This window comes from Alexandromys fortis, unplaced genomic scaffold (assembly GCF_014885135.2).
Source record: "Alexandromys fortis isolate MF-2015 unplaced genomic scaffold, M_Fortis_MF-2015_v1.1 scaffold_3, whole genome shotgun sequence".
Lineage (NCBI taxonomy): Eukaryota > Metazoa > Chordata > Mammalia > Rodentia > Cricetidae > Alexandromys > Alexandromys fortis.
Genome location: NW_026067909.1, coordinates 10,020,602 through 10,091,321, shown reverse-complemented (window position 1 = coordinate 10,091,321; position 70,720 = coordinate 10,020,602). Strand labels below are relative to the sequence as shown.

General features: G+C 51.7%; 1 protein-coding gene and 1 pseudogene across 1 annotated transcript; both read right to left on the bottom strand.

The window, feature by feature from the left end:
* Positions 1-15,186: 15,186 nt before the first annotated feature.
* Muc5ac (mucin 5AC, oligomeric mucus/gel-forming) lies at positions 15,187-45,672 on the bottom strand. The gene is given in 49 exon segments (XM_050137541.1): positions 15,187-15,760; positions 16,272-16,380; positions 16,488-16,545; positions 16,731-16,850; positions 17,267-17,365; positions 17,445-17,567; positions 18,134-18,171; positions 18,399-18,503; positions 18,855-19,017; positions 19,515-19,546; positions 19,687-19,787; positions 19,913-20,003; positions 20,374-20,552; positions 21,013-21,214; positions 21,385-21,918; positions 22,258-22,432; positions 22,882-23,081; positions 23,304-25,473; positions 25,591-28,466; positions 29,189-29,374; positions 29,470-29,513; positions 30,074-30,242; positions 30,521-30,649; positions 31,515-31,671; positions 31,992-32,231; positions 33,469-33,648; positions 33,755-33,868; positions 33,961-34,099; positions 34,329-34,480; positions 34,775-34,875; positions 35,287-35,339; positions 35,488-35,743; positions 36,009-36,135; positions 36,686-36,780; positions 38,191-38,355; positions 38,436-38,573; positions 38,657-38,726; positions 39,232-39,342; positions 40,488-40,626; positions 40,818-40,935; positions 41,125-41,250; positions 41,348-41,561; positions 41,681-41,790; positions 42,634-42,724; positions 43,077-43,191; positions 43,448-43,709; positions 44,027-44,086; positions 44,824-44,898; positions 45,580-45,672. Coding segments are annotated over 49 exon segments (11,682 nt in total). The 5' UTR covers positions 45,665-45,672; the 3' UTR covers positions 15,187-15,474.
* Positions 45,673-59,169: 13,497 nt separating this feature from the next.
* On the bottom strand, positions 59,170-60,467 carry LOC126498667 (60S ribosomal protein L27a-like; annotated as a pseudogene).
* Positions 60,468-70,720: the final 10,253 nt, after the last annotated feature.

Sequence of the window (70,720 nt, the reverse complement as noted above, 5' to 3'; positions counted from 1 at the left end):
ACCAATCCCAGTTTCCACTCCATCACCTCCTTCTATTCCTTTCACCTTTCTCCTCACCCCAACCCCCACCCACTCCTTAGAGAGGGCAAGGCACATTGCTTTGGGGAAGGTCCAAGGCCCTCCCTACTATATCTAGGCTGAGCAAGATATCCATCCAAAGAGAATGGGTTCTCAAAAAACCAGTACAAGCCATAGGGATAAATCCTGGTGCCACTGCCAGGGGCTCCCACAGTCTTCCCCAGCCATACAACTGTCGCCCACATTCAGAGGGTCTAGTTTTGTCCTATGCTGGTTCCTTCCCTGTCCAACTGGAATTGGTGAGCTCCCATTAGCTCAGGTAAACTGTTTCAGTGGGTGTTCCCATTGTGGTCTTGACCTCTTTGCTCATATTCTCACTCCTCCCACTCTTCAACTGGACTGTTGGAGCTCAGCCCACTGTTCTGCTGCAGGTCTCTGACTCTGTTTTCATCAGTTGCAGGATGAAGGTTCTATGGTGATATTTAAGATACACATCAATCTGACTACAGGGAAAGGCCACTTTGGGTATCCTCTCCTCTACTGCTTAGGGTCTTAACTGGGGTCCTCCTTGTGGATTTCTCGAAATTTTTATAGTGTCAGGTTTCTTGCTAACCCCATAATGTCTCCCTTCAATCAAAATATCTCTTTCCTTGCTCTCATCTCTGTCTTTCCTCCATCTCGACTATCCCGTTCCCTCAAGTTCTCCCCCCACCTCTCCTTCTCCCCTCCTCTTCGCCTTCCATTCTCCCTCCCCCCCCACCCCCATGCTCCCAATTTTGTCAGGCAATCTTATCTATTTCCCCTTTCCAGGTGGCTCTATATATGTTTTTCTTAGGGTTCACCTTGTTACTTAGCTTCTCTAGGGTCATGGTCTATAGACTCGTTATCCTTTCCTTTACAGCTAATATTCACTTATGAGTGAGTACAAAACATGTTCATCTCTCTGGGTCTGGGTTACCTCACTCAGGATGTTTCTAGTTCCATCCATTTGCATGCAAATTACAAGATATCATTGTTTTGTTTTGTTATACTGCCTAGTAGTACTCCAGTGTGTAAATGTACCACATTTTCCTTATCCATTCTTCGGTTGAGGGGCATCTAGGTTGTTTCCAGGTTCTGGCTGTTACAAATAATGCTGCTATGAACATAGTTAAACAAATGTCCTTGTAGTATGATTGAGCATCCTTTGAGTATATGCCCAAGACTGGTATTGCTGAGTCCTGACGTAGGTTGATTCCCAATTTTCTGAGAAACCACCATACTGATTTCCAGAGTGGTTGTACAAGTATGCATTCCTACCAACAATGGAGGAGTGTTCCCCTTATACCGCATCCTCTCCAGCATAAAATATAATTGGTATTTTTGATCTTAACCATTCTGACTGATGTAAGATGGTATCAGAGTTATTTTGATTTGCATTTCATGGATGGATAAGGATATTGAACATTTCCTTCAGAGTCTTTCAGTCATTTGAGATTATTCTGTAGAGAATTCTCTGTTTAGTTTTGTGCCCCATTTTTAATTGAATTATTTGGAATTTTGATGTCTAATTTCTTGAATTCTTTATTTGTTTTGGAGATCAGTCCTCTGTCTGATGTGGGATTGGTGAAGATCTTTTCCCATTCAGTAGGCTGCCTTTTTGTCTTATTGACTGTGTCCTTTGCTTTACAGAAGCTTCCCAGCTTCAGGAGGTCATACTTATTTATTTTTGCTCTCAGTATCTGTGCTACTGGTATTATAGTTAGGAAGTGGTCTCCTGTGCCCAAGCATTGAAGGCAACTTTCCACTTTCTCTTCTATCAGGTTCAGTGTGGTCACATTTATATTGAGGTCTTTAACCCATTTTGACTTGAGTTTTGTGCATGGTGATAGATATGGATCTATTTTCATTCTTCTACAGGTTGACATCCAGTTATGCCAGCACCACTTGTTGAAGATCCTTTTTTTCCATTGTATAGTTTTAGCTTCTTTGTAAAAAAAAATAGGTGTCATAGATGTGTGGATTAATATCCAGTTCTTTGATTCGATTGCATTGGTCAACCTCTCTGTTTTTATGCCAATACCAAGCTGTTTTCATTACTGTAGCTCTATGATAGAGTTTCATGTCAGAGATGGCATTGCCTCTGGAAGTTCCTTTATTGTACAGGATTGTTTTGGCTATCTTTTTTTTGTTTTTCCATATGAAATTGATTATTGTTCTTTCAAAGTCTGTGAAGAATCACGTTGGGATTTTGATGGGGATTGCCTTGAATCTATAGATTGCTTTTGGTAGATTGCCGTTTTTATTATGTTGATCCTGCCTATCCAAAAGCATGGGAGATCTTTCCATTTTCTGGTATTGTCAGTTTCTTTCTTCAAAGACTTAAGGTTCTTGAAGCACAGGCCTTTCATTTCTTTGGTTAATGTTACCTCAAGATATTTTATGTTATTTGTGGCTATTGTGAAGGGTGACATTTCTCTGACTTCTTTCTCAGCATCTTCATCATTTGTATATAGGAGGGATACTGGTTTTTGTTGTTGTTGTTGTTGATCTTGTATCCTGCCACATTGCTGAGGGTATTTATCATCTGTAGGAGCTCCCTGGTAGAGTTTTTGGGATCACTTATGTATAATATCATATCATTTGCAAATAGTGAAAGTTTGACTTTTTCCTTTCCAATTTGAATCCCCTTGGTTTCCTTTTGTTGTCTTATTGCTATTGCCAGAACGTCAAGAACTATGTTGAATAGATATGGAGAGAGTGGACAGCCTTGTCTTATTCCTGATTTTAGTGGAATCTCTTTGAGTTTCTCTCCATTTAATTTGATGTTAGCTGCTGACTTGCTGTATACTGCTTTTATTATATTTAGATATGTTCCTTGTATCCTTGATCTCTCTAAGACCTTTATCATGAAGAGGTGTTGGAATTTGTCGAATGCTTTTTCAGCATCTAATGAGATAATCATATGTTTTTTTTTCTTTCAGTTTGTTTATATGGTGAATTACATTGATAGATTTTCATATGTTGAACCATCCCTGCATCTCTTGGATGAAGCCAACTTTATCATGGTGGATGATTTTTTTTATGTGTTCTTGAATTTGCTTTGCCAGTGTTTTATTGAGGATTTTTGCATCAATGTTCATGAGGGAAGCTGGTCTGTAATTTTCTTTCTTCGTTGAGCTTTTGTGTGGTTTGCATATCAGGGTAAGTGTGGCCTCATAAAATGAATTTGGCAATGTTCCTTCTGTTTCTATTTTGTGGAATTTGAGGAGTGTTGGAATTAGCTCTTCTTTAAAAGTCTGGTAGAATTCTGCACCAAAACCATCTATTTGGCCCTGAGCTGGGGGGGGGGGGCTTTTAATGACCATTTCTATTTCCTTAGGGGTTATAGGTCTGCCTTAGTTAGGGTTCCTATTGCTGTGACAAAACACCATCCAAAAGTCAGGTTGAGAGGAAAGGGTTTTTTGGCTTACACTTCAGCATTGCTGTTCATCACTGAAGGAAATGAGGACAGGAACTCAAACAGGGCAGGATCCCTGAGGCAGGAGCTGATGCAGAGGCCATGGAGGAGAACAGCTTGCTTCCCATGGCTTGCTCAGCCCACCTTCTTATAGAACCCCAAACCAGCAGCCCAGAGATGGCACCACCCCACAATAGAATGGGCCTTCCCCCATTGATCTCTAAGTGAGAAAATGCCTTACAGCTGGATCTCAAAGAGCCATTTCCTCAGCTGAGGCTCCTTCCTCTGATGACTTTAGCTTGTGCCAAGTTGAAACACAAAACCACTCAGTACGAGGTCTAATTAGGCTGTTTATCTGTCTTTAACTTCAGTAAGAGGTATCTATTGAGGAAAACCTTTCATTTCTTTTAGATTTTTCCAATTTTGTGAAATACGTGTTTTATTAAATATGGCCTAATGACTCTTTGGATTTCCTCAGTGTCTGTTGTTATAGTCCCCTCTTCATTTCTGATTTTGTTAATTTTAACATTCTCCCTTTGCCTTTTAGTTAGTACATATAAAGGTTTGTCTATCTTGTTGATTTTCTCAACTCTTTGTGTTGTTCTCTTTGTTTCTATTTTACTGATTTCAACCCTCAGTTTGTTCATCTCCTGACGTCTACTCCTCTTGGATAAGCTTGCTTCTTTTGGTCTGGAGTTTTCAGGTGTGCTGTTAGGTCCCTACTGTAAGATCTCTCGAGTTCTCTATGAAAGCTCTCCCAGTGCTGTGAACTTTCCTTTTAGGACTGCTTTCATTGTGCCCCATAGGTTTGGGTATGTTGTGCATCCATTTTCATTGAAGTCTATTCAATTTCTTTATTTCTTCCTTGACCTATGTTGATTCAGTAGTGAGTTGCTCAGCTTTCATGAGATTGTAGGCTTTCTGTTGTTTCTGTTGTTGAAATCTAGCTTTAATCCATCGTGCTCTGATAAGGAACAAGGGGTTATTTCAAGTTTCTTTCATCTGTTGAGACTTGCTTTGTGACCAAGTATATGGTCAGTTTTGGGGAATATTGTGTGAGATGCTGAGAAGAAGATATATTTTTTTGTGTTTAGGTAAAATGTTCTATAGATATCTCCTAGGTCCATTTGAGTCATAACATCTGTTAGCTCCATTATTTCCCTGTTTAGTTTTTGTCTGGATGACCTGTCCACTGGTGAGAGTGGGGTATTGAAGTCTCCAATTTTTTGTTTGTCTTTTCCCCAATTTCTTTAAGAGATTTTTTTCATCTCCTCTCTAAGGACCTCTTTATAAATTGCTTTTAAGATCATTTTCTTTTTAAAATTAAATTTATTTAAAAAAAAAAACAATCTTTTCTCATTTTACATGCCTATCCCAGTTCCTATTCCCTCTCCTCCCCCTACTGTTCCCCCACCCCAAGCCCCCATTCACTCCTCAGAGAGGGTAAGGCTTCCCTACTAGAGTCAATAAAGTCTGACACTTCACTCTGAGGCAGGACCAAGCCCCCCCCCCCGTATATAATCTGAATAATGTCTCCTTATAAAGAGAATGTGCTCCATTCTCCATCCAAAAAGCCAGTGGTCGCACAGACTGCCCAAGCCACACAACTGTCACCCTCATTCAGGTGGCCTAGTTAAGACCTATGCAGGTTCCACTGCTATGAGTCCTGGGTCAGTGAGCACTCACTAGCCCAAGTAAGCTGTTTCAGTGGATGTCCTTATTATGGTCGTGACCCCTTCGCTTGTATTATCGCTCTTCCCTCTCTTTGACTGGACTCTGGAACCTCGATACAGTGCTTAGCTGTGGATCTCTGCATCTGCTTCCATCAGTTGCTGGATGAAGGCTTATGATGACAATTAAGATAGTCATCAATCTGCTTACAAGGGAAGGCCAGTTCAGACTCCTTCTCCACTATTGCCTAGGGTCTTAGCTGGGATCATTCTTGTGAATTCCTGAGGATTTCCCTAGTACCAGGTTTCTCTCTAGCCCCATAATGGCTCCCTCAATCAAGATGTCTCTTTCCTTGTTCTCCCTCTCTGTCCTTCCCCATCTTAACCATCCCATTCCCTCATGTTCTCCACCTTCTCCCCTCCCCCTCCCCCTCCCCTTGTACTCTCCCCCACACACACACACACACACTCCCAGTTTTCTCAGGAGAAAACTATGGATCCCCTGGGAAGGTCATTCTTTGTGCTTCAGCTGTGTTGAGTTGTTCAGGTCTTGCTGTCCCAGGATAGCTCTGGTGGTGCTCTATTGCCCCTTCTGTTGTTGATTGTGTTCTTACACTGGAGTTTAGGCATCTGGGTTGGGGATGATTTTAAGTCTAGGTGTTAGTTCCTGAGTTTGTCTTTGTTGAATGGGCATTTTGTTCCTTGGTTTTTGTTTTCTCTCTGGTCTTCTGGCCTAAGTTACCAGGGGTTCTGGTCCAGTAGGGTGTCTCCAGGGGGAGTTTTGTGGCTTGCAAGACCTTTGGGGTTTTGAGTGTTTACTTTGCCTCTGGGGTTCCTAGTGCAGTGTGGCTTCCTGCATGGTAGAAGTTTTGTGCTGAGGTTGTGGGCTGGGATATGGGGCTCGGGGGAGGGGATACAGTTGGAGGCTGTTAGCTGGCTTATGGGCAGCATTTTACCATGAGTCCCTAGTATTCACTTGACCTCAGGTAAGGTAGAAGTGTTCTGCTGATGCTGTGGGACCAGAATATTGAGCAGTCTGGGGCTGTGTTAGCAGGGAATGGGTGCTATCTTACATGGACTCCCTGGGATCCACTTGGCCTCCGGGAAAGCTGTCAGCGTTGTGGACTGGAATACTGGGCCAGGGGCGTTGCTGGGGATGCTGGGAGGGCTTTAAGGAGTGTTAGTGAGTTGCGGGTGGTGTCCTACCTTGAGTCCCTAGATCCGGCTTGGCCTCTAGTAAAGCAGAAGTCTTCTGCCAAAAATTTTTGCCAAAATATGGAGCCCAGGGGAGGGGGAAGGAATCTGGGGTTGTTGGGTGGGCTTTAAGAGGTGTTCACGGGCAGTGGGCAATATCTTACCTGAGTTCCCAAGGAGCAGCCTGGCCTTCAGAAAAGGAGTCGAAGGTGTGGGCCTGGATATGGAACCCAAAGAAGGACATCCTCGGTTCTTGGGTTTTGTTTTGTCTGTTTGTATGAGATGCTTCCAAATTAGTTTTGCAAAACTAGTCTTCATCTTGTGTGGTCACTGAAGGCTCTATGCATTCATGATATGTGTGCATGGATGTATACGAGCACACGTATGCATGTTTATTTGGATGAGTGCAGGAGGTCAGAGACAACCTCAGGTATTGGGCCTCACCTTCCATCTTGGTTGACACAGGTCTCTTTTGTGAGTTGCCACTGCGTACCCTAAGTTAGCTGGTCCATGAACCTCCAGAGATTGCTCTATATCCATCCCATCTCATCTCATCACAGGACACTGGGATTGTCGGTGTGTGTTACCATACCCGCCTTTACAGAGGTTCTGGAAATTCAATATCAGTCCCTCACACTTCCTCAGCAAGTGTTATACGTCCTGAGCTATCTGCCCTGAAGTCATTATGTGGTTTCTTATACTTCCACTAGTGTTTTGACAGATATTTCCTTGAATTCCAGGGGCTTCTCCCAGATCTGCACCTTGGTTCTAGGCTGAGGCCTCCTATAACACTGTAGTCAAGCTAAGGTGGGATGGACCCTAAGCGGTGAATTTCTAGTATGTAGATGCTTGTAGATGCTCTCGGTTCTCAAGGACACCTCCTCTGGCCCCTCCCCAAGGTCTCAGATGGTTTACAGGAGGCTTTCCAGCTGTGTTCTTTGCTCCAGGAGTCTGTGATCTCTAGAAGCATTTATAAGCTGTGCAAGCTGCTCTTCCGGCCCCAGTTCCAAGTCAAGCAGAACAGAAGTGACTGTGTCACCTTAGTACATGCTGGCAGGTCAGAACACACACGCACGGTGCCCTTTACCCACCATCTGCTTGCTCTTCCTGGGTGTAGGGAGATGGAGGAGGCAGGACCCTGGTGTTCAGTGCCTGATCTGCCAGTACGCAAGTACAGACCTGTGACACTGTTTTAGAGATGGAGTCTTCTTGATTCTTTGCTTTATTTCTGGAAAATGGACAATTTTCCAGAGCCCCAGCCAAGTCAGTTTAGGCAGTGTCTTGATTTTACTCTGACCATGGCATTTCTTTTTATTTTTTAATTTATTTTATTTAAATTAATTAATTAATTAATTAAAGATTTCTGTCTCTTCCCCACCGCCGCCTCCCCTTTCCCTCCCCCTCCCCAATCAAGTCCCCCTCCCTCGTCAGCCCAAAGAGCAATCAGGGTTCTCTGCCCTGTGGGAAGTCCAAGGACCACCCACCTCTATCCAGGTCTAGTAAGGTGAGCATCCAAACTGCCTAGGCTCCCACACGTGCAGTAGGATCAAAAACCCATTGTGACCATGGCATTTCTATGGAATAAGGAATGCAAAGTTTTCCAGTATGCCATTTTTGTTGACTGGCTAATTCCTTTTAAAGATTATAAAAATAAAAATTTATGAATCTGGGTAAATAAATAAATAAGGCCTAAACTTCTGGTGTCTACCCAGCTCCTGCTGCTGTTAGGCATGGGCACCTCAGAAATTCGGTCAGAGAGAAGCCTGTCTTAGAGTTTTTATTTTGCTGTGGAGAGAGAGACACCATGACCACAGCAACTCTTATGAAGAAGATATTTAATTGGAGTGGCTCGCTTATGGTTTCAGAGATTTGGTCCATTATCATCGTGGTGGGAACATAGCAGCAGACATGGTACTGGAGGAGTAGCTGAGAGTCCTACATCTTGCAGGCAACAGGAAATCGACAGAGACACTGAGAAGCATTCCGAGCATAGGAAACCTCAGAGCCCACCCCTACAGTGACACACTTCCTCCAACAAGGCCACACCTACTCCAACAAGGCCACACCTCCTAACAGTGTCACTCCCTGTGAGATTGTAAGGGTCATTTAGATTCAGACTACCACTTTTGATTTTATAGCAGGCAACAGTCAATGGAGAGATGCATCCCTGGTCTCAGTTCTGAGGACCAGTGATTGAGTGTTCAGCCCTAAACAGGACGTCTATATCACCGCCCACTACTAAGGCCCAGGGAAGGTTGTGGAAGAGGAGAGGGCAAAATGTTAGAGTCAAAGGAATGGAAGGAATGCTGGGAGATGCTATCTGCTAGACACAGCATGGCTTCCACACTCGTGAGCTCGCGATGGCTGTCCATGGTTATCTGCACCAGATCCAGGCAGCCAACATTCCAGCACAGAGGCAGAAAGTAGAGCTATTGGCAGTTATAGCACCTGAGGGAGGGAGAATCATTCTTCTTTGAGAGCATGGCCACTGGTTAGCTTCCCATGATCCAATGGATGCTACACACCCATGCAGGAATTAACTGGACTTAATGGGTAATCAGGAAATAAAAAAAGACATGAAGTTGAGGGGTGTGGTAAGGGGATTAGAGGGGAGAATCAGGAGTAGATATGATTAAATTTCATTGTTTATATATATGAAACTCTTAAAAATAATAAATAAATAAATAAATAAATAAATAAATAAACGGGATGAAAGGGAAAATCTTTCCTATAGAAGAAAGCCAACAAGAAAAGGGGAAGGATCAGAAAATCCTGGTGGGTACTACTCAGGCAGAGCCAGAAAGGACATTGATGGGCCCCACATATCCCCCAGACACTTCCACATTCCGGGGGAGCAACTTCTCAGTGAGGAAACCGTGAGCCAAGTGACATAATCCAAATGTCCCAGTGACCGTCCGGCTGGAGTGGGGGGGGGCACCCCTGGACTTGAGAGGGAGGGGAGATCAGGCTGAACTCATGGCCCCTAACACAGAGAGCCAGATCTTGGGGTCCTAGGCAAAACCCTGCACTCCCTCAAAAGGTCAAGGTTCAGAAACAGAAGCAGAGCCGGAAAAGTGGCTCGGGGGTTAGGATCATGTACTGCTCCTGCCGAGGACCTGAGTCTAGTTTCACCCATGTAGGGCAGCTCACAACCACCTATAACCCCAGTCGTGGGGAATCTGATGCCTCTGGCCTTGAACAAAAAGAAAGAAGAAACAGAGTCGCACTGAGGACAGATCCCAGGTCAGAGGAACTACGCACGCGCACTTCTGTGACTCTCAAACGCAGCAGCCACGGCGGCTAGGGGCGGGGGTCAAAGCCTTGTAAAGGCTCTCAGCAATGGGGTAGCCTGGCCCTAGCATGGATGAATAGGTTGGGTGAGGGGTACAGAGGACAAGACGAGAGGCTCCATATGGGAGTGAACAGCTACGGTGACAAATGAAGCCACGGTGGAAGCCGAGCAGGCCTGAATGGTGGCATTGTGGTCAAGTGAGCTCCTCTGGTGTGACCCCTGTCCTGTTTCCAGGAATACACACCCATATCTACAAGGTGAAGGGGCACACGTCTTAAACTCTAGTGGTTTAGAAAGAAGGACTGTTATGTACAAAGAGAGTGTGTGTAAGCAAAAGGTGACGCATGCGGCAAGGCACACATGGGCGAACCCAGGGAGGGAGCACACGGGAGCTCTTGGTTCTATTTTTGCAACATACCTGGAAATTCAAAATCCCATCAGGATTAAAAAGTCCCTCAGAATGTACAGTGCTGGCTGTGATTTGAAAAACAGGTGGATAGAAGAACAGAAAGGGGCAGCCTCAGACCTCACCTGGACATGAATGCCCAGGTGAGATGTAGTCAAGGGCCAGGGAGAAAGCGGGGTCTCAGAAAAGGAGGGGGATATGTCTCCAGGCTGACATCCAGGAGTGGGTGGTGCAGGAGTCTGAGGCAGTTAAAGGATGGGGCAGGTGTTCCAGGTGTCCCAGCTATGACCTAGTGCCCCTTCCCATTCCCAGCATGCCTACCCAGGGCCAAGGCCGCCTCTGACCCCATTGGGCAGATTGCAACATGTGTGGGGTTGGTGTGGAGGAAAAAGTGAGAAGCAGCCCCCCGCTACCGGGTTTGCTCAGGATTAGGCAGATTGAGGGAAGCAAACAAGAGTAGGACCTCAATGTCCTGTCCCTGAACAGAGATGCCAAGTGGACAAACAGGCCCTTCCCTCCCCTCCAGGAACCCCGTTGTTGACTTGCTACCCGCGAGGTTTACTGAGAGGCTGGTGACCTCCTCCCGCTATGGCCCTGTGCTGAGAGAGATGTCTGGTACAAAAGCCAGCTGGATACCCACACCCAGGCTGCACTGGCCTCTCCCCAACAAGCTCATACCACCTAGCCTCGGGGCCCCTGTGGTGACTGAGCTATGGAAGCCCCAACCCAATCAAAGGACACACCCCATGCAGATCTGGGCACGGGGAAAGGGAAGGCATAGCCGTCTTGCACAACTGGTCTCTTGTCAGAGACATGGGTCGAGAGAACTCCACTATCATGTCCAGACGCTCCCTGTCCCAGGGCCCTCTCATGTCCCCCATAGCAGGGAAGGGGCAAGGAAAAGAAGCACATTGCCTGTGAGTTCGTGCGAGCTGCCCGAGGCCAGTGTGTTCTGAGCTGTCACCAGTGTCATCGTGAGAAATCCAAAAGGATACAATGGATGCCTGAAGGGATGACTTAGTCACAGGGTCTCTTGCCCAGAAAGTTCAGACTCCTATGCCTGGAGAGGGGCTGCCAGTGGAGGCCCAGAGATGATCACCTCAGAGCTACTGCCATGCCTCTCCTTGAGAAGAGGAGAAATTGTGTTACTGTCTGAGGAGTGGAGGGAGTTCCTTCCTGCGGGGCCCAGACTGCCCAGGTGAGCCTGAGCATCCACATCCACACATCAGCCTGAGACCTGCAGGTATGACCAAACACACCCCCGCATGCGAACAAGGGAGCAATCGTACCAAGCTCTCTAGAAGAAGAATTTGCAAACCAGCCCAGTCATCACTGCAGAGATGTTTTGGAGGTGTGGATGCAATCTCAGGACAGCTGTTTAACATCCCAGGTTTCAGGGAGCTGCCAGGGACTTCCTAAGCTAACACAGGATCTGGTCCCACCAGGGCTGCCTTAGCAGAGAACCAAGAACGTGGGGCTTAAAGTGCATTCTGAGTATATGGTTTCTATACTGGGGTCCTTCTTCCCAGGTCCCCCAGGGTTCACAGCAAGAAAGGGAGTCTCAGGGGTGCTCATTAAGGCTCGAGAGCTGCCTGCTGAAGACAGGCAGTCAGACTGTGGGAGCTTTTGGGCAGAGGGTCAGTAGGAAACCGATGTATTCACAGAGGAAGCCCCAGACCCGGCTTCATGTTGAGCAAGGCTGGGTGGGGAGGGCGCTGCCCCCATCCTGGTATTACTGGCTGGGGTGCAGGAAGAAATCTGATTCCAGAAGCTACAGGAACATCTGATTGCCCCATCCCCCGACTATGTTTCAGTACGTGAGGTAAGGCGTCCCTGTTCCCTGGGAAATGTCAGAGGTGTGGTCTCTGGGGGGCTAGCCCACTCTTCAGCACAGCCGAGGTGCTCTCTGGGCCCCTCTGGGTGGGAGGATGAGAACGGAGCCAGGGTGTGGGTACAGTGAGGCTGTCCTGGCAGGTGCCCTTAGATACTTCTGCCACCCTCAGTGTCCCCAGCTCAGACCTCTAAGGCCAGAACCCTTTGTACTCTTAGATGAGGAAATGGGCTGAGACACCATGAAAGGATATCGTCAGGTGGGCCTGAGCTGGGCACAGGCCTGGGGACCTGCTGATTGTCACAGAACCCCTTGCCTTGAAGGAAGATGGGTTTACACTTGGCTGTGTTGGCTGTGATCTGTCCTGGGGACATTTGCATGCTGATACTCTCCCTGACAATCCCATCAGGTCTCAGAAATTCAGAACTCAGTAGTGGGGTCTCAGGGGCAGACCTAAGTATAGCCCTGTATACCCACTTCTGGGCATAGGCACAGCCTCAAGTGCCAACCCTTCATTATCTTAACCTTTGGAAGACCACAGATCCGCTGGTGTTAGGCAATGGGACTGAGGAGGTCTTTCTCCTCTGACCCTCCATGGGCCACCATCCCCTCTCAGCTTTGTGCTGCTCCCTCTTGCCCACAGACAGCTAGACTGGGGTTCCCTTTCCACTCCGCCTTCCAGGACAGTCACAGGGAACTGGCCTCAGACTAAGCAGGTTTCCCACTGCAGGTGAAAGCAAGGTGCTGAGGGTATTGGATGAGGGGTCAGGAGCCTACCCTGCCCTCTGTCTATCCTGTTCTCAACTTGGAAGCTCCCAAAACATGGAGGGTGGAACTAAACTTTGTGCCTCCTACAAAGCTCCCAAAGCTAGTTCTTCTCAAGACCTCGCGGCCTCTGGAGCAGCTGGGCAGCCCAGGTCTATGGGGCCTCATTCAGATATGTTTTCTTGCCCTGTCCCGTGTAAAGTCCAGGGTGTGGGGTCAAGGGGCTACCCCTGCGGTCAGGGTGTAGACTACCGAGGTGTGTGGGGGCCCCCGTCCCGCTCTTCAGCTCTTTCCAGAAACAGTGCATTGCACAATTTGGCCGAGGCTGCGGTGGGCAGGGTGTGCAGGTAAAGAAGGTAACCACTCCCACCCAGAGGCATGCGATCCGGTTGCTTCCTGCCAACACACCTGCCATGGTTCTAGGCAGAAGTGACGCAGACGGAGGACCTCGGCCTACGGGTACTCCGAGAGCTAGGGGATTAGTCACCACCGCACTACCCACTCGGAGAGGAAGAGGCGGCTCTCTAGATACCTGATCCTCTCCAGGGGCAATGACACTGATTAGAGCCTGGCAGCCACTGAGAGGTCAGTGGGGTGAGCCAGGCGGCCAAGCAGACCTGCAGAGCCAGTGAGCCTCAGGGTTCACGCAAAGGGTCACAGGGTCTCGGCCAGGGAGTGGCCGTGTCAGCACTGACCATGGATAGGAATCAGGCTTTGAGGCAGCCCATATCACTGGAAGTAAATAGCCCAAGCAAGCAGAGAGGCTATAGGAACTCCTAATAGCACACAGGCAGGACTTGTCTGCCTGAAACCCAATGCCAGGAAATATTGTAAGACCGGCCATTAGTCCAAAACCCTTTTTGACCTAGGGACCCGATAGGGATTGGGTGTATCTCTGGTGACCCCTGATTTCCTAAGCTTGAAGGCAGAAAGGACCTGAAGGTGCCTTAGGGACCAGCCCAAGTCTTACTGGCAAAGCAGGCAGACAGGTGGAAGGACTGTGGTTCTCCAGCTGAACCCAAAGCTTGCCTGTCCAGTGGGAATGCTTGGGAAGAACTGAAGGGCTGTCCTTACCCTCTCCTCTGGACCCTGGAGCCCCGAGATTCCGGGGAATGCCTGTCTTCTCTAGCGCTTCAGCTCTACTTTGGGCTGTTCTCAGGGGACAGTCCACCCAAGGACAAAAGCCCAGATCCAGAACACTACAAAGGTACAGAGCTGAGCTTGCACCACTTTATGGCGGCTTTGAGGAACACAACTGAACTCCCAAAGCAGGTTTCCCAACCGGCCATGAAGGGTTGCAGGCCCCTGGGCCCCAGACCTGAGCCTGGTTCTTGTATCTGAGACAGCATAAAATAGAAGCAATGGGCATTGGATTCCTGGAGGCTGGGTTTGGATACAGGAGTCCGGACTCCCATGTACACTAGGCTGGCCACCAGCATGCTGCCTTGGTGGGTGAGACAAAGACCTGGATGTGGGAACTGTGTTCTTCCCCTCATGCCACACCAGAGACATTTGGACAGTCTGAACACACCCCACACTGCCCAGTGACTGCAGGTCTGAAGACCCTTGCCTGAGCCCCAGGATCCCTCTGGGCATCCAACAGGTCTGTTTATCTCCTGCCCTGCCAAGAGATAGCTCCAGCCTCTAAGCAAATGTCTGGGTCCAAAAAGGCATATTACTCCCCTCCTCCCCCGCCGCCCCAGTGTCTGCTCTAGGGATGCTCGCCCTGCATTCTCCATGTGCCTGCTCTTGATGAGGTCTGGAGCTCCTGAGCACTGGAGTGTGGAATATGCTTGATTCTGGGCTGCCCATGGGCTACTCAGGCCTCACTTCAGGCCTCTCTCTCTCTCTCTGGACAGTAGGGTATCTAGACTTGCTTGGCTCAGCCTGGTCACCACCAGGTCCCTTTCATTCATTCCTACATTCATGTATGTCTCATTCACCCAATTATCTGTTCACCCACTTGGCCACCCACGCCTTCGTCCACTCATCCACTCACCCACTTGGCCACCCGTGCCTTCATCCACTCACACATTAGTCCACTTGTTAATTCATTTATTCATTGGCTCGCTCATGAGTCTGCTCATCCATTTACTCACGTATCAATCATTTATCCTCCCTAGGTCACTTAGCTCTCCACTCAATCAGTGTGCACTCATCCACTGCCTCCGTCATCCAAGCACTTCCTCACCCATGAATTCTATCAGCCACTCATTCACTGATCTCCTCAGCCACTAGTTCACTCACTCAGTCACTCACTCACTCATTCTCTCCCTCTTTGTCCTCTCCCAGGATGCTTCTGACTCTGACTTTGTCCTGGCTCCAGTTAGCCCCTGTGCAGCTATTGTCACCGTTAGGACATATCCTCCCAGCAAGTAGAGGCCGAGACCCCCTCAGTGGCCCTCACCAGGCTGCCACGCCCCTAGTGAAGAGCCTGAAGAGTAAGACCCCCCTGAAGTCCAGGCCTGTCCTTGTGCAGTTCCTATATCTATGGACATGTTTTAAAAATAATACACACACAGAGAGAATTCACAAATGCTCTGACTGTATTTATAAAACAAGTTGGCCATTTCCTGAAAGGGGGCACAGGTACAGGGCTGAGGTGAGAGAGAGGCCAAGCAGGTGACACTCGCATCCTTCATGGGATCCTGAAGTTTTTCCAAAGGAGCCCGGTGCCCTTACGCTCCTAATCGCTGGATAGGACTGCTCCCACCCCAAGGACAGCTGGGGTCCATGTCCCTCCTGAAGAGGAAGTGGTGGGCAGGCAGCAGGTCTGGAATTCAAGCCACTTGAACAAGCAGCGCATGTCCTGCTGGCCTCGGGAGGACTTTGGGTGGCGTGTTGGGACAGCAGTGCCGCTCAGCTCTGGGAAAGCCCAAGCACCTCCTTGCTGGCCCTGAGTGCTTACTGCTGGCCGTGTCCCTTACTTCCCTGGGACTTGAACTCTGATTCTGAGGACTCTGGGTAGCTCGTGTCACCTGGAGCATGGCAGCGCTGGCCCAGGCAGCCGCACTTCTCAACCTGGGTGTAGCTGAAGGTGCGGCTGGAGCCGTCATCACAGTGCAGAGTCACATTCCTCTGGGAGGTCTGCAGCTCCTGGCAGCACTCACACTTGTGCTCCACGGTGTTGGCCTCCAGGGAGTACCTGTGGGTAGATCTGCTCAGCGCCCAGCCCTGCCGGCCGCTGCGTGCGCCTTCCATAGGCTCTGCAACGCAACCAGTAGGCACAGTGCCGAGCTCCCGAGGTCTTTGTGACCTTGTGTTCAAATCCCTATCACTCTCATTTGCCAGTTCCCTGGGGGCAAAAGTTTCTGCCACAGCTGCCCTTGGCCACCAGGTGTCCTACGTCTGCAGCCAGAAGCACAGCAGGTCATTGCTGTGGGACTGGGGCTTTCGTAGGTCTGAGATATTTCAGCAAACAGAAACCCTGATGCAAAAGTAATATAGCCCAAGGGTCCTAGAACCCTGCCGACGCCACCTTGGGATGCTCAAGTTATAACAGTCTCCTCCAGCGCCCTTTTTCTCTCTCTCTCTCCTGGTTCTGTCCCTCCCTGCCCTGCTTCTGGACCCCAACGTACCAGACACCCCACCCCACTCCACCCCACCACCAATTTCTTCTCTGAACACTGTCCCCTGAGGCTCCCTGGGGTTCGTACATGGAGGTGCTGTCCCCGCAGTTGCCCAGGCAGTAGGAGAGGCTCACTGGCCCCTCGGAGCTACAGTTTTGCTGACGGATGATCTGCTGTCTTTGGTGTACGGCACATTCTGGGAGGACAGGAAGTGAGGCAGAGAGAGGGTCAGTGTCTGCTCAGTCATTTCCTGGGTGCCCCAGGCTGGGATCAACTCCGTCCTTGTCAGATCCCCCCACTTACTCTGCTGGGTTTTGGGACAGTCATAGCAGCAACCGTCTTCTCTCAGCTGAGCCTGGCCCTGTGCCAACAATGGGCCATTGTGAATGCCAGGGGCAATGAGGCACCCAGAAATGGAGGCCAAATGCAAACAAGAGCAGGAGCCCCCTCTACTGGAGGGGATAAGCCTCACGGCCATGCAGCACCAGCGTCCCCTCATCCCAGGTGAGCTGCCACCTTGGCTGCAGTGGGAAACCCCAAACTTACCAGTGGACAGTTGATTTTGGGGCACTCCATCTTCATTGTCACAACCGTGAGTGTATCTTGGAAATTCTCACACTTATGAGTCACACAGTTGTTCCCAGGTTCTGGCCAGGACTCCCCAGGCTGAAAGGAGACCCAGTCTGCATAGTGAGTGCCCAGCCTCTGTCTCCCCACTGCCTACTATCTTCCGGGGAGAGACCAGGCCTATATCCGCCAGAGATGGCTTCTCAAGTGCCCCCCCCCGCAAGGTTCCAGGACCCTGCCTAGTCAGCCTGGAGTCTCCAGGATCCTACCTCATCATCCCTAAACCCCCAGGATTAAGGCCACTCAGGGTCCAGTGCCCCCAGGACCCTGTTTGCTCGGTCCAAATGCTGTCTGTTTCACGCTCTCTATACCTGGGCCTGGGACTGTGCGTAGTTCCTTGGAGAGTATGGTCACTTTGCCCCAGCCTGCGTGGAGCCTGTGCAGAGCCTGTGGTCTGTTGTTCCTGTCCTCTATTCCCCACTCTGAGGTCACCTATCTTAGTCCCAGGTACTCACAAGGTAATAGGTGACAGAGCTGTTGCTGTGTTTAAAGGAGCAGGCCTTCGGCACACACCGCCCACAACACTGTCCTGGCTCGGGCTGGTACGCGGAGCCCTGCAGGAAGAATAGTATGCTGCCTAACTTCGGGCCATTGGCACCGGGTGATGAGAGCAGGGACGGGGCCAGTGCTCACCTTAGGACATTGGGTGTTGCAGAACTCATTCTTACAGTTGACCACAAAGACATCTGAATGGGGATTGCTGGGCGCCTGGCACACACATGTTTCACACAGACTGGAGGAGATCACAGCACCGGGCTGGGAAGAGTCAGGGCTGGGCATTAGTGGGCTCAAGCTAAGAAGATATTTGCTCTGTACTCTGACTGGCCAGTTGCTCTGGCTGCCCACCAAGCTGACCCATTCTCTAGGAAATGATCTTTAATGTTACCTCATCGTGAAGAGACCATAAATCAGGTGCTGTCACAGGGCAGAGCCTATAACTATGCCTCTGTGTCAGGGGACCCAAGATACTACATACTTGGGGAATTGCCGTGGGGAAAGGACAGCTGGGGGAAACTAGGTGCTGGCATCCCCACTATGACACCAGGGAGCAGAGAATTGATAGGAATCTTAATGGATCCAGACACCAGGTATTGGCAGCTGCAAGGATCCTGGGGCCAACCTTAACTGCGCTGTTCTGAACTACATCCACAGAGGTTTGTGTCATTGGTCTGGGCAGAAGCTCTGTGCCAGGGATAAGAGTGGCTCAAGAGCTCCTCAGCGCTTCTCAGACCCCCAGCTATGCTCCAAAGGGCTGGTGGAGAGCCCCAAATGGGAAGCTCAGTCCCTGCAGGCTATAAGGCCTGAGCACCACTGGTTCCTACCTGATAGAGAATCCCGTTGACTTCACAGCCCTTCTGACCTGTCCAAAAGACATACTGGCTGTAGCCTGGGCCTTGTGAGGGCACAGCCTGACTCTTTCATGGATATGTTCTGCTGTTAGATGCTGGAGCGCCTCGGGCTTCCTTCCCACCAAGGGCTCCACCCCAAGCAACAACCCATCTCCCACCATCAGCGCCTTCATCTGGCCGGTCCTCCAGGAAATTCCAGGTATAGGTGTGGCTTGGTGGAAAGGTCAGGGACACTCACTGCTGCAGTTTTGTCGTGGGCAGCAAGCTCCTTCCTCGTAGACGACCAGCAGGCTAGAATTCTCCGGGCAGTGCAGAGGAGGAGGGCAGTAGCTGGAGTTGCAGACTGTGGGTAGAGAAAGCTGTCAAGGGCTGGGCTTGCCCTGCTTCTTTTCTGCTCCGAGGGTCTACCCCACCACAGGATGTCACAACGGTCCCCAGGACCCCAGGAACAGGCTCTGGTCAGGCTGGGCAGAGGAGTCTCCACTACACACACCTAAAGAACACCTGCTGGGGCATTACCAGACAGGACACAGCAGGGTCCCTATACTCCAGCAATGTGTAAACCCTGGGAAGCGAGGTTTCTATTCCCTTCCTCCTGGGACTGTGTACACAGAGCTGGCTGCTGACCGGTACACCTATGGCTCCTCAGGAGATTGTCCTACCTATGGGTATGGGGATAGAAGCAAAGGCTTACCACAGCTGAACTGGGAACAACACTGGCCAGCCTGCAGGGCTTTGGGCACCGGCACAAAGCCAGGCTCTGGACAGGTGGTCTGGGGACAGGACTTCCTTTGGCAGGTCAGCGTGCCGCCCTTGCAGACACAGTCCTGGCAATCGATGCTGATGCTGTGGCCGGGCTGTGGAGGAATGATACGTGACCCTGACCTCTGAGGGAGCCGCTCGGCCCAAGGGCAGCTACAGCCAAGCCTCAGAGTCAGGCCCCACATGTGCCCAGAGGGCTGTGCTGCAAGCCTAGGGGAGGGGGCTTCAGGAGCGCCAGGTCTGAGACGCTGAAGGCCAGGCACAGAGGCCAGGAGCAGGGGGGGGGGGGAAGGGCTTTGTTTAGTGAGCGGCTCTTCCCCTCCATCCTAACACATCTCTTCAGGATAGGAGGAGGCCTGGGGAAGAACAGGGCTGACCAGTCCTCATGGGTCACCCAGCAGCTCCAGAACACAGGCAGGACAGCCCCAGAGAAGATCTTCCCAGATCCTGTTCAGACACCAGCTCTCTCCCTGCTTTTATCTGGCCTTTGGCACACTGAGAAAGCCCCACCCCAGCCCACACTGCCCTTGATCCAGGAACTCCTGCCTCAGGCTCTGCACCCCTGCCACAAGCCACCATCATCCATACCTACCTCCACAGGTTCTCCATGAGGCCCCAGACACCCTGTAGAGAGAGGTCCTGTCATTCTGAGTGGTCACAGGAATGGGGCAAGACCAGGATCCATGCTGGGTACTATAGTGGGGTCTGGGGTCAAGCCACATCCTGCCCCCCCCAGCCCCACCCCCATGCCTGTGGGGACATACATTGGCAGGAAGGCACGCAGACTGAATCATTAGTGCTGAAAAGTGTTGTGTTATCCGGACAGAAGCAGCCCTCTGAGAAGGAGCCAGCTTCTTGAAGGATCCTGTAAGAAACAGAATTGATAGGCCCTTCACCCCCAAATAAGAAAGAACCCAGCCTAGGAAAGCCAAGTGCCAGAGCCAGATACGCAGGGGTTGTCAGCCCTGGGAGCAGATTGCGGACACTTACAAGCTGGTGCTGATGTCGTCATTCCTATAGCAGTAGTGAGGGTTGGTTGGGCCACATGGCTTGTATACTTTGTTATCAGAACAGGTGAAGGCTGTGTGGAGAGAGAGCCACCCCTGAGAAGCCATTTCAAGGCCTCACTTCTGGGACCCTCCAAGCCCCAGCTGCTGCTAAGCGCTGATACCCACTCAGAAGCCTTCAGTATCTATCTACAACCTGCCCCCCACCCCACCCCCAGGTCCGTATGCTTATCCAAGACAGCTGGCACCCCAGGCCCTAAATCCACAGACACCTCGGTTCAGATAATCTCCCTTTCCTGAAAACAAACCCACAGCCTGGAGCTTTTACCTCTAGGGAAGACTAGATTTGAGGCTCCAAGTCCTCATCCTTTCCCAGGCTGTCTGCCTAGCGCCTCTAAGTTCTCACAACAGAGGACAGGAAGGTGGCCCGGGCTGGACACTCACGACAGGTGTTGTTGGTGTGGCTTCTCCAGGGGATGCACTGGCCTTTGGCGGCACAGAGTGTCGCGTAGAGCTCCAGGCTTGAGCACACCACCTCCCAGTCCACGCCGTGGCAGGTGTCGAACAAGCAGCCTTCGTAGAACGGCAGGGGAGGAATGACAGGGTGGCAGGACTGGAAGACGCTGTGGGCAAAGACACACGCGACGGTGTGTGCATCCATTCTGCCAGGGTCACCACTCGCAGTGGGGGCTTCCACATCCGTGATACCCCCTTGGAGGTGAGGTTCTAAGAGACTTCGCACCTATGACCCTGTCATCCCGCCTCTGGGTGTGTGCCAGAAAAGGTGTCAGCCAGAGCACTGGTCGCTGCAAATCTCTCTCCCCTCAGCCTCCCTTATTCTGCAACACTGTGTGCCGCCCAGGTGCAGGCAGTGACTGCGCTCATAGCAACGAGAGGAACTGACGCAGGACTCCAGAGACGAGTCCACCTGGCCACCGCATTCCAGCAAGATCCCTAGAGACAGTGCCCAGACCCTAGAACAAGGCTACAGGGCTGGTCTCATTATTCTTAGGAGCCTTTTGAGGACCCCACACCTTTTGGCAAATGGGGCCAGCAAGGCTACCGCACTTTCTAAAATCTTACTTGCTTAGGATGAGCTGACAGAGTGGTGATGACGGACATGGGGTCGGTGAAGGACTGGGTACCACTGAAGCTGGTGTTGGAGGAGGCCCTTGGCAGGCAGGCTGGTCGGGCACCTTCCAGTGGCCGGCCATCTCAGAACAAGAAGAGGTTACTGCCCCTCCAGGCAGGCGGCACTCATCCTTCTTGTCGTTGGTGCAAGTGCCTGGCGGGCGAGATGAGGGTCAGCCAGCTGAGCAGCAGAGCTGTGCCCGGTGTACAGAGAAGCCACCATGGAACAAGTAGATGTGAACCACATGTGTGCACAGCCAGAAACCCCTAGGCCCATGGGGAGGCTGCTCCTAATACCCAAACAACATCGAGAGTGGAGCTTACCGCACTGGCCCTCTGTGTTGTTGGCGAACAGGTTGAAGGGCACCTCAACAGAGAAGATGAGGCCTGAAAACATGACCTGGACACCAATCTCCTGAATGGTAACGTACATCTTAACACCCACACGGGAGACGACAATGCCATTCTGCTGGAAGCCTGGATTCACTACCTTGTTGTTGAAGATGATCTGGATACAGACAGCAGGTCGTTTAGATAGGTCTCCAACCCAGACCAAGCCTGCCACAACCCCATACACACACACACACACACACAGAGGCATGCCCACCTGGTTGGTCATGATCCCGTCAACTGGCCTGCGGGTCAGCACCACCCGGTCCTGGTGGTACTCCACGATGATGGACTGCGGGCAGGAAACACTGTCTCCCAGGTCACAGAAGTAGTTGTCAATGAGCACACGGAAGGGTCCAAACACAGGCACGATCTGCTGCACCAACACGTATGTGCAGTTATCCAGAAAACTGTAGTAGGTGCCATCAAATGTGATGTAGTGGGGATCACCCCAGCCGCTGCAAACACCTGTGGGCGCCAGGGAGCTTGCCTTATAGACTGGCTCTCATCCAACTGCTCCAGCCCCTCCCCCACAGCCTCCTAATCAGGAACTCTTGAGACCTTTGTACCCTCGTGACATATATGGATGGTCCCTTCAGATACTGCCTGGCCGGTCCTTCATAAGCTGCTAGGATTCTGAGACACAGAGAACCCTCCTCTTCTCCCACTGGGCTCTACGGCTCTGGGACTCAGTTCTCTCCACTTGGCATCCCCATCCCCGACTTGATAATGGAAAGTCTTTCCTGGAGTCTTGATTCTCCCCTCCTCTGTCATATGTCCCCCCTTTTGAACCCTATCCCCACTCACACTGGCACTGGTAGTGCTGGCAGCAACCGTCCTGGTCATCCACCTTCAGGGGTGGGTAGCCGTTGGCACAAGATGGTGCCTTCATCTCTGGGCACTGGCGTGGACTTAGGGAGACCACATTGTTGCCCTCACAGGTGGCTTGGGAGCAATTAGGCATGGGCCAGGTCTCCCCTTTCTGCAGAAACAAAGCCAGCTGTGGGTCTGAGCCCTGGGCCAGGGAATCACCTCAAGGTTCTATAGCCCCATTCCAGCCCCTGTCTTAGCCTCATCCCTGCCAAAGTATGGAACTGGCTACGAGGGACCACAATGTGGAAACGCCCCACCCCTGAGGTTCACTCTTTTCCATGTATCACTACATCCATGGGGTGTACCATCACCTCTGATACCTTCACTCTCATTGGGGGGAGTTTTAACCTTCAGGCCCAACACCCAACTACCCAACTATCAATACCGCACTGGTAGAACCAGACACGCAAAGCCATAAAAAGACTCAGCCAGAAACTCATCCTGTATCAACTGGGGGTTGTTGATCTTCATGGGAACTTAAGCTGAGGTATAATTGCAAATGCACCGAGGTCTTCACAGTGGCCCTGAGTCTCCAGGAAGGATAGCAGATAGACTTACCATTCTGGGAGGGAACACATTGCAACGATCCCTCTCGGTGACAGGGACGATAGGAGATGTAGAGGTGGACAGAGCTGTTGCAGGGGTCGGCATGGTGGAAGGACAGTCTTTACTAACCCCTCTGTCCACCTGGCAGGTCAGGTTGCAATAGGCATAGTAACAATGTCCGTCCAGATCTGTCTTATTGTAGATCATGGATCCTGCAAGATTAAGATAAGTGAAGGGTTTGCGGAGGCACTGGGAGAAAAGTCTGCTCCCCAAAGAGTGGTTGCCAAACTAAAGGCTTCCACTCAATGATAACAGAAAAAGACAAGAAATGTTTGAAGGCAATTGTGACACGATCTGCCAAATCCAAGAACTTTCACGGAAGAAAATCAAGGAACAGAATACCTTAGGAAGCTGCGTAAAGACACCCCACTTACCGATAGGATATAGTTGGCCTGACACGTTGCACACACAAGGAGTGGTAAATTGTACAGCAGGGCTCGATGATGATAATGGGGACACAGATGAGGGTGACACAAATGGAAATGAGGGCTTGAGGGGTGTGGTCACAGGGGGAGTCCAATAGGTCTCAGGGCAGCCTTCAGGCACGCGGCAGCACAGGACTCGCACCTCATAGTTGAGGCACATCCCGGAGATGTCCTGCTGGTCCCGGTTCCTGCACACCAGGCCCACTGTGGGGTCGCACTGCACCACCTGACCCAGATCTTCCAGCCGCACCTCAGGGTGATTCTCAGCCCTGCATTCCAGCTGTGTGATCTCCTCTGGCCGGTGACAGATGCTCTCTCCCTTCCTCAGGATGTTGCTGTAGGTTTCCAGGTCCCCTCCATGTGGCCCAGGCACCGGAAAGTCAGTGTCAAGCCACTTGGTCCAGTTGCACTGGGGCTGGCAGTGGGTGGTCAGTGGGGAGGAAGTTGTCCCAGGATGAGGCTCAGTGCCTGTGGTGCTCAGAGGAGCTGAGGTGGCTCTGGTTGCAGGCACAGAGGTGGTGCTGGTTCTTCCCACGGATGTCGTGCTGGCTGTATGCTCAGAAGTGGTTGTGGTGTCTCTGATGGGCACGGTGCTAGCTGTATGCCCAGAGGTGGTACTGGTATTTTCTGTAGAGGTTGAACTGGTCTGCGTTTTGAGGGTAGAGCTCACTGTTGCTGTAGAAGGTGATCTTGTTTGGGGTATGTTGATGGTACTTGCTGTCTGCTCTGAGGTGGCGCTGGTGCCCTTGGTAGACATGGTGGTGGCTGTGTGCTCAGAAATTGAGCTGGTTTGGGGTTTGGTGGTGGTGCTGACTTTTCCTTTAGATGTTGAACTTGATCCAGGTATGGAGGTGGTGCTGGCTGTCTGCACAGAGGTGGTCCTGGTGTCCCTGGTGAAAATAGTACTGGCCATCTCCCCAGCGGTAGTGCTAGATTTTTCTACAAATGGTGAGCTTGTTTGGGGTGTGGAGGTGGTTCTGGTGTCTCTGGTGGAAATGGTCTGCCCAGAGGTGGTGCTGGATTTTTCTATGAAGGGTGAGCTTGTTTGGGGTGTGGATGTGGTCCTGGCTGTCTGCTCAGAGATGGTGCTGGTGTCCCTGGTGGACACTCTGCTGACTGTTTGCCCAGAGACTGCACTGGTTCGAGGTGTGGAGGTGGTTCTGGCTGGCTGCCCAGAGGTTGGTCTGGGTTTATACAAGGGGGTTGTGCTGGCTGTCTGCTCAGAGGTGATGCTAGTGTCTCTGGTGGACATGGTGCTGGCTGTCTGTCCAGAGGTTGTTCTGGAATGTCCTATAAGTGTTGAGCTTGTTTGGGGTTTGAAGGTAGTACTGTCTGAAGGCTCAGAACTTGGTTTGGGTTTAGGTATGGAGGTGGTGCTGGCTGTCTGCCCAGAGGTAGTTCTGGTGTCTCTGGTGGAAATGGTCTGCCCAGAGGTGGTGCTGGATTTTTCTATGAAGGGTGAGCTGGTTTGGGGTGTAGAGGTGGTGCTGGCTGTCTGCACAATGGTTGTCCTGGTTTGAGGCATGGACGTGCTGATTGCTCTATGAACAGAAGCGGTGCCAGGCACTGAACTGGTGACAGTCTCACCTGGAGAGCTGGCAGGAGCGGCACGTGTGGTCTCAGGGCAGCCTTCAGGCACGCGGCAGCACAGGACTCGCACCTCATAGTTGAGGCACATCCCGGAGATGTCCTGCTGGTCCCGGTTCCTGCACACCAGGCCCACTGTGGGGTCGCACTGCACCACCTGACCCAGATCCTCCAGCCGCACCTCAGGGTGATTCTCAGCCCTGCATTCCAGCTGTGTGATCTCCTCTGGCCGGTGACAGATGCTCTCTCCCTTCCTCAGGATGTTGCTGTAGGTTTCCAGGTCCCCTCCATGTGGCCCGGGCACTGGGAAGTCAGTGTCAAACCATTTGGTCCAGTTGCACTGGGGCTGGCATTGGGTGGTCAGTGGGGACGAAGTCGTCCCGGGATGAGGCCTAGCGCCTGTGGTGCTCAGAGCAGCCGAGGTGGCTCTGGTTGCAGGCACAGAGGTGGTGCTGGTTCTTCCCATGGATGTCGTGCTGGCTGGCTGCTCAGAAGTGGTTGTGGTGTCCCTGGTAGACATGGTGCTGGCTGGCTGCCCAGAGGTGGTTGTGGTGTCTCTGATGGGCACGGTGCTAGCTGTATGCCCAGAGGTGGTACTGGTATTTTCTGTAGAGGTTGAACTGGTCTGCGTTTTGAGGGTAGAGCTCACTGTTGCTGTAGAAGGTGATCTTGTTTGGGGTATGTTGATGGTACTTGCTGTCTGCTCTGAGGTGGCGCTGGTGCCCTTGGTAGACATGGTGGTGGCTGTGTGCTCAGAAATTGAGCTGGTTTGGGGTTTGGTGGTGGTGCTGACTTTTCCTTTAGATGTTGAACTTGATCCAGGTATGGAGGTGGTGCTGGCTGTCTCCCCAGCGGTAGTGCTGGATTTTTCTACAAATGGTGAGCTTGTTTGGGGTGTGGATGTGGTGCTGGCTGTCTGCACAGAGGTGGTTCTGGTGTCTCTGGTGGAAATGGTCTGCCCAGAGGTGGTGCTGGATTTTTCTATGAAGGGTGAGCTTGTTTGGGGTGTGGATGTGGTCCTGGCTGTCTGCTCAGAGATGGTGCTGGTGTCCCTGGTGGACACTCTGCTGACTGTTTGCCCAGAGACTGCACTGGTTCGAGGTGTGGAGGTGGTTCTGGCTGGCTGCCCAGAGGTTGGTCTGGGTTTATACAAGGGGGTTGTGCTGGCTGTCTGCTCAGAGGTGATGCTAGTGTCTCTGGTGGACATGGTGCTGGCTGTCTGTCCAGAGGTTGTTCTGGAATGTCCTATAAGTGTTGAGCTTGTTTGGGGTTTGAAGGTAGTACTGTCTGAAGGCTCAGAACTTGGTTTGGGTTTGGGTATGGAGGTGGTGCTGGCTGTCTGCCCAGAGGTGGTTCTTGTGTCTCTGGCAGAAATAGTATTGGCCGTCTGCCCAGCGGTAGTGCTAGAATTTTCTAGGAAGGGTGAGCTGGTTTGGGGTGTGGATGTGGTCCTGGCTGTCTGCTCAGAGGTGGTGCTGGTGTCCCTGGTGGACACTATTCTGATTGTTTGCCCAGAGACTGCACTGGTTGGAGATGTGGAGGTGGTTCTGGCTGGTTGCCCAGAGGTGGTACTGGTTATTTCTGTAGAGGTTGAACTGGTCTGAGTTTTGAGGGTAGAGCTCACTGTTGCTATAGAGGGTGAGCTTGTTTGGGGTGTGGAGGTGGTGCTGGCTGTCTGCACAGAGGTGGTTCTGGTGTCTCTGGTGGAAATGGTCTGCCCAGAGGTGGTGCTGGATTTTTCTATGAAGGGTGAGCTGGTTTGGGGTGTGGAGGTGGTGCTGGCTGTCTGCACAGTGGTTGTCCTGGTTTGAGGCATGGACGTGCTGATTGCTCTATGAACAGAAGTGGTGCCAGGCACTGAACTGGTGACAGTCTCACCTGGAGAGCTGGCAGGAGCGGCACGTGTGGTCTCAGGGCAGCCTTCAGGCACGCGGCAGCACAGGACTCGCACCTCATAGTTGAGGCACATCCCGGAGATGTCCTGCTGGTCCCGGTTCCTGCACACCAGGCCCACTGTGGGGTCGCACTGCACCACCTGACCCAGATCCTCCAGCCGCACCTCAGGGTGATTCTCAGCCCTGCATTCCAGCTGTGTGATCTCCTCTGGCCGGTGACAGATGCTCTCTCCCTTCCTCAGGATGTTGCTGTAGGTTTCCAGGTCCCCTCCATGTGGCCCGGGCACTGGGAAGTCAGTGTCAAACCATTTGGTCCAGTTGCACTGGGGCTGGCATTGGGTAGTCACTGGCTCGGTGACCATGTGTGGACTCTCTGTGGCCAAGGTCTTTGTGTGTGTCATTGCTGTGTGAGTACTGGTGCCGGTGGTGGAGGAGGAACGCAAGCTTGTGGTTCCTTTGGTCTTGGTTTTCGTGCTTACTTCATGTGGGGTAGGATGAGTGGCAGCTGAAGCAGTGGAGCACATGTCCACCACTGTGCAACACTGTATCCGGATCTCGTAGTTATAACAAATGGGTGGCAGCTGGTTCTTGTTCAGACAGATCAAGCCTTCCTCTCGGTTGCAGGTTACGTCCTGGCCCAGCTCCTCCAGGGGTGTGTTGGGAAAGAACTGAGCCCTGCACTCAACATTTTGTGGCTTTTCACAGAACTTGTAGCCTTTGGCTCTCAGGTTTACGAAGCTGTCAAAATCTCCACTGTTTCTGCCAGGCCCAGGGTAGCTGCTATCTATCCAATCAGTCCAACTGCAGTGCTCCTGTTTGCATTCATGGGTAGTCTCCAGAGAAGCCCTGGTGGACCCTGAAGTTGATACGGTCACAGATGATGTGGCTGAAGTTGGTTCTGGCGTTGGGCTAGTAGTTGACAGAGTTGTCTTAACTGTGGTAGAACTAGCTGGGCCAGGGGTGGAGGGCCTTGGAGCTGATGGAGAAGGATGTGAGGAAGAGGGGAAAGGACCTGGTGCATGGGTAGAGGCACCTGACATCACCGTGCTCTCTGTGTGGTCAAGGGAGGTGATAGGGGCTGAAGAGGTTGTGGTCCCCGTTGTCGTTGTCCTGGAGGTTATCAAATGGGTGGTCTGGGTAGGACCACTGGAGGCTGGACAGCTGATGGGGGTGCAGCACAGAATTCTGATCTGGTAGTTGTCACAGATCCCTGACACCTGATCCTTGTTGTGACAGGTCAGCCCTGCAGTTGTACTGCACTCCACACGCTGCCCTAGGGCATGAAGCGGCACCTCGGGGGTAGCCTCAGCACGGCAGTCCACTTCCCTGGGCACTTGGCAGATCTGGTAGCCATGGGCACGGAGGTTCTCCAGAGTGTCAAAGTCACCACCGTCAATGCCACGTCCAGGACGGCTGGCATCCATCCAGGGAGACCAGGAGCACTCCTCCTCGCAGCCTGGCATGGTTAAGGTGGAGGCTGTCGTAGATTCGGTCAAGGTAGAGGCTGTGGCAGGGGTCTCGATAGACAGCATGCTGCTGGTTGTTGGTACAGCCCTGCTTGGGGACCCTGTGTACACAACACTCAGGGTAGGGCTGGGATGTGTACTGGAGGGTGGCACTGAGGTCATGACTGTGGACAAAGGTAACAGGAGTCAGCATTAGGGTGTTGGGGTTGACTACCTAGTCCCTGGTCACATCCTCCCTCCTCATACATCAGCAGCCTTGGGTCTCATCGCCATGGTTACACTGACTTTGAAAACTGAACACCACAGCCACATCCCATCAGAACCTACCTCTGGGTGGACAGAAGTAAAGTATATTAGGTCTACAAACAGACAAAATAATCTCATCTAAACGGAATCTTCTGTCCTGGCCATGCCCCGAGCAGAATTTATACACTTATACCCTTCAAAACTAGGCTGCGGGGAGGAGGGTGAGACCTGAGGGATATCTAGCGATCCACACAGTGTAAGGCAAGCAGGTAGCTATAAATTATGGGAAAATCGCATGTTCATCCGTACTGGCCTGGGACCACTAGTCATTAGAGCCTGTAAGCTAAGGCCCTCACTGCCTTGGGATCGGGTCCAGTAGCTACAGAAAGTGGTACCATGGACACCGGGCCTGCCAGAATGGGTCAAGGAGACTGACCGCTTCCTGCCATGGGATAAAAGCAGGCTACCTATGTTCCTGATGTTCAACTCCTTGGCCCCTCCTTGAGTTTCAGGACCTGCCACCAAGACCACGAGCTAGCCACTACCTAACATTCAGCAAGAGAAGCAGTACCAATCAACAGAAAGAGAGACAACCCCCAGGAAGCCTAGCATTTTCTGCCACGGGTCATTTCTGCCTTACCAACTGGTGTGGAGAAGGAGAACGTGGTCGGGGGCACGGGAGTGGTGGGGCTGCAGGCGTCGGTAATCCTTTCAATGGTGCCGTTAGCCCCGCAGTGTGCAGAGATACAGCCTCCCATGCCATCTGTCGTGTTGTAGATGACTTCCCCATGATGGAAGTCCTGCCCACTGTAGGTACAGACACAGGCTGCGGGAAATAGATGTTTAGCCTGTTAGGGTGCTAAGACACTGGCGATGACTCTCCCGCCTGTCTCCAGCTCAGAGAAGGCTGCAGGTACTCACCAGAAACATTGTAGCTACAGCTCACACCATTCTTTGTGCAAATGCTGTTAAAGGCAGAAAGAAGTAGGACTGAATGCATGGGAACTGGACCTGCCTGTACCCAGGGGGCTTAGTGTCGGTGATGAAGCAGCCCAGTTACAGCCCAAGCTGGAGGTTACGGTCCAACCAGGTCCTAAACTTCAGCCTTTCAGGTCACCCTCTCTCAAACATCGCCCCCATGCATAACCAATGGAGACAAGGTGGACTTCCACAGACATCGTCCCTTCGTCCCTGGGAGGACACTTGGCTGAGAACACCATCACTCTCACACACAGCTGGATTTTAGGTCAAGGATGTCCTCCCTTTAACATGAGCCTTAGGCCATAGGCATGCTCCCTCCCAGCTCAGCCGCAAGTCCAGGGTGTCTGTCCTCTCAGCTGAGCCTAAAACAAGAGTGTTCTTCCTCCTAGCTGAATCTCTGAAGGCATGGGGCCCCACAGGGCTGGTGGTGTCCCTTTCCCTCAGTGCAACCTCAGGCAGAGGGTGCTTCTAGCTGAGGCTGCAAGTTTGGCTTGGGCTCCCTGTGGCGTCCCAGGTTCTAGGCCACTCTAACTGAAGGACTTACCAGGAATGGCAGTTCTTGTCTGAAGGTACCGTCGCACCTGCTCGGTACGACTTCCCATTGATGCGGCAGGGTGGTAGACGTGAGTGGGGGTTGTCTGTACAGTTGGACACACACTGCATCGTGCCCTCATCAAAGATGGGGGCTGTTGGTGGACACTTGGGGTAGCAGCCTATGGACCAAGAGACCTGTGTCTTACCTGTGTCTTAGACAGTCTCCCCCCGCCCCCAGCCCTCTGACACCAGGGCCCAGGTCTGTCCTCAGTGCCCAGCTTCCTCCACACTACTGTTTGAGTTTGAAACCCTAAAGGATCCTCATGGGATCAGGAAGAATTCCTCACAACCAAGGGTCCCATCAGAAGACCCCAGGCCTTGGATCCCAGGATAGATGCCAGTCCAGATCCTAGGAACCCAACAGATGCTGCCCCTCCCAGTTCAGCCTTCCACCTACCTTCTAGGCCACGAAGATCTTGTAGGCAGTCTCCACTAGGGTTCTGGCAGGTGCGCATGCAGGGGGCCCCACACGGCTGGTAGTGCCACTCACACTGACCCTCTGGGTTGTAGTAGTCACAGAAGAGCGCTGGAAAGCAGGGAGATTTCCTGGGGTAAACCTGAACCCCACCCTGAGAGAAGGCAGCTCAGATAAAGCTTTGAAAGCGTGCCAGCAAGGCAAACACCGAAGGGGGCTCTCCAGCTCCAGCAGCTGCCCCCAGGCACACTGGTCCCTCAAGGGCTTCACATGGACTTTGCATAAGAAGAGGTACTGATGCCTCCATTGTAGAACATTCTCTGAGGTTAGCCTTCCTCCCACAGATCCTTACCCTCATTCTGCTTCACTTGCCTTGGGAAACTGTTGGCCCTCCCATGCAGCCTGGCGGAACTACAGAGCTGGCCTCTCCTGCCTGGAACTATAGTCCCTCCCGGAGCACTCACAGCAGACATCCTGGCTCAGCCCCTGCAGTTCCCAGCCCTCGGAGCTGCTCCTGTTAGAGCCAGCTATGGAGCGGCTACAGTATTTGTGTACTTGGATTGCAGGACACAAGCAGATGCACGCACACATGCACACACATTGGAGGGAGGTGTGTGTGAGTGTGTGTGTGTGTGTGTGTTGTGCTGGCCAGAACCAAGCTAGGGGAGAAGAGGAGGCTATCACCAACCTTATCCCCAGTTCCACACTGGAGGTATGCATATGCGTGCTTGTGTGTGTGTGTGTGTGTGTGTGTGTGTGTGTGTGTGTGTGTGTGTGCTGGCCAAAACCAAGCCAGGGGAGCAGGGCAGGCTATCTATCACCCACCTCCAGTTCCATGCTGGAGGTGTGTGTGTGCGGGTGAGTGCGTGGGGGGGGGGGGTGGCTGCCCAGAACCAAGCCAGGAGAAGCAAGGGACATCATCACCCACCTCACCCCCAGTTCCACCCTTTAGCAACGCAGACAGATTCCCACTCACGGCAGATGTCCGGTGTCCTCCAGGACACACACACGCCCACCTCGTGGCAGGCCTGGGCATAGGCAGCCACAGCAGTGCAGAAACACTCGCAGTCACCCCCTGAGTCGCAGGCACACGCGTCACTCACACAGGCTTCATAGTACTTGGCAGGCTCCACCTGTAAGAGACAGAAGCTTCAGGCTCTGGAGACTCCTGTCTCCCTCAGCTCTTAGTGCATATGCTGACCTGATGCACTGTTGGACCAGTTTCTACCAGTGTTCATGGTGACAAATGTATAACCATGAATGTCCAGCCAGGATGTCATGGTGAGACTGGCTTGATCATGGAGTTGCCACAAGCTTCCTCAGTCCGTGTTCAGAGTTAACACCCCCCCAAACCATTCTGCTGTACACACATGGGTTCCCGACTGACACCCACACCCTTGGTTGATGGTTTCTCCATCCTAAAGTTCAGAGACCACCCAGCCCCATGCCGTACATGGGCGTGGCAGGTAACAAAGGTCGCGCTGTTGATGATGCTGCATTGCTTCTGGGCCCAGGACTTGCGGTAAGGGTTGGCAGTGCAGGGGTCCTTGGACACCAGGGCATCTGGGCAGGATGGGGAGAACTTCCAGCTGTTTCCAAACTCCAGCATGTCACCAACCACAGACTGGCTGCGCGTGGTGAAGTCGTTGATGGCATTGTCGTCAAAATTCCCACACAGGCCACAGACCTTGCCCTATAGAAGCACAGAGATTAGAGATATGGGCCAGAGCCCTTCCTGGAGCCTGATATACACTGTGCTCTATTACCACCCAACTTCCTGAAGGATGAGCCCAGGAAGAGCAGCAAGTGTGAGTTTAGAAGACTTTTGGTGTCCAGTGGTGGTGTGTGGCACTTGTGCCCATCTTTGTCTGTTCCCAGGACACAACCCCTGCCGATGATGTCCCACGAGGCCTGTGAGTCCCCCAGCCTGGCAGCCCAGGAAATCTCGTTTTCCATTATTCCTGTTAGACTACTTCGCCCTGCTTTCCTCCACCCCGACTTTGGTGTCAACTCTTGGTCACTTTGTAGGGTGAGCGTGGGGCTGTGCCATTCAGCTTAGAGTCTGTCTTAGACAGCAGTCTAAAACACTGCAGCGAGCTAGACAGTGGCCCCATGTTTGTCCCTTTCTAACCCTGGGCTGTGAAGGGAGCCTTCTTAGGAACAGAATCTTGGAAGGTGTGGCCAAGAGAGATGAGGTCTCACTAAGGCAGGGGAAGTCCTGGGTTTCTTGTCTAGTGTCCTTGTTAAAAAGAAAAAATATAGGCAGCTACACACAGTCTCCCACACAACAACAGACAGAGACTAGGATAATGAAGCCACAATCCAAGGACACCTGGAGCCCCAGAGGCTACAGAGGCAAGGAAGGCCCTCCTGAGCCTCCAGAGACACGGCAGCCCTGTGGCATCCCTTGGGTTCCTAGGGTCCAGATACAAAAGAGAACTGGCCACCCAGTTTGTGGTCACATGTTACAAAAGCTGCAAGATACACAGAGAAAGGGCTCCTCACTGCTCTTCTAAAGATCCTTCCCATCTATCCCCTCTCTCTCTCCAAAACGTATTATGTTAATTTTATTGTATTGTATATATGAGGGATGCATTGCCACAGAGCTCTTGCGGAGGTCAGAGGACAGCTCGTGGGAGTCAGCTCTTCTACCATGTGGGTTCTGGGGACTGAACCTCAAGCCTGAGCCCATCAGGCGTATCAACAAGCACTTTACCCACTGAGCCACATCTCAGCCTCCCTTCTCTGTCTCTCTGTGCATGTCTCCTGATCTCTCTCACTCTTTCTGTCCATCTCTATCTCTGTGTGTGTCTCTCTGTGTCTTCATCTTTCTCTCTCTAGCTCTCTGTGTCTTTCTGTCTCTTTCCATTCATGCCTCCAGCCCCATGCGTGCCCCAGCCCCTGAGAGGGCTTCCCTGGCTCAGCCTCACCTTGAACTCAGGGCTGAGTCTGAGAAAGATGCTGGTCTTCCTGTCCCACTGAAGCACCAGGCCAGCGTCAGTTTCCACCACCAGGTAGATGCCCATCTGGTGGACATAGCAGGGGGGCTCCTGCCCGAGGCCCTTCTGGACCACCTCCACCTTGCCGTCGGCCAGCTTCAGCTCATAGTTCTGTGTGACAAGGGGTCCTCAGGGGCTAGCCAGGGCCACACCCCTCAGGTGTGCCCCTGCCCCACTGTGGAGCCCCAGGGTGTTCGGCCGCCTCCATCCCACTCACCCCCAGGAAGATCTTGATGTCCTTGGAGCAAGTGGTTCCTGTGGTACCACAGGGGATGTTCTCAGTGACAACACGAAAGGCATCCTGGAAGCTGCCGTTCCCATCACAGTGGTCCTGGAGGAACAGAAGGCCGTTAGGGGACAGGGAAGGGTGGTGAGAACCTGGGGTTGTGGGTGGCCGCGGGTGAGGCGGTCCGTCAGGCGTACCTGCAGCAGCGTGTACTCGCAGTTCCCACTGAAGCTGTATCGCTGCCCATCGAAAGTGATGTAGTGGCCATCCCCGTACACAGCACAGGTGGCCAGGCAAGGCTTGTCTGTGCACCGCCACATCCTGTTCTCACAGGTGCTACATAGAAGATGGAGGTCAGCTGAGCGCTCCCAGGGAATGGGAACCTTCCCAGAGGCTCTGTGGGGACCCCTCATGGGAAACCAAAGCAGAGCCCAGACACCTTGAGAGCCTGTGCTGTGTATGTCCACCAGAGGCCATGCTGAGGCTTAGTGCATTCCTAATAAGGACCTCTGTGCCAGGACAGCCTGGATACCCACCCACCCCTCCTGCTGTGCCCCTCACATACCAGTTGTTGCAGCCCACTTGGATGGTCTCCCCAGGCCTATAAGTGGCCTCGTTGTGCACACAAGGACAGTCCTCAGCAGCAACACAGCCTCCATTACCATCTGCCACCAACCCGTCCGGGCACACGCAGCCAGGCACGCACTCAGAGCTGTACTGTAGGATATATGGAGAGGGAGAGTGGGATTGGATACGGGTGGATGTTTGGGGCTGAGATGTCCTCTTTGCCTGCAGGACTGCAGGTGTCATGGGAGTAGAAAGCTCAGCAGAAGGGTATCTAGGGGTGCTCTGGGAACGCAGTCTAGCCAGCTGTTCCAAAGGCTCTCAGCATTGGAGAGCCCTGCCGCTCTGAAGGTGTCCACAGACACCATAGCGGGAGAGGTCAAGGAAGTAAAGGGGTCATCCAGGAGGTCCTAGAGCAGGTTATTAGGGAGCAACCGGCTCACTTACACAGGTCATGTCCAGGGTGTGACAGCTCTTCTGACATCCAGCTCCAGTGTCCCCAGATGTGGCATTGCGGCAGTCAGAATAGATCATGGGTGCAGCACACACTGGAGAAGAAAGGGGACCAGTGAGGCGATGCCATCCGGCCTTGCCAAGCTTTCTCTGAGGGACACCAGTGCTGTAATGTCTCAGCCTCTTTTGTCCAGACAGCTGAGCCTGTGGCTGCCCTGTGGTGGGGGCAGTGTGTACATCTCTGTATTAGGGTGTGTGTGTGTGTGTGTGTGTGTGTGTGTGTGTGTGTGTGTGTGTGTGTGTTGGGAGTACACTGAGTGATTTCATGAATATGTGTGCACCGTGTCCACACCCTCGTCTCCCCTGTTCCTGAGCCCAAGGCACAGACTGTACCAGAACAGTGAGCTGATCATTAACCCCAGCTCTTTTCTCTTGGGAATGGCATCAGCCCTGACACGTCTTTGGACGTATTCTCCCAGAGTTGACAGGCTCCCTCATATGCTCACCTGGAGTCGGGGCAGGACCTCCGATGCAGGTCAGTGTCCCTTGGGTGCAGGTGCTGTGAGGAGAGGGCAGTTAGAATATCATCCACTCTGGACCCCCGGAATCCCTGCCACGTCCTCCTTGTCTGCATGGCCACATGTGCACGGGAGCAGGGTGACGAGGGGCCCCCTGAGAATACAGTCTGCCGGGCCTAAGGATCTTACCAAACGGCCCCACTCTCATGCACAGACTCGCCGTTGGGAACTGTGGATCCCCTGTGGTAGCAGGGACAGCTGCTGGCCTGCACACATTTGCCTGAATCATCCAGGAAGGTGCCTGCAGGGCAGGTGCAGCCATCTACAGGGCTGAAGTTGACATGGCAGGTGACATCTTCCTCATTCAGAGCTCGACAGGTGTGCTGGCAGGTGCTGATGTGGTATTGGTAGGTCATCGACTTGGGGCAGGTAGTTGTAGGCTTTGCTGTATGGGAGCAGAAGGAAGGGGACACTTAGGACACTGGTGGACACATAGCCCAGCAAACAACGACAGAGGGTCTAACAGTTCAAGGCCTCTCAGCTCCCCGACAAGCTCCTGATTAGGGCTCTTAGTCACAATAGATTGGGTCTCCAAGTTTCAGAGACCGGTGTAGTGATAGGACCCTTAGAGCACCCAATCAGCTGCTAGGCCATAGGTGGGGCCCTGCCCTGTAGAGAACACGAGCCCAGCTTGCCCACAGAACACTCACTGCAGACGCCGTCTCTCCAGCCACTGAGCAGCACCCCTTTGGCGGCACAGGCATGCACATAGGAGGACAGGGCGGCACACATGCAGTCCTCGCTCTTCTCACAGTTGCACGTGTCAAACATGCAGTTCTGGGGGTGGGGACATCAGAGCATCAGGGAGCCAGCCTCACATCCAGGAGCCTGGCATCCGACTGGGATCCCCCCCCCACACACACACACACAACTCAACATATTTCCACCTTCCTTCCCTTCCTCGGGACACTGCCCATCCCCCATGCCCCTCTTGTTTGTTTTAGTGTTGGTAGCTCCCATGTAGCCAACCTTCCCTCTAGGACATGGATTCTGGGAAGAGCCTGGCCCTTTATCTCTGTGGCCCACCAGGTCCGGCCCCGAAACACTCTTGTCTTCCTTACTGTTCTGTTACTCGCATTTCTCAAAAGCTTCGTGTTTAGCCCTGTTTCTAGTGTAGACCGGAGGCTTGATCTAAACTCAGTGAACAATGGTGATTGGACACGTGAAGGAACGTGGATGTCAGGAATGGAATCCGAGAGACAGACTGGGAGAATATTCCTGCCACCTGCTGCCTCTCAATTGCCTCTCTCCAGAGTCCTCTGATCCTCCCAAAAGGGGACACACAAGGCAGTGTCGGAGTCCTAGCTAGCTGAAGAGCAGGCATTACCGAGTAGTAGGTGCTGGGGTTCACAGTGGTGTGGCACTTGGAAAATGGGCCGCTGGCATCAGTCAGCTGAGAACACCAGTGCTGAGCATACTTCTCTGTGGATGGAAGAGAATCCATCAGCTACTTAGTCATGCCAGCCCTGGCTTCCCCCATCTCGTGACATCTTGCATCTCTGTGCAGACAGACATCATGGGTGCTGAGTCATACTTCAGGTGACATCACGGGTATTACTGTGACACACACGAGGCATTGGAAAGCTATAGTCATTGTTTCTCTTCTTTCCTATGTCCCCAGAGCCCTCACCTCCTAGGAATGGGAATGGCCATCACCGTGGACAATAGTCAAGACTTCTGGACCAAAATACAGAGGCAAAGGGGGCAGTACCAGCTGATCCTGACCTGCACCTCCTCAACCCTACTTGAGGGCCGGACGGTGTCACATCACAACTACATTAGAGTCTTGTGTCCTTTCTTTGACCCTGAAGCAGGGCCCCTAATGTCCAATGCCCTGTGTGCATACTGCAGTGGGTGAGGTCCCTAGCCACCTGTGACTCTGTGCTGGAGATCCTCATGTCCTCGCTGCCAGCTGGTAGGCATGGGTGCTGGTCACCACTCTTTCCTGAGGCACCCACACTTGTCTCACTTGTGTTGTATGCTATAAACTGCAGCATTATATTTTCTAAAATACCGCTTGCCTTCAAGAAGACCGAGCTAAGGCAGGAGCTGAAGCCGAGTTAGCAATAAGCCTTGCAATCACTTAAGACATGGGACTCAAGTTACTGTCCTGCTGTGTGGTCAGCCTGTTCGAGAGAACAGTGTCACTGACCTGACTATACCTTGGATTTCCTCTGTAATTAATTAGCTTTACAACCTAAGTTAAATGTATAGTTTTAATCTTAAAGCATGTACTTCTCCATGCCCCTGACCCAGAATAATGAAAGTGGCAGCAACATTCAGACCCAGACTGATAGGGTCTGTGCTGTTTTGAGTGTGGTCCTGGGTCAGCTGGCGTCAGTAAAATAACTTTTTCTTTTGTAAGACTCTGCTAAACATTTCTATGGGAAAGAATCCTTCACTCGTTCCTCATGCCATATTTCCATGCGGCTCAATAAATATGGGGCAAAACCCTTTGTTATAGAGAGACAACATGGAGATCAAATACTCTAGACGGGCCTCTGACTACAGATTGTAGACAGATGGAAAACACCAGGAGAAAAATGGAGAATTCAAATTTAGTCGCTTTCAGTCAACCTTTTCCAAGAGGAAGCTTCCCTTTCTCACTCCTCAATATGACATCTACAGATTTTGGTGCCCTCTCTGGGTTTCTTTAACATGTGATTAACACAACACACTACATACTAGTTTGCCCACTCGCCGCCTCAGGGTAGACGACTGGACACCAGGCCAGGTCAGAGCTGGCTGAAAAAATGCTTCTTGGGGAGTAACCAGCTCAGAAACGGAAGCAAGTAAGCCAACCCCTGAGCACCCAACAGAACATAGGCTCACCATTCTCCACGCTGAGAGAGCAGGGGTCCTCAAAGATATTCTTGACGTTCGGACAAGCCGCCTGGGTCTTGAAGGTGTTGAAGAAGGCGGCTGCTGTGCCCTCCACAACCCCACTGATGGTCTGGAAATCGTCGGCCTGGATACTGTTGAAATTCCCACAGAGCCCTAGGAACAGGAGAGCAGGTTGAGGCCCCAGGTGGACTCTAGAATGGAATGGGCTCAGGTCCAGAGTCAGGGCCTCTTACCGCAGGTTAGACCCCTGAGCTCAGGTGCCAGCCGCACAAACACCTGCATGAGGGGCACCAGCTGGATCTCAAGCTGCAGACCCACGTGGGTCTCGGCAATGATGAAGAAGGTTGAAGGCCGGAAGAGGGTAACATTGGCTGTGGGCAGAAGATAGGAGTTTCAGGGTGGGGGTGTCCCATGGGATGGAGATACAGAGTTTAGGATCATAAGCAGCCCTCACCTGTAGACACCGGCAGCTGGGTATAAATCTGGTTCACAAAGACCTCTCCAGTGGCTTTTACCATGACCACCTAGAAGCAATGCCGGAGTCAACTGGGGTCAGTATGGAACCAAGGAAGTGTCTCCCAGCTGTCCCCTGGCAGCCCACACAGGCTGTGGCATGAGCTTGCTAGGTCTGGGAGGTTCTGGGCTACAAAGCTGTAGTCCCCATGTGGTTAACTTACGTCCCAAGATCTATCCCCATACTTTCCCTGATTTTCTAAACTTTGAAAAGAATCATAGTCTAAGTAATAGAAAACAGAAATTAATGTGTAAAAATAACTTCAGTGGGGTTGTATTGGATAAATACTTGAGTCCTCGTTTCTTGGAGCCGACTGGTACAATCACAAAAGCACCAGAGCCAAACAGTTGCAGTGTTCCACTTGAGGGTGGTCCCCAGAGAGGTCCACAAATAGTGGGTGCACTCTCTGATGGGAATGTGTATCCAGGCGACGGCCTGTGTGAACATGTCCCTCCCACCCGGCCTCAGGACCTGCCTCTGCTGGAGCTCCCCTCAGCTCCCCCCATGATACTCACCGTCTGCCCCCCACCCAGGCTCAGCGTCACACTCTTCAGACAAGTCTCGCTGTCTGTCAGTCCACACTTTCGAAGCTCAGCCAGCACAGTGAAGATATTGCTGTCACAGGGCTGCAGGGGGCGATACAGGTCCTGGCATACCACTCAAACCCCGGCCCACCGCACCTTCCCTCTCCTGCAATCCATGCTGCCTCCCCTTGCTGGAAATTCCTCATCCGCCACTGTCATAGACTCTAAGAAGCAGCCGTTTGATTTCAGGAGGAAGGGGCCCCTTAGAGCCCATGCCATGAGTCTCCCTAGCCCCTGTCAGGGGGCTTAATGCACCTACTGAGTACAAGAATTCTAAAAGAGAAGTTGGGAGGAAGATGGGGTAGGGGGAGTCAGACTGAGGGGAGTTGGGAGGGGGGAGGAGGTGGATGATTGAAATACATTGTGTCCATATATAAAATTTTCAAAAAATAAAAGTATTTTAAAAGAAAAACAGGTTTTTTTTAAATCAGTGGTTTCCAAGGTGGGGAGGGGGATGCTCAGGGGCAGTCTAGGGTGTCCAGCACGGTGAATACTGAGTGGCACTAGGGTAGTAGATACAGGACATTTCACATTTGTCACATCCTGGGGCATGCGCATGAGTGACCCTGACAGACACTGCCATGGATGTAATGGCTGATTGGTTACCAGTCGTAACCAAAATATCACACTAAAGCAAGATGTTAGTACAGGGAGACTGCTGGGGGTGGCGAGGCTTGGGAATTCACTGGGCTTTCTATTTCATTTATTTGGGGACATAAAACTGATATAAAAATAAGACGGGGCTGGAGAGGTGGATAGATGATTAAGTGTGTTCTGTTCTTGCAAAGGGCCCAAGTTCAGTGCCCAGCACCCACATGGTGGCTCCCAACCACCTCCAGGGAATCTGATGCCTCTTCCGGCCTCCATGGGTACCATGCTCATGTTCACACAGAGAGACACATGAATAGACAGAAGTGAAAGTATATACATAAAATAATAAGTCTCTTTAAGAAGACAAGATTAGAAGGGCCAAAGCCACGAGCAGGAGTCATGCAGCCCTAGAGGCCCCATCAACAGCCAAATGACCCCATGGAGCCCTGGGCCAATCGGCAGAAGTATTCCTTCAGTTTCACCACGAAGTTCCCGAGGTCTCCCTGGTGCAGGAGTGATGGGTGGCCTAGACTAGTGATAACTGGGGAGCCCCTCCCCCAAGTCAAAGGCCCCATCCAGGACAGCATAGGCCTCACCTTGCTCAGCACGTAGCTGCAATCCCCATGCACTGTGTACTGCCTTTCATCAAATGTGGAGAAGTGGGAGCCTCCCAGCACGGAGCAGGTGCCAGGGCACGGGATCTCCTGGCAGCTCCACCGCCCTCCAGAGCATGTGCTATGGGTGGGAAGAAGGACATACTGTGTACTGCTCCCAGGAACAGCAGTCCTGACATGTTTGCCATCTGGACTGAAGGCTTCTGCCCAGAGGGCATTTACCACAGCAGTCTGGGACCTAACCAGTCCACAGAGCCTGGGGAAGTAACCCTGGCATATGGCAGGCTCTTGAAAGGGGAGCTCAAAACCTACCACTTGGTGCAGTCAGTAGAGTAATTGGTACCAGGCGCATAAGACGTCCCATTGTACAGGCAGGCACACTGGGACACGGGAACACAGCCTGTCTGGTTGATGTCATCAAGCACCATTCCTATAGAAAGCAACCCCATGTGATAGGTGTCATCTAAGAGCCTCAGTAAACCCTGGCAGCACAGCGACACTTGGGGTAAGGGTCTTAGGGTCTTTCACCAAGGCTGAAGAATGGCAACATGACCACCCATGCAGCTGTGTGCTTTGGAGGTCCCGTGTCTAAACTGGTGAGGTAGAGACTCCATCTTACCCTTAGGACAGAAGCATCCAGCAATACAGTGATCCTCACAGACCTGGGAGCGCTGGGGGTTGGAGCAGGTGTCCACACAGGGTGAGCCACATTCCTGGTGTTGCATGTTGAGGGGGCATGTCTGAGCTGCAGGGAGACCAGAGAGAAAGCTCAGATCAAGCCAGGTCCCACTTCCCTGCTGGAGGATGCTCTGATGGTGGGGAAAGGGGCTGAGGGCACTTACAGCAGAGGTTGGGACCCCGCCAGTCCTGGGGCTTTCCTCCAGCATGGGCACACTGCCGGGAGTATTCAGCCACAGTTTGGCAGATACAGCTGGACAGGTCGGGGCTCTCACAGAGACAGAGGTCCTGCCTGCAAGCCTCCAGGTAGCTGCTGATGTCCACTAGGGCCGAGCAGTCTGAGAACAGCTGACTTTTCAGGATCTCTTCACAGATGCCCTGAACAAGGGTGGGGTCCATGCTGAGTTCAGACCCCAAGCTTCCCAGAAGCACCTGGGTTATCCCGGAGCCCAAAGCCCTCTTCCCCACTCTTCCCATCCATTTCTTTCAAGGCTCACAGATTTGGTGGAGCAGTTCTTCTGGGGCACAGGGAGGGGGTCCTGGCACTGCTCTGTGGGGCCGTCCATCTTCTGGAGGTTCCCAAACTCAAGAGGTGTCAGTCTAACATCTGCAGGAAGCCCAGAGCACATCTGTCTACAGATCCCAGGCCCCCAGCCCATCATCCCAACAGCCAAGTCCAAGCCCCCCCCCCCCCCCGAGAATGCCCCTGTGGTCCTGTGGTCCCTGCCTAGCTTCCCAGTCTCACTCCCTGAGATGCTGATATCTGGAACCCATGAGAGGAGCCTAGAAAGAGCTTGGCGTTCCTAGGGCAACAGGATTAAGGGAGAGAGACCTTAACAGATGCATAGCCATCAATCCTGGCCAACTGTGACGCAGCCCAGAGGACTGTAGAGTGAACCTGACATCCCCCCAGCCCTCAGACTCTGGCTGACCTTGCACACAGCCTGGCCTGACAGGGGCAGTCATATGCATAGGCAGACTCTGTCACCCACAGCTCATATGGGACTTGGGGGGACTGACTGAGGAGGGATGTTGGAGTATCTGGCTGATGAAGCCAAATTTGTGATGCCACTGGTTGGAGGTAAAGAAGCGTGACCCTCCCAGGGTGAAGAAAGAAGGAGGGTTTGTGTCCCCAGAATAGGGATACCAAGAACCAGTAGTCTGACAGATAGCTTGTTTCCTGTATACACCTATGGGGTGTATCAGCGTGCAAAGAGTGTGTATGCACACTAGTGTAGGTGTGTCCAGGTGTGTGTGTGTGCACTTATGCATGAGCTGTAATTGTGGGGAGGGAAGCCTGTGTGGATATGTGTGCCTGTGTGAGCAGCAGGGGTGTGTGTGTGTGTGTGTGTGTGTGTGTGAGAGAGAGAGAGAGAGAGAGAGAGAGAGAGAGAGAGAGAGAGAGAGAGAGAGAGACTAAACCTCCTGGGGTCCTTGCCTGGGGACTTACTGTGAGAGAGGAACTCACTGGACTCTGGACTGCCATTGAAGTCTCCACAGAGACCACAAGTCTTGTTGGTGTATTTGGTGTCCAACTCCAGCTGAAATTAAGGAGACATCAGACCCCTGACCCCACTATAGACAACCCAGGATGTGAACTATAGACTCTCAAAAAAAAAGGGGGTTAAGGGCTCCCAGAGGAGACACAAGCCAAAAGACCCTCCCCATAAGTCAAATGAAGCCACGACTCAGAAGCAAACACCCCTCATACACAGGACCTATGTCTGGGGGTGAAGACCCTGAGACTCTGTTGATGCTTGGATGCCCACCTTCACCAGCTGTGTGGCCTATGCCTCCTCTCCTTACCCACCGCCTCATCTCACTGAGAGGCTCCACCCATCACCGCCATTTTACCAGAAGACTCTGCCCACCCACACCCATCCCCATCCTCACCAGGAGACTGTCGTCATCATTCCACACGAAGACCAGGCCCAGCCTGGCCACCACCTTCAGGTAGCCGCTGCTGAGCTCAATGAGGACCCCAGACTGACTGAAGGGCAGCTGGACCCTGTAGAAGAGAGTAAGGATAAGGTACTGGGGGACAAGGAGACAAGAGAGCCCAGGTGACAAGATCCCTGCAGCCAGAGACAAGGGACCTGGAATGCCAGTATTAAGGAGTTGAAGGGGTAACCTGAGCATGGGGTAGGGAGTGCCTATTCATCTTCTCCCCTGAGAGTGGAGTCTCGCTAACAACCCCAGTGTCTCCCACAGACCCCTCACCACGCAGCACCTCCATCCCCCATTCAATACTGCCCCAGACTCACGGGTGGTTGTTGACTAATATGGAGCTCTTGGTCAGCTCAACAACTAGGCCGTCGAGCTTCATGATGACCCTGCTCAGAGTGGTGGAATTAGACTCCCGGGCACGGCGTAGCTGGACATTGAAGTCCTCATAGGCATCCCCACAGTGTGCAGAGAAGACATAGTTGCAGAGGCCAGGGAAGCGGAAGACCTGGCCATCAAAGGTCTTGTAGTGGAAGTCGCCCCATGTGCTGCACACCCTCCCGGTATGTGCTGGGTTGAGAGCTGCGGACCGAAGCAATGGCAGGCTTTGGAGGCACTGTTCTGGGCCCTGTTATGCCCTCTGTGTTCTACATCGGGCATCTGTTTTCTGTGTGCCACTGGGATCGGACAGGCTGCTGCCTCCTGTAGATCTAAGATCCCATCTGATGCAGGAAGCCCTGGGACCAGCTCACGGCAACTTTGAGTGTCCCCCAACCTTCCCCATGCTTATTGGCAGCCAGGAATCAGGGACCTCTTTCTAAACTAGCTCTTCAGGTCTAAGGGTGAGTACTCCTGCTAAGAGGAGCCACTTCCCCAGATAGACTTTGGGGCTCACTCACCTTGTACCACGGGGATGGTCTTCAGAGGTGGGATGATGGTCACCCCATGGAGTGGGACAGCTGTGGAGACAGAGGCTTGAATCATGGGATGCACACAGCCTTGAGTGAGGTTTTGGGGTCACTGTGGCCCAGAGGAGAGGGCCCAGGGTCAGCAGAAGCAGACTCCCAGGTCTCCAATTCAGGTTAGGTCCTTCTCTTCTCTCACTATCCCCTGGGGACCCCTGGATTCATCAGCAAATAGTGGCCACAGAGCCCAGAAACTTCTGTTTGCACATAGGAATTTATGTCCTGATCCTCACAAATGCCTGGATCTAGGTCAGCAGCTCAACCTCTCAGGCCCCCCTCCCTTTTTACCCCATTTGGGGAATGCAAACTTCAAGGTGCTGGCTGGCCCGCAACGCCCCACCAGACCCCTTGCGTTGGCATGTGTGCCAATCCCTCAGCTCCTAGGTCACGTGAATGTGATGCTGAAACAGGTTAATCAAACCAAGAGAGATGGCGGTAGGCTCTGCGCAGGTGGAACAATGACCTTGTGCTGCAGAAGGCATAGCCTCCCCAGGCAGCCTGACACACCTTCTGCATCTCTCTCAGAGCCTGAGCCTGGATGCCTGTGATGCCACCAGGGGCTGGATCAACAGTCATGTACAACAGGGTACACCTCAGCTCCAAGTTCTCACTCCTCAGTGTGCTAGCTGAGGAGCCATTAAGGCAAGAAATCCTGGGGGACCCAAGGTCACATTAAGGTAGAGTTGGGAGGGATATGGCAGGTATAGTGGGGACAAAAGGCTAGGACTTACCATCATGCCTTTGAAGGAGAGAGAAGTCAGAGTGAGGCTCTTGGGCAGATTTCAGAGTGTCCTGATGGGCCTGGCCTGCAAAGAGGAGATGGGCCTGAGCTGAGAAGAGAGCAGGTGCCTCAGACAGCCCAGGCTGCTGGCCCTCCGTGTGCAGATGGAGGGAAGGACATAATTAGCACTCATCAATGGCCTGAAGCACAGAATCACCATGATGGCGGGTGAATGGCCCACCCCCATACCTACACAAGAGGGTTCGAGCGAAGTTGTGACTGGCCTTTGCCTGAACTAAGTCTAGTTTCCTGGTGCCTGCATCTGTTACAAGGCTGTGCTGAGAGAAAACCACATCCCCAGGACACCCTTCTGGGCCTACAACATATACAGCCCATGGTGTCTTGAGCTTATGACAGTCCAAAGAGGTTGTGCGCTGGTAAAACTGTCACAACCAGGGCACACGAGATGGTTGAGAACCTGCTATGACCAGCTTGGGGGGCTCTGAGACACGCCTTCTGCTCCCTCCACATTGGATGCCAACCTCAATCCCTGGCACTTAGAAGTACTCCTTGCCTCTTAAGTCAGAGACCATTTGAAGTTGTCAGGGCTCAGGCAAGGGCTGCATGGCAGGACCCTCGTACAGATAATTTAGCTGCCAGGACCCAGATAAGACTCTGAACTACACTGCCCACCTGAGTCCAGGGCATGGGGGAAGGAAAATGTCTCTCCAAATGGCCTGGGAAAGCTGGACACTTTGACTCTTACCTGTGTGTTGACTGCAAGTCAGGGCCAGGGCTAGGACCCAGAATGGGACCAGCTTCCTCCGGCCAACACCCATGCTGTGGAGCATGGGGCAACGTCCCCACTGGTAGGTTCTGAGGACAGACTCAAGTCACCAGCTGCCTTTTGTAGTCTGAGAGCTGGCTCGAGCACCAGTGGCTTCAAGTTGGTGGGCGGGGCAGGCCTATCATTCCCCTCACCCAGGTAAACAGTGGGCACTCAGTCACTTTAGGCTGGTCAGTGGCAGCAGTCAGAGGTGGGTGTGTCTGCAGGTGGAGTCTGGCTTCCCTGAGGTTCCTCCAGGTCTGACCTGTGTAGTCCTCTCCAAGCAGCCTCCCCCCACCCCCAACAGACCTACCCAGGCCACTCTAACCAATGAGTTCCTGGTACCACAACAGACACATCTTCCAGACTGAGAAAAAGCTGCCTCTGAGACTACCGCAGGGCTGTTCTGGGCAGTCATTCCCTCTTTCCTTGGAGAGAAGCTCTCTGTGTGTGTGTGTGTGTGTGTGTGTGTGTGTGTGAGAGAGAGAGAGAGAGAGAGAGAGAGAGAGAGAGAGAGAGAGAGAGAGAGAAAACACTTCACATATCACAGGAGTGTGGAGCCTCAGAGGAATTATGGCTGAGTGAGTGAATCAATGAGCAAATAAGTCAGTGAATGAGTCAATAAATGAGTGAATGAGTGGATCAATCAATGAGCAAAGTAGATGAATGAATGAATGAATGAATGAGTCAATGAATGAATGCAAAAGTGAGTGGACAATTGAGTAAATGAATGGATGGATAAACCAATCAGTCGGTGAGTGAGGATGGGTGAATGAATAGATCCGTAAATGAACAGGTGAAGAATGAATGGACTATTTGAGTGAATGGGTGAATGAGTGAGTTGAAGGATGAATGAATGAGTGGGCACACAGGGAAAGGTGTGGGAGGTCATGGGATATATGAGCAAAGCCCCAGCAAAGGCTGGGGCTTAGACACATGAAACCCCCGCCCTGCCCCAACCACCAACTGTTGCAGAGCTGGGACTGACCTTGGCACTGAGCGCTGAGCCTGGAGAGGAGAGGGTGGGGAAGAGTAGCTTGCTGTGGGGCAGGCTAAGTGGCCATGCTGGCCATGGCTGGATGGGTAGGCCATGTTATAGGAACCAGTTTCAATGAGGAGGCCATAAAGAGCTGCAGGCAGTGACCAGTCCCAGACTGGGGTAAGTGCACAACCATGGCTATGCCTTCCCCCACACCCTTGGCAACAAGGCAGGAGGCTCCCGGATGAGCAGTGTCTATGGCCCTAGCACAAAGAAACATGTCCAAATCACGTCCTGACCCTCTGGCCCTCTGAGTTATCAACCTGATTTTGATGGGTATCACATCATGTCAGAGACTGCGTTGAACCACAGTAAGCTGATCCCTTGACCAGCTCACAGACCAGACAGACCATCTCTAGGCCTTGGCACACAGGATCCAAAGGGCTGCTCTGGGGATTAGGCCCATGTGACTGCCTAGCCCTGTTATGGCCGTGTGGGTACTGAGTTTCCTTTAGTACCCAGTTCTGGGTACTTCAGCCACTGGGCATCAACTACCAGGTTTATTGACGGTTCCCATGTAACTCCAACCTAACTGAATCCCAGTTACAACCAGTACTCTCCCTGAAGCTTAACGTCTCAACACCAAAGATTCAATTCACAAATCCACCCTGTAGGCTCCAGTGGCTTCTGTCCCACGCCCACACCTTTAGCCCCACTCTGACCCCTCAGACCCCAGTCAGTCTGGCTGGCTTCTTGCCCCTTCTTCCACCCTGGGATGGAGCCTGCTCTGCTTCTGATCCAGGGCAGGCACAGCAGCAATGGCTCAACCTAGAAGCCAGTCAAGCCTGACTTGTGGGATGGATCACTGGTGGTGGGGGTCTGTGCTCAGCTGCTGGAGCCTCACTGTCCTAAAGGACATACAGCAAGGACACTGTGCACACAGAGGCACAGGGGCCATGGGGCTAGGGCAGTGATCCAGAAGCCTTCCTTTCTTGGCCCCTGAGGCCACTCGGTTCTAGGGCTGGGCCTGGGCTGGGCTGGAGCCCTTCCTTGAAGAGCTGATAAGTGAATGGCTCATTGCAGTCCAGAGAGGAAGGGCTGGGATTACACCCCAGCTGTTGCCATGGAGTTAGGGAAATGTTAGGGACCAGAACAGGACAGAGCATCACTGTCACTTTGTTGTCTGGCTACTGGCCCCACCTCTGCCCCACACACACACACACACACAATGTGGGACAAGAAGCCAGCATCTGTTATCCCCTTGATCCTAGCAGGTCAGCCTGGTGATTCCGTGGGGATTAAGTCTCATGCAGCTGGACCACTTTGGGATCAGCCTGACAGTAAGGCAAAAAGCAGCCAGTTTGGACAGCCTGGTGAATTGAAGGTGTGGTTGGAAGTGCCAAGACTCCTAGACCCTCACACAAAGAACCCTCATCTGCAAGTCTAGCCCGGCCTTGGAGGATGCTTTGAGTTCTCCAGGGGACAGTATGCTCATTCCAGCTCCCTCCCCTTCCTACCCCAGGAACTTCTAAGGCAAAGCCTGGGGCCTGCACCCACTTAACATTAAGGTATCAATCAGACCCATTCTACCGCCCCGCCCCCAGCCCTGACACAGCCTGACTCTCAGCCCAGCCTGTCACTGGTCCATATGAGCTGGGTAGGGCCTCAGATCTCAGCATCTGGAGCTCCAGGGCTCACATTTCCCCACTGCCCACACTTGTCCCTTCCAGTTTCTAGGCAAAGTCCCGGGGCCCTCAGATCAGCCTGATTCAGAGAATCCATGTGCCCTGCAGGGCAGACCTGAGATCCCTCAACCTTCTTACTCCTCCTCAGCGGTGAGTGGTTAAGGACTTCCTGGGAAGCCAGAGATGCACTTTGTCTTATGGTTTACTTCCTGGACAGAAGATGGCATTCTGTATTATGTGGCCTGGACCAGCCCATTGTCCTCTCCGTGCCTGAGTCCTCATCTGTAAGAGCAGCTGTACCGTGAATACCAGAGTCTCTGTGGGCACAGGACCCTCTGCGCTTGCTCCTGGTCTCTGGGAAAGGCCTCAGTGGCAGTGCACCACTGTGCCCCCCCCCCCCGGAGATTTCCCAGAGACTTGAGGCTAACCAAGAGACTAGAAAGTGTTCCTGCATCCTCATCCACAGAGCAGAGCGGCACTTCCTAGCCTGTCATTCTGGACACAGGCACAATCACAGCACATAAAAAAAAAAAAAAAAAAAAAAAAAAAAAAAAAACCACAGGTTTTATGATCCTGACGGTTTCTCATCCAGTCCTATCCCATACTTAACCATGTGTTGCATGAGTGTCCTGAAAGCCTGGGGCTGAGCTGAGCCTGCTGCCAAGTTCAACTCTGATTACAAAGTTGCCATTTGGGGGGAAAGTGCATCTTCCTGTTTGATTGGGCTTTGTCGGGGCTTTATGCAAAAGACTGATAGTCCATTGTTCAGAGGGGGCAGAGAGGAAGTAGCACCAGCTGGGGAAGGGGACGGCCCTGGAGTGGTTACGTAGCTTTGCCACTTTCAGGAACTGCCTCAGGTGTTGACAGAAGGGGCAGGCTTCCCAGCGGGTCTTTACTAAGCCAGGAACTTCCTTGATAAGGGAGAAAAGCATCTTAAATTTCTCCAGGTTTATTTGGAGGGGCCAACGGGAAAGAGGTGGTGAAGCAATGATCATGGGAGTGCTGTTTCATCCTGCCCGGAAGGAACTGGGGCCAGGAACTGCACCCCAACATCAGAGGTAAAAGGAATAGCGTCAATTTGATTTTGCGGCGGGGCTGCCCTGATTCGGAGCATTCCTGTGCTTGTTTGTTTCTCTGAATCATTAGGCAAACAGAATTCCTCCCAAGATCTGGCCAGGCAGCTGAAGGAAGTCCTAAGCCCTCTGGTTCTGGTACTGGCCAAAGGACCAGTGTTTTGGCAGAGTCCACAGCAAGGACCACATAGATGGCTGCTGAAAGTGGCCAGTGCCAGCCTCCCACATGGCTGGTACTCCCCATACCAACTTCTGCTTGTCTAGTTTGAGAGCGTATAGGGCTTTCTCCTACTGTCCCTGAGAGCTGAACCTCTCTTGCCCTACAGCCCTTCATTCCTCTCTCTTTTGGCCTCTGGTTACCTGTCTCCTGGGCTCCAGGCAGTTTAAATGGAGCCCCTAGAGAATGTGAACCTGAAGATAATTTACGAGACAGAAAAGACCCTGAGGCAAAACACCAGGCCCAAATCCTCCTCTGGAGCCATCAATGAGCCAGTCAGGCCAACCCTGAGAGCCACTGGGTCTATGACAGTCAAGGGGACTTTGTTGGTACTATCCCCTGATCACACCCCTCTACGCTGCTACTCCCCCACTCTGACCTGAGGGTCCTGGCCAGGTTGCTTGCCCTCTCTGGATCACCTCTTACTAAGCCTCGGGGGAGAGAAGGGAATATTCCCTTACTGGCTCCCCAGACCTAGGCCCCAACCAGACTAATGGGGCATGGATAGCTGCTCTGACCCTTTGGACAGAAAAAGAACATGAGTTCAAGTTGCATTCTACACAGTGGGTCAGGAGGACATTTTCCTCAATAATTCATCACATCCGGGGGCTAGGAAGACAGTCGGCAGAGTACACATCAGGCAAGCATGAGGACCTGCCTGGTGTTTGAGTCCTCTGCGCCTTCATTAAAAAAAAAAAAAAAAAAGCCTGGCAAACATAGAAACCAGCCCTGGGAAGTCAGGGACCCGAGGATCCCTGGAGCTTGCCACCAGCAGACCTGATAGAATCAGGGACTCTAAAATCAGCAAGAGACCCTGACTCAGAAACTCAACTTCAGAATGATTGAAAACACTTAAAACAACCTGTGGTCTACACACAGATGCCTGTACACACACACACACACACAATTGTATCCACTGAAGTGTGTATTCATAGGAAAGCACTGCTCTGGATACACACCCAGAACAATGGAAGTGATCTCCAAGAGACTCTTGCATATCCAGGTTCATGGCAGCACTACTCACAGGAACCAAAATCCACTGGTACATGCACAAGACATCCTGTATCCATTATCCAGAATATTACTCAACACACATCTATAATCCCAGCACCCTGAGCCTGAGGCAGAATGATAGCAAATTTGAGGCCAGCCAGGATGACATAGTAAGATACCCTGTCTCAAAAGTCGGGGGCAGGGAATTCCAGTGTATGAATGAAACTTTAGTGAGATAAACTGGGCTTAAAAAGATAAAATCTGGACCCTGGTGCTTCACACCTTTAATTCCAGCACCCGGGTAGCAGAGGCAGGAGGATCTCCAGAAGGAAGAAGGGAAGAAGAAGAAGAAGAAGAAGAAGAAGAAGAAGAAGAAGAAGAAGAAGAAGAAGAAGAAGAAGAAGAAGAAGAAGAAGAAGAAGAAGAAGAAGAAGAGGAGGAGGAGGAGGAGGAGGAGGAGGAGGAGGAGGAGGAAGAAGAAGAAGAAGAAGAAGAAGAAGAAGAAGAAGAAGAAGAAGAAGAAGAAGAAGAAGAAGAAGAAGAAGAAGAAGATAAATTCTGCAAGGGGTTGGAAAGGGAATGGAGTCAGAGTTTAAGGCTGACAGAATTCCCTTCTAGGAAGATGGAATATTCTGGAAGTAGATGATGGGGACAGCTTCACACTTGTGAACACACACCTCATGGCACAGAACTTGTCAGCCTCACCTGAGAAGAGAGAGTCTCAGTGAGAAAATGTCTACATTGGTTTGGGCTATGAGCACATCTGAGAGAAGCCGCAGCCTGAAAGTGACTGGCATCATTCCCTGGGCTTGGGTTCCTGACTGTGCAAGAGTAGAGAAAGCCAACTGCTCAGCAGGCCTGTGTGCGTTCATTCTCTTTGCCCTGACGGTGGGTGTGATGTGACTAACTCCTGCTGCCTGGCTTCTCTGCAGTGGTAGAAAGCAACCTTTCTCCCCCAAGCTCTAAACCCCTTCTCTCCTAAGCTGCTTTTGGTCAGGGTGTTTAGTCACAGCAACAGAAATGACCTAGGACAAGGACTAAGGCAACAGATCTGATGTGGTGTATGTTTCACGATGATTTTTTAAATAGTAGGGAACGTGGCAGCAATTGTTGGTTCTCTGGCTTGGGATCTGTGTGTGCACTCTCCCAAGCGTTGTTGGCCCTGATGGAGGTAACTGGACTGTTTGAGCTGCTTGCCTGAGCCCCCACCTGTCTTCACCCAGAGGGGCTGCTGCTGTAGGGCCAATGTTCCTAGATATATAATCTATGGCTTATATCTGACAGTGGGTCTGATATCACCCTCAAAGCCTAGCTCCAAGAAGAGCAGCCATATCAGGGACACTCATGTTTTGGGGTGAGGGGAACCGTCCTAACCTAACACCCAGCTCTAAAAATATACAGGCTTACTCCCACACCTTAGTCTCTGAGGACTGAACAGGTAAACAATCCATAGGTACCTTGGGTGCACAGCTCTGAATCATTCCCCGGGCCAGGTCAGGGTTCTAGCAGGCCAGCCAAGCGCTACTGGCCCAAAGGTGCTGGACTCTGCCCTCCCCCACCCTACGTGGGTACCCGTCAGCCAGTCAACCTTGCAGTCAGAACCCTCACAGCACAACCCTGACCTGCCTTGTTTAACTAGACCTGGTGTACTCATCCTGAGGCAGACAAGAGTAGTCGAGTTCACCCGGAAGCACGAAGAATATAGAAAAGACAGGCCCAGCAGGAGCCTCGGAGATGGCACCGTGCAAAGGGCTGTTCACACGCACCCACACAGCCCTCAGAATTATAAAACTATGGAGAGGAAGGGGAGGAGGAAAAGCACAGGAAGGATAGCAAGGCTCAGCCCTAGTGTCAGAACATGGTCAGATGTCCAGACAACTCCCACCAGCAGGGCTGATCCACAGCCACCTACATGCTTCTAGACCAGCATCCAGCAGCATGGCCAGAAGGAGCCTCTGGTCCTCAGGAAAGCTGTGTCTCCTTCCCAGCCCACTCCAGAGACACAGATACAGGGCCTCCCTGTGGTTTGAGTGGCAGCTATTCCCTGAGCACTCAGAAGACAGAGATATGTCCAGTTTAATTATGGCTACTAGAAGCCTAGCTAAGATGTGTTCGTTCAAGCCTTTGGCAGAGTTCCTTTTTTAACTACTGTATGAACAGCTAGGAAGATAGCTCAGTAAGGAAAGTGTCTGGCAGGCAAACATGAAGACCTGAGTTTGGAAAGCATGGTGGTGTTTGTCTCAATCCCAGTGCTAGGGAGTGGAGACCGGAGAGTCCATGAAGCCTGCTGGCCAGCCAGACTGGCTGAACTGGCAGACCCAATTTCAGTAAAAGATTCTGTCTAAAAAGTAAGAAAGAAAACTATTGAGTAACAACATTTGGCATTGACCTCTGACCTCTACACACAGGCACACACACACACACATACACACACACACATATGAACACACAAAAAATAATAAAAAAAATTGAGGTGTGTGTCTTTTCCATATAGATTTGCAGGTGTTCTTTAAGTGTGTACTATATAAATTCCCTTTGGAAATGTACTGTGAATCCTTTAATTGTCTTTTTATGAAATTCCTAACTCAGGTGGTATCCAATTTATCAATTCTCTCTCACACCTAGAGATTTTGCATTCTGTTCAAGTAGCCTTGACTTAAGACTTGGTCAATTTCAAGCCATGGAGACTCAGCCTCACGTTTTCTCCTAGGATGCTATTGCCCCGGTTTTACCTGTAAGACAACAAACCACTTGTTTGGGGGCTTTGTGTAATATAAAGTCTGAAGCAAGGTTTCTTTTGATCCACTCCAACTTCCAGTTTGTCGCCATGCGGCTGTTTTTCAACAGTGGGCTCCATGGTGAGTCAAATGTGTGTATCCAGGTTCCTTACTCGTTGCATCTGTGTTCACACCAAGACCACTCCATCTTGACCAGTAAAGCTTTTGAAAACAGAGTCCTCTAGCTTCTCCCCTCAACACTTCTCTGACTGCCCTAGGAGCTACAGACCCATACAGACCAGAATGAGCATCCCACTGTCGAGAAAAAAAGCTGCTGATCAGTCGCAGGGAAAATGACATCTCAATAATCCTGAGTCGTCTGTTCTCCTCTAACATGGGTCTCTAAATTTCTTCTGCTTTCTGCAGTTTTCAGTGTAGCCGTCTTGTGTATCTTTTGTATACCTAGGTATTTAAGGTTTTAGAGTCAGCTGAGGAGTACTCATTCCTTGTAGTCTGCTGAGAGTCTATAGCCATGCGCATGTAGTGAACGTACAGTGTTGTTCACCAACTGTGTTAGTCTCAGTAATGCCCCCTGGGCTTTCATATTAGCTACTTTTCTTGTGGCCAAAGGCCTGGTAAAAACAACTTAAGGAAAAAAGGGTTTTAGTTCATACGTTCTAACAGAGAAGTCATGGTGGCCAGATGGCCACACTGTACCCACAACTAGGAATTAGGGGCGAATGTTGGCACTCAGCTTGGCTTTTTCTTATTCAGTTGGGGACCCACCCCTGTTCATGGAATGATGCTGATCACACTTAGGGTGAATCTTCCCACCCAAATTATTTCAATCCAGAAACTGCCTCACAGACTTGGAGATTCTAGACCCTATCAGGTTGACAGTCAATGTTAACTATCCTGTGTCTACTCCTTGAACGCGTGTGCACTCCCTCCCTTGATGAGAGGTGCAGGATCTTGGGACAGGGAGAGCGTCCTGAGTTTCCTGATCCCAGTAACCTCACAGAGAATAGATGAAGAGGTGAGGGGCTTTGGAGACAGCAGCCAGGAAATGCAGGTGGCATTGGAAGATGGAACATGAAGGAAACGGGTTCTCCCAAGAGCCTCTGGGAGAAAGGGGGTCCTGATGACTCACTGTAGACCCCCAGCCTCCTAGACGGTAGTGATATCTGTGTTGCTTTAGGCTCCCGAGCCTGTGAATACTATGAAGTTCTCTGGGTAGGAGATTCATTGACTGGTGAGAACTTTGTGACGGTGGAGAGATGGGGAGTGGCAGGTAGAGAACCAAATGACCTCGAGCTGTCTTTAGTCCCAACATAGCCATTTGTCATTCCTAGATCTAATCTAATGTCCTTTCCACTGTCGTCAGGTAAAACCTTAGCAGAGAGTATCTGAGACCTAGAGCAGAAATTTTGTACTTTGCTAGTGGTGATAAGTATCCTTGCCTCTTTCCAGGAGGAAACAGAAAGCTTTGACCTTTTACCATTGAACAAGTGTTAACAGGTTAGTGTATGTGTGTGTGCATTCATACGTATGCACATGTGTGTGTGTGCATGTGTGTGCATATATGTATTAGTGGGGGCTGTGGGTGTGTGCATGTGGAGACTAGAGAATAACCTTGAATCTCTTTCCTTGGGAGTTGTCCACTTACGTGAGACAGGGTCATTCATTGGCCAGCTAGATCAGGCTGGCTGGCCAGTGAGCCCCGGGTGGGATCTGCCTGTCTTTGCTCCCCAGTGCTGTGACGACACGTGTCACCGCACCAGGCTTCCCTCCACCCCAGGGGCTGCATCTTAGCAACCGAGTCATCTCTTCTTCACCACAGCAGGGTTTGTATAGATGGGACTTTTTTATTTCCCTGAGGAGTTTCTCTGTGTAAGTTCACCATGAATGACCATTGAACTTCCCAAATGCATCCCTCTCTGGGCATGGGTTACACAGCCACGTGCTCCTGGTTATCAAGTGTTCGGAGGCTCTCTTGCTGTCTTCTGTGCTGATTCTGACTTGAGTCTACTGTCATCGGACTCAGTACGTGCAGGTTTGTCTGTTTGTGATCTCAGGACATGGAGAGCATGTGCCTGCTGCATGGGAGAGCTAAAGAAACATTTATTCAGCCTAGAAAAGGAAGGTACCGCAGACCAAAAAAAGAGCCTGTCCATGTCCAGCTTGGTGAATATCCAGGAGTTAGGACTGTCACATCTATTGCTGAGTATCTGGCAAGAAGCCTCTTAAAGGAGAATGGCTTTCACCTGGCTTGTGGTTTAAGAGAGAACAGTCCAGGGAAGGCAAGGAGATGGGAGTAACTCAAGGTGGTGACGGTGGCTTGCTCACATCTGCCTGGGGCAGGAAGCAGAGCTAGGCTGTCAATCTCATGGCCCACCATCAGTGACCCACTTCCTAATCCACCTCTGAAATGTTCCACGGCATCCAAAAATACCACCACCAGCTGGTGGCCAAGTTCGAACACAGGAGCTGGCCTGAAGCATTCTGCGTTCAAACCACAACAGTAAACCAGTGAGTTTATTGGAGTTACTGGCAGGAACCTAGGTGACTCTCAGGCAGCTATACCACTATAAAGCCCTGACCCCAACCAACTTTCCACCTCTTTTTACTCCAGCCAACCTTCCACGTATTTTATATTCCAGCCAACCTTCCACGTATTGTATATTCCAGCCAACCTTCCACGTATTGTATATTCCAGCCAACCTTCCACGTATTTTATATTCCAGCCAACCTTCCACGTATTATATATTCCAGCCAACCTTCCACCTCCTGTATCTTCCAGCCAACCTTCCACCTCCTGTATCCTCCAGCCAACCCTCCACCTCCTGTATCCTCCAGCCAACCTTCCATGTCTTGTATACTCCAGTCAACCTTCCATGTCTTGTATACTCCAGCACTCCTCAAGAGCACATACAGCTGGGGCAAAACCCCTTACAGAAGCCCAGTCTCCCATGATTCTTTCTACCTAAGAACGTTAACAACCTCGTTGCCCCAAACCAAGCTACTGGCTGTATTTGCTTCATTCCTTGCGACTAGGGTCTTCCTAGGTCACCACAACAGCTCTGCTTCCAGACAATGATGGTCACATAGCCTGGAGGAAGCAGCTGCTCAACCATGGTCCCTGTGCATTTGAGAGAAAGGTGTGTGCCACAGGGTGGAGTGCCCCCGGATGAAGGCTAGGTCCTGTTGGCTGATAGCATTAATCTCTGCTACATCCTTGTTGGCCTTGGGTCTCATTGTTCTAGCAATTGTTTAGAGAGGATTGGCAGCATCTGTAACCATAACTGTAGATTTGTGTTTCTCCTTTTGTTCCTATCAGCCTCTGGGCATGGGCTTTTCCTAAGACGGTCCTGACCCCTCTGTTTCTCAGAGTTGCCCTCTCTGGTGTGGCATTCTGAGCTGGGGAACATGTATTCCCACACTTAGAGGATGCCCCGACACCTTTGAACTTTGTGGTTTCTGCTGAGGAACCTGCTGTCATTGAGTTGGTGCTTCCTGTAGGTAACATGCTTCTTTCCCACCGTTATCAAGACTCTCTCTTTGGTTTTCAGAAGTTTGGCACTGAGGGTTCCATGTGGGCTCTTAGAATTGATCCTGCTAGAGGTTCACTTGGCTTCCTGAGCATTCAAGTGCTTTCCCATACTCGGGAGATTTTAATTTTTTAAGAGCTATTTTTATTTTAACTATGTGTGTGACTGTGTGTCTAGACATGTGCATGTGTGGCCGGATACCTATGGAGGCCAGAGGGAGTCAGAGCCCCTGGATTTGAAGGTACAGGCTACTGTGAGCTTCACTACAGGTGTGGAGAACCCAACTCAGGTCGTCTGCAAGAATAGCAAGTGCTCTTAACTGCTGAGCCATCTCTCCCACTCAGGAGATTTTCACCCTTTTTGGTACTTTTTTTTCCTGCTATACCTTTTGCCTCTTCTTCTGTGATTCCCATGGCTTTGTGAGTCAGCTTTGATTACTGTAACCAAATACAAATACCTAAGGTCGTCATCATCTTACAATGATAATGGACAACAATAGGGTTGGTTTGCAGCTTGGGGCTTAAGTTTTAGAGGTTCTAGACCATGCCCACTGGGCTCATGCTTGGGACCTGTGACAAGGCCACACATCACAGCAGGAGTGTATGGCGAGCTAAAACCCCTAGCCTCATGGATAAGAAGCAAAAGAAAGAAAAAGGAAAAGCTAGTAACTCAACAGCCCCTTCAAAGACATGCTCCCAGTGACCCAAGATCTCCTACCGGACCCCATTCCATAAAGATTCTACCACCTCCCCATAACCCACATGGGGGACCAAGCCTTCAACACATGCGCCCTTCAGGTAACACCAAAGATGACTGTCAACCTGACATGACCTACATACAATGTAGGAGACAAACTCTTGACATGTCTAGGGGTTTCTGGATTGGGGTGGTTGAGATGTAAATACCCACCCTGAATATGGGAATCACCATCCCATGGGCCGAATAGAAAAAAAAAGAAGAAGCTGGGTTCCAGCATTCATCTCTCTTTCCTCTGGACCTAATGTGACCGGCTGCCCTGTGCTACTGCTTCAAGCCTTCCCAACCTCGATGGACCGTAGCCCCCAACTGTGAGTCAGACCAACCCTTCCCTATGCTGCTTTTGTTGGGTATTTGGTCACGTGAAGAGTGACTAACATGCCACAAAAGGCATCAGTGTGATCTCTCTGATACAGTCCCTTGGGTTGCTAGGCTGTGTGTGTGTTTGCCTTCCCAGCCTCGGGTGGTCCATCTCCTCTCCAGCCTGGATCGTCTGTGTTGACTTCCACATCTCAGTTCAGTGTTTCATCCTCTCCCAGGATCTTTCCCCTTCCATCTATCACTTACGCCCACCACAGTAGCTAATTTCTCAGTGTTGTGACCAAATACAAGAAGCCACTTAAGGGATGAAGGGCTTGTGTTGGCTCATTGTTTCAAAGCTACAGTCCACCATGGGGAAGGTATGGTGGCGGGCCACTCTATGGCCAGTGGTTGTATTTCCCAGTAGACCAGAACCAGAGAGACTTAGGTAGAACAAGGGCTGGACTATACAACCCTCTAGGTTGATCCCTCCGTGATCCACTTCTTCCAGCAAAGCCCCATCTCTTAAAGGTTCCACCACCTCCCTAAACAATACCCCACAGTCAAAGACCAAGGGTTGAAACGGATGGGCCTGTGAAGCACATTTCACACCCAGATACACACACACACACACACACACACACACATGCACACACACTGAGCTTTTGTTTTTCTTTTTTATCTTTTCCATTATCAGAGTTTTCAGTCCTAAAAAAGAAAATCTCCATTTGGTTCTCCTTAGTATTCTTTTTCATTTGCATTTTATTTTGTGTGTATGGGTATTTTGCTTGCATATATGTCTGTATACCACTTGTGTGTCTGGTGCCTGGAGATTATTGTGCCAGAAGAAGGCACTAGAGTCACAGATGGTTGTGAGCTACCATGTGGGTGCTGGAAATCCAACCGGGGTCCTCTGAAGGAGGAGCAAGAGCTCTTAACCTCTGAGCCATCTCTCCAGCCCTATTCCTGTGTATTTTTCATATCTTTATTTGGATTCTCTGTTCTTTATTGAGCCTCTGTGTGTATTTTAAGCTTGCCTCTGTCTTGCCCCCACGGAAGCCTTTTTCACAGAGGCTGTGTTACGGTCTTGACTGAGGAATCAGACTGTGGTGTCTCAGTATTGACCTCTGCTGATCACCTTTGACTCCAGCTGGAGAGCTTCCTGGTACTTGTACTGATCTCTTATCAATGCCTGTGTTTTAGAGGTTCTGTTAGGAGACTCTGGAGCTTAAAACTCTTTTTTTTTTAATGTTAGCATTTAATTAACTTCCTTGGGTGGCTTCAATCACCAGGACACAGGCACCTCCAACACCCTTTATCTTCTCATCAGCTCTTCTGCTGAGAAATTTGGCTTTCGCGGTGACAGGCTGCCTAGGGAGTTTTCCCTTCCCCAGAACTTTGTAGAAGCCTGATCGTGCAACATCAATGATGGGAAACAAAACCCCAGTCTTATTCTTTGCAGCATTGACCCTTGTCTGCTCACTGACCAGTGTCCACATTTATCCAGGTTGACAGTCAGGCAGAAGCTCTGGTTCCACTTTAAATCATAATATCCATATCAACTTCCCCCAAAGTGACCTAGGTGATATTTGCTGAAGCTGATCTGCGGTGATGCGCGCCTCCAGCATTCCCACAGCCTCCTGGCTGCTTGCGGTGTTTACCGATGCAGCCGTGACCGTGGCTCATGTGACCCTGCAGTTTCTGGGTCTTCTCAGTCCCGAGGGCATGGCGGCAGCTGAAAGGAAAGACAGAGTTACAACTCTTTGGGTTGGCTTCCTCTGGCATTGATTCACCAGGAGGAGGCTCACACTCACTCCAGGTCTTGAGCACCCGAGTGGTCTCTGCTCATTGCTCACATGGGTCTGATTCTCGCTGACTAGGGTGGGACAAGGTATCTAGTTACAAGTCTTCACAAGTCCGCCACTGACTCTGTAGAGGCTTTGTCACCAGTGGGGTGAAGCCGAGAAAGAAGGATGGATGGGTGGTAGGGGCGAGAGGAGGAACCATGCATCCACACAGCCTTCACTGAAATCTCACTGGCCTAAAGGGAAGAAGGGATGGTGCCTCGCTGAGACGAAACCTTAGCTCCGCCAGCCTCTACCATCCTTTGTGCACTGTTTTTTCTGTGGTTTTGTTTGAATGGACTAAGGCAGTTCTCTCTCTTTCTCTCTCTCTCTCTCTCTCTCTCTCTCTCTCTCTCTCTCTCTCTTTAATCTCTCTGTGTGTGGGTGGGGATTTTATTTGGGGAAGAAGGGATTGAAGGGAGAGGAATGGAACAAGGTCTTGCTGTGTAGCCCTGCCTAGCCTGGTATTTACTATGTAGGTTGTAGACAAGGTCACACAATGTAGCCCAGGCTGGGCTGGTCTTGAACACGTGGAAATCCCTCATTTTCTCAAGTGCTGGAAATGCATACACGAGTTGCTAGGCCTGGCTAGCTCTCCATCTTTTCTAGGGTGCCCCCTTTTTCTCATCACTTCAGCTCTAGAAAGCAAGATTTCATCCCCTGCCTGTTGCTTCTCTTCTGTTGGTGTTCCACTCTGCTCACCTTCTCGGCTCCATGGCTGGGACATGGAAGACCACCTGCTGAGGTCACCACCCCACTAAAATATAATCCCAGGGGACTCAGCCCTATGAGAGCAAGGATCCTGACTGGCTTTGCACTTCAGTCGATGAAAGGGAGGTTTTTAAGTTGAGGGAATGGGCCAGAATGAAGAGTCCGTGAGTTTGATCCTCAGCGCCTCTCTGTGGTGCCCCCCCCCCCAAGATTCCTAACTCGAGATCTGGCAACATCATGCTGGACCTGTCTGTTCTGTCTAGCAAGCTTCTGACTCCACCTTGAGCTCTCCTGTCAGGAGCCTGCAGACTGTGGATAGAGGTAGCACAGTTTGAATGAGAAGCCACCCGCTCCTGCTACAGGCTCACACATTAAACGTGCGGGTCCAGCCGGCACCACCATTTTAAGGCATTTAGCTTGAGCTCGCCTCCTCTCCCTGGAAACTGGAGAGATTCCTCCCAGGGAGCCAGCTGCCATAGTTTGAATACAAAATGTCGCCACTCCCCCAGCTCATGTACTGAACACACGCTCCTCACCTTGGAAAATTCTGGAAACATTAGAAGGAGCCTAGCTGGTGAAAGTAGGTCACTGCCACGTGCCTTTGAAAGTGGTACCTTCCCTCTCTGCTTCCTGTCTGCCGTGAGAGCAAGACTTTTCTCTGCTACACACTTCTGCTATCGTGATGTGTCCAAGTGACCACAGACCAAATGGACCCTCTGAAAACATAAGCCAAAACCAGCCCTTCCTCCTTCAGGTTGTTTGTTAGATACGGGTACTTTATCACAGCAATGAAGAAAGCTCACACTTCATCTACTTCCTTGTACTGGTTTGGATCCCTCTGATACTGTCCTCCTCTCTCTACTCTCCGGTGTTAAACATAGGGCCCCTTCTATGTTCTCCAAATCCATGACTATGAGTGGCAGATGTGTCCGTCTCTTGTGAGCCACTTCTCAGCACTGAAGGGACCCCCCACTATCTTGCCACACTCTTCCTCCCTGTTCACAGGGAGCCCTTCATGCCCTCCAACTGCCTTACTTTACTTAATAACCTGTTTTTCTCTCCTGAATGTTTTTAATGGGCCCCATCACAGCTGTGTGTGTGTGTGTGTGTGTTGTCCACATGGATATGGCCTTCCTAGTCTCTGCAGTTCTCCCTAGGCCTATGGATCACCTGGCTCCATAGTCACCATTTGGTTGGCCTAAAAGCCTGTGGTTTAGAGAGCCGAGGAGTAGTCCCAGTGTGTACACTGTGGGCTCACTGGGCATCTCCCCTGCTAACGGAGGATCGAGATGATCTCTACACCCCATAGCAGAGCGCAGAACCAATGACAGCTGGGGATCTTTCCAAGAGCATTGTAAGGAGGGCTGATTTCCCTTTGCTTTCTATTCCCCAGGCAGGGATCGTAAGCCCGAATAAACAAAGAAGCATGTGTATGGAATGTCATGGGGACGATGGCAGAGTCCTAAGGCTGGAAAACCATGGCTGAGGTTTTTGCAAGGGACCCCCTAAGATCTCAGAATCAGGGTCACATACAGTGACTTCATGGTGTTAGCGGCAGGGACAGAGAAAGGAGACAAGGAGGCAAGGAAGAAGAGAAGAGCCTTGCCCAGAGCCCAGGCCACTCCTGTCCTGGCCAGAATGCCCGTGCAGGGCCCAGGGGGGTTCACTTCAGGAAGAGGAGCAACAGAACTGAGCTTGACCTCCGCTGGCCATCATCTGGCCTTTTGGCAGTTCCCAGGGTTGCTGGGGTCCAGAGAGACTCAGACTGTATAGAACAACCTTCCTGCTAGAATCTCGCCTTCCCGGCTTTGGACTAGGGACCCAGCAGTCTCAGGAACACCCGAGCTCTTTCTCACACAGCCTCCGCTTCACCCAGGTGCCCGCTGGGTGGGGCCAGGTTGTCTAGACTGTGGGGCTACTCAGCCTACAGCTTTTGTCCCCGGAGCGCTTGGAATAGAAGAGAAGGCCTCACACAAAGAGCTGTTTGCCTTTCCCCAGATCTGCAACAATACTTAGGCTGGGAGGCACCCTTGAGGCCCCAGGCCCACCAGCTAGAGGCTGCTGGTCCTCATCAGCTTGAGAGTAAAGGGTGGGTAGGGACAGACTCTAGAAGCTGCATTTCCTGCTGAGAGGAAGGGGGCTTTGGGAAGGGCCTTAGGCATAGAGCATTTAAATAAGTGGGCGTGGGGCTTGTGGGAGCATGATACTGGATGGGGGTATATCTCTGGCACAGACTCAGAAGAGACAAGCAGGATGTGTTGAGGTGGAACCTGGCCATGCTAGGAGGTCTCAGGTGGGAAGCCAGACCGACCGGACATAGGCTGGATATAAGTGAGCTCTGGGGCAGGACAGAGGAGGGCACCTGGTGCATCCACCTGGCCCAGCTCCCCAAGCTCTCCATTCAACACCCTGTGCCTCCCTCAGTGTCCCCAGACCCTCTTTCTTGAACCATCCATACCCAGCCCTCTAGCCTGTATAGGTTCCCCACTTCATCTCGCCCGTCCCTCACCATCCCATCCCTGCCACCCATGAGCCAAGCATCCGGCTTGCCACTTGCCACCAGATTCCCACATCTGTGTTTCTTTTACACAATTTTCGTGCTAACTTTATTTTGGTTTTGGTCTTGGGTCACTGTAAGATGCTCAGACCCGTCTTGGGATGAGATCTGACTTCAAAAGAGGCAGCGATAGTCCCCAGTTTCCCTTCCTGTGGGTGCAGTCTCAGGAACTGATCAGAGGCAACAGAGGGGTGCATTTGGTCCCCCAGGTGCCCAGGCCCAGCTACAAACCCCAGTGCTTAAAGCTGCTTCCCCTCCTCATTAACCTTCGTGCTCCACACACGGGGGCACACACATGGTGAGGAACACTGTCTCTGATGACTAAGTAAGAGCCTGCCAGCCTTGGCTCCCATCCACCTAGGCCCCTGGAGCAGCCGGCCCCGGCCTGGCCTCCACAGCACTCCCCTTTTTGGTGGGAGCTGGGCAGTGCTGCCTCTATGTAGCCTGGGAACACCTCTCCCCTGGGCCTGCCCAACTCCACCTGAGACAACATCCTGGCCTCGATAAAGCCTAAGGGCGCACGCCAAGCTAAGCGGCTTATCAACCACAACGCAACCGCACCCGAGAGGAGCCACACAAAGCGTAGATAAGGGGACAAGCTGGTGGGTGGTGTTTCCAGATATCCATCAAGACCAGTGCCAGAGCCTGGCAGGCCCCTCTGCCACCTTAGGCGGGGGGGGGGGGGAGCCTCAGGTTTCAACCCCTCTTTTCCCTACACCCCATACCTGCAGGGATCATTTTGGTGCTGTGTGCAGATGCAGGACAGCTGCCCTGGGGGATGGCTCGCCACTCATGGCAGTGGCTGAGCCGAGGGGCACCCATCAGCTGGAGGGAATCACCAGGTGTCTTGGTTGTCTTCTTGAACAACAGCCCCTTCTTTGACTTTCCTCTGTCTCTGCTCCCTGGCCAGGCACAGCAGGCAGATGGCTCTAAGCAACGCCATGGGGAAGTGGGTATGAGTCCAGCTCTGCCGGGATTTGTTAGGTATCTTTAGGCCTTGGTTTCCCCAGACACAATGACAATGTTGAGGTAGCACCGGAAAGGCCTCTGATGTCCCCTCAGGGCCAAGGAGTGTCACCACCACCACCACCACCACCTTCACTCCCGCCCCACACACCCAAGCTGTCATGAGCTTGAGGCGCCAGTCTTAGGGGAGGGAAAGAGAGAGTTGGTAAAGGTGGGCTTCCATGGCTACCAACAGCCTTACATGGCGGACACTCCTCAGCCTCCACCAGGATCAAGGCCTATGGCTACCAGGGACAGGACTGACTCTCCTTGGGAACTGCCTTGTTCAAGGTCGTATTCCGTCTTCAGCACCTGCTGGAGGGAAGGCAGGAGACCAGTACATGGGGCCTGGCTGGACGAGGGTCCTCACCGCCATGCTCACCGTGCAAAGGGCAGGAAAAGGACGGAGAGTCCATGAGGATCAGACAGGGGTTCCCAGACATGTTGACTTTCCCACTCTGACAAAATACTTGACAAAGCAACCTAAGGAAAGATTCGTTCAGACTGACATTTAAGGGTCCAGTCCGTCGTGGCTGAGAAGACGCAGTGGCGGGAACGGGAGGCTGCCGCTCACATTGCATCTGCAGCTAGGAGGCAGAGAGAGATGGGTGTGGCGCTCAGCTCACTTTTTCCTCTATCCGTCTGAGGACTGCAGCCCACCAAGTGGTGCTGCACACACTCAGGGTGGGTTGTCCCACCTCAGTTGACCTAATCTAGAAATTCCCTCACAGACAAGCCCAGAGGTTTGTCTCCTGTCAGGTTGGCATCAGTATTAGCTATCTCCATGGAGATGCCTCATCCCAGGATGACCTTCGATGCTGATGGCCTCGGCAGCCTGGCCTCAGAAGTGGGGGACCAGTTATACACTCAGCTATATATGCCCAATTATATATCCCTATGCTTTTATGCCTTCTTCCAAGATACACCTGCTAAGGAGACAGAAGTGAGCTGGACACTTGGAGCAGTGACCACTGGTCCTGATAAATAGCATGCCACCCAGGAGGGCCAGGGCACTAGCCACATGGAATGACAATTGCACCCTTGTACTTCTGACCGGGGCTAGGATGGGTGGAGTCAGAACAACTTAGTTCCTCTACCAGAGCTTTGGTTGGTTCCAGACGACTTGGACACAGGCATCTAGAGAATCCTGCCTTGGCCAGCCTACCTTCCTGGTGGGCAACATGCACACACACACACACACACACACACACACACACACACACGCTTGATTCTAACAATGAGCCAGCTTTTTGCGCAACCAGGTTCACACAACTTTACTTCCAAGATCCCAGAGGTAGATAACCAAGTATCCAACAGATAACTGGACAGGCGAAGCAATCCTCTTGTCTCGTGTGTGGTCATCCCCATGGGAGGGCATTACTCAGCCTTTAGAAGGTTGACCATCAAGGATGCTGCACTGAATCTAGCAGGATTCCTTGAGGTCCTTGTAGTTGTCAGATTCATAGAAACAGAAAAAAAGATAGGGTGTTGGGGACTGGGAGATCAATACTTGGCAAAATCAGGGTTCCAACTTTTAAAAAATGGAAAATTTTAGAAGTGGATGATGGTGATAGTTGCACAACATTGTGAATGGATTTATACCACTGGCGTGTGCTCTTAGACCTGGGTTCAATGGGACGCCGCTTTCCTAGGCCCTTTTGTGTCTAATATCATGTTCTGTAACATGGTGAAGTACGCAGAGTACGAAACACAGCCTTGCGATCATGTTAAGGGCACAGTTCTGAGGCACTGGGTACATTCACACGGCTGTGTGCCTGTACTACATTCATCCACAGAGCTCCCTTGTGTGCCCAAACTGGACACTGAGGCTGGATTTGAGCTATGGTCGTACTGGCTACTCACAGTCCGCACGGGATAAAAATGTCCACTGTACAAAGGTATGAATGGAGGGATTGAGTGAGGAGACAGACAGAAATATCTTTTCCCTGCCTGACATTGTGTCAGATGCTCTTAACAACAAGGGACCAGTAAAGAACTAATAGAAGCAGGAGGAGAGGGAAGGAGAGAGGAAAAGGAAGAAAGGGTAGAGGGAAGAGACAGGGTCCCTGAGACTTATTGGTCCAGGCCACTCTTTACCACAGAAGGACTCAACCTGAGGCCACATGAATAAGTACCCTGGGGCCTTTCTGTGGGCCTGTGGTGGACCCATGTGCAGCTGGAAGAGTTTTGAGTTATTCATTCCTCCTCTGGCTCAGTAAGTATTGGCCAAGCCATGACTTTGGGCCACTGGCCACTGTACCAAAGTTCATCCAATGTGAGAAGAACCTGTGACCAATCTATGGTTTGTTCAGGTCTGAACAACTTAACTTGGGTACCTGGAGGAAGACTAGCCCAAGCCTCCAAGCCAGCTCTGGCAGGTGTCAGCAGGTCGGAAGGTACTTGAAAGACACCCTGTGGATGATAAAGGTGTGTGCCTGCTGTTGGGGTTAGCCTAGGATTTCTTCCGGCTGAGATGGGTGGTTCCAGTTTCCTAGGGCACCCTGAGTCATGGGCTACAGTCCAGCCAGGTTTCAGGGCCTATGAGCCATGTACCTTGGCATGCACACTAGCGAAAGACACGCTTATTCATAGAAAAGGAGAATATCTTCTTCTGCCACCCTCCTCCTTCAGAAAACAAACTTTGGGTTTATCTTTCCTTGGGGCATGGGAACCAGCATTGGGTGGAGACAGACTGGCTCAGACCAAGGATTTAGACAGAACAAGAACAACAGAGTGCACCCATGTTCAGCCCCTGACCCCACTTCAGGCCAAGAGGGAAGGGAAGGGGATAGCAGAGGGCAGTAGAAGACCCACACTGATGGACACTCTCGGAAATGACACGAGGACCAGACGTGAGGCCTCCTCAATCCTATACCTTCTTGAAGGGAACTCCAGGAGAAAAGGGGCACCACTCCAGCTCCTTACCCAGTACTTCCTGGGAAGCTTAGCCCTCTTCTGAACCCAGGAAAGAGAGAAAGTAATCACAGTCTCTCAGTAATGCCAGCCAAAGCCTGGGAGGACACTGGGCACCACCCTCGGGCTAGAGGGCGTGGACCAGACACGGGGTCATCCTCAGCTGTCTCCTGGACTGGAGACGGGGTGGCTCTGCTTGACTGCCTGGGAACATCCTGGTACCATTAACATCTGCCTGACCCTAGACATGCTGCATTGCTAGGACTGTGCCTGGAGCTGGGGGGCGGGGAAGGGGAGCAGGTATGAGAGGCGAACCAGATCTCAGTTCACAGGAGGGGGCGGCCAGCAAATCTCGTGACCACACAGGGTGAGGAGTGTGAGAATGAAATGGAGGATGGAGGGGATCTCCCTGGCCCTGAGAAGTGGGGGGGCACAGCTGTGTCCACCACAGTGTAAGAGAAGGAGGCCAAGTGTAGGGAGCAGGAAATATGCGGGAGCTGAGACATCAGAGCAGGGGCCTTGGATAGGATCCTCCCTGGGGACAGAGCTGACCACTTTCCCTCTGGGGCTCTGGCTGGGGCCATGTCAAAGGTTGCATAAACTGAGGGTTTATAATTGGCCCACAGTGATCCCACAGTCCCCACAATAGTTCTGCAGCTCCCACGGTCCTCCCACGGTCTCCCCACAGACTCTTGGACCTGGCTTGGAATTCAGTATGGATGCCCTAAGTCCATCTCCCCAGGCTGTTTGTCCACTCACACCTTGCCACTTGTCACCCTGTGTGGCTTCCATACCATTAATTCAAGATACCAAGGGGTGTGCACGCTGCATTCACAACCAAACAGGAGCAGAGTCACATCCTGAAAGCAGGACTCCTGAGAGCCATGGCCAGGCCCTAGTCGAGGACCTGAAATCACAGTGAAGGTCTGGAGTATGTGGCCCTGCCGTGGAGCCCCCAAACTCACATCCACTTTGGGGCTCCTTAAGCCCTGAACCCAGCACCCCCGCCATGGTTGTCCTTCATTCTCTTCAATAAGTTAACATGTTTGGTGACACAGGTCTCTCTTCTGAGATAACTCTGAGGGACACAGTCACTCTTCTGTCCTGAAAGAACTCTCAGAACCAGATAGTGTCAGCTCATGGCTTGAAGGGAAAGTGCCAGAATCGTAGGAACTGAGACAGTCAAGGAAGGAGGGGAGATCCTGTGTCCCCACAATGGGGACGGTTACACAGAGGAACCATGTTTGTACTCACGGCTAGAGCAGCTGCCTTACTTAGCTGTAAGATTTGTCAGGTTTTGCCAGGCAGTGGTGGCGCATGCCTTTAAATTTAGCGCTCAGGAGGCAGAGGCAGGCGGATCTCTGTGAGTTTGAGGCCAGCATGGTCTACAAGAGCTAGTTTCAGTACAGCCTCCAAAGCTACAGAGAAACCCTGTCTTGAAACAAAAACAAACAAACAAAAAAGATTTGTTAGGGTTTGTTTTTTTGTTTTTTATTGATTTTATTGAGCTACACATTTTTCTCTGCTCCCTTCCCTTCCTCTCCTCCCTCTTCAACTCTCTCCCAAGGTCCCCATGCTCCCGATTTATTCATAAGATCTTGCCTTTTTCTACTTCCCAAGTAGATTAGATCCAATGCATGTCTCTCTTAGGGTCCTCATTGTTGTCTAGGTTCTCTGGGATTGTAATTTGTAGGCTGGTTTTCTTTGCTTTATGTCTAAAAACCACTTCTGAGTGAGTACATATGATAATTATCTTTCTGGGTCTGGGTTACCTCACTCAATATGATGTTTTCTAGACCCACCCATTTTCCTGTAAAATTCAATGTGACATTATTTTTTTCCCACTGTGTAGTACTCCGTTGTGTTTTCCTTATCCATTCTTCAGTCAAGGGACATTTAGGTTGTTTCCAGGTTCTGGCTATGGATTTATCAGGTTTTAATTAAGCCGTATGTAATGGTGCCATCACCACTAAATGTTCTGCATGGGGGGGGTGACCCCTCATTCCCTGGAAACTCCAAGTGTCCAGCAAGCCCTCGAGAACCAAGGCTGGACCCACAGTATCTCACCTACTGCCAGGCCCCCTAAGTGCTACTCAGAAGGGCCTTCCAAAGGTTCCAGGTATCTATCCTAGCCCTCTCCTCCTGCCAACACACACACACATACACACACTCACTAACTCCTGTACAGTTTCTCGTAGCCTCTAGGAGAAACATGCCCCCTCTTCTGCTCCACTAATTGGCCCTTCATCTGGCCTAGCCTGGCTTGACAGCCAGTGGCTCTCACCCTGATGTCCACCTTCCTCCTCCCATAAGCTTTTTCACCACCCGCCTCCAATCCCAAGCCTATGCTCTCCTGGCAAGGTCTGCCCCAGGCCCATACCTGAGGGTTGTCCAGGAGACCCTCCCTGATCCTTCAGGGACCCTGCATCACCAGGCCTGCCCGCCTAGGGAGGCAAGAGGACTCTGATCAAGATTAGTGCTGACTGCAGACCAGAACCCCTGCTCCTAAGCCGCCACACATCTTGCAGCCGGACCCACAGGTCACGATTGAGTGGTTAAGTTGGTTGGGCTGATCTGGGGTTAGCCTGGGAGGGGAGTTACCCACGAAGCGTCTGTAAGGGACTGGGACTACGCTGATGACACTGATCTGTGCCCTAAAAACCATAAACCCAGATCTGTGTCTAAGTTGTTACCTCACAGGGCAAGAGAGAGAGTTAGCTGGACCTAAAGGTCGGTCTCCCACTATGCACACTGGCATTGAAGGGGGCCCTGTGGCAACCTGCCCATTCCTACAGTTTTACCCACCAATTAGAAGAGGACTTGGCACTAGGACAGCCCAAAGATGGAATCCCATGCTGGCCAGGCAGGTGTCACCCTGGTGACTCCTTTGAATGTGACTCAGACGGTTCGTCTTTTCCATGGATCCATGTAAATATTCGTGTGAGCTAGCGGACAACTGATTCCCATCCTGGCAGCCCCTGCTTCCGAGATAGGCCAGAGCAGTTAGCAGAGCCTACGGTGGGCCCCACCCCAGAAATCCAAGCCTTCAAGGCCCTGTGTGGTTAGTGAAGAGGCTGTCCGCCTCTGACTCACCCACAGGATCCTGCAGGAGGCTGATGAATGACAATCCTGGGTAGGTGCCTACTTCAGGGGCCTGGCTGACACTGTCAAGGGACTTAAAGCACCAAAGTTAAGAAAACTAGCTCCTTGGCCCTTCCATATGCTCTGTTAGCCCTAGGAGGACAGAGAAGCAAGACTAAACCTGTTTGTGCCTAGGCCCCAGGGGAGAAGGATTTTGAGACCCTAGAGCTGTGCTGGAGGCCTCTGGCACCATGGGAGCCAGAGCTGTTGAGGGAGACTACAGCCCACAGCTTTCAGCCTGCAGCCCACTCTAGGATTCTAGAATGATCTGGGGCTCAGGATCATACAAGGAGGGCAGGCAGAGAACCCCACAACTCAGTAGTCCGGCTGTCCCACACAATGAAGGTTCCTCAAGAAAGCTGATCCGGGAGCCTGAGGTTAAGCCTAGTGAGACTCTGTCCCAACCATGGTGGGGATGAAAGGGCTTCTTCATCTAAGGGGAAAAAACACCAAAGAACACCCTTGGCCTTCACCATGTCTATACTGTGGAAAAGGGTGATGTGGAGTAAGACAAACTCCAGGAATGACATAAACAGGGACACAGAGATAGACAGAAACAGGACACAGCGAAAGAGATAGAAACCAAAGAGACAGGCAGGGATACAGGGAGGTACAGAGACAAAAAATAGAGGGAGAAGGGGG